Source organism: Sabethes cyaneus, chromosome 3, assembly GCF_943734655.1.
Source record: "Sabethes cyaneus chromosome 3, idSabCyanKW18_F2, whole genome shotgun sequence".
Taxonomy (NCBI): domain Eukaryota; kingdom Metazoa; phylum Arthropoda; class Insecta; order Diptera; family Culicidae; genus Sabethes; species Sabethes cyaneus.
The window spans coordinates 89,182,907-89,254,995 of NC_071355.1; the positions used below are offsets into that span (position 1 = coordinate 89,182,907).

A 72,089-nucleotide genomic window follows, 5' to 3' on the forward strand; every position below is an offset into this window, starting at 1 on the left:
TCCTATTTCTCAATTGACGAATTGAATTCTTAATGTTACATCGCAAATGGAGATAATAAACTTTTACAGAGCGTGGGAGCACTGTACTTGGAATACGTTGAAAATGCAAATCCCATTCGTACGATTTCCAACTCGGTTTTAGCAGAAGAATCTACGAACGGTAGGAAGAGGTATACCGTCATTACAACCCCAACGGTACAGAACCTATGGATATACTGTGCTTTGGTAGACTTATGCAGATCCAAAGGCAGGGGCAGTCCTAGTGTAGAATGCCAGCAAAGTAATGAAACTGTGCTTACGTGCAGATAAAATAAAGCTACCCAGTTGAAAGTGGAATTGAGTTTTTAATACTGATTTATTTTAATTGATTCCGTTCTTTTTATCGGATGCTCCTGTACTAGTTGGATTGGAATGAATGCGCTTCTTGGCTTGCGATTGTTACATTTCGGAATATGTACCTACCGGGAAAGTGAAGCGCGTTGATTACCCTTGGTATGCGTTAGAAATTGGTTATGAATATTTTAACAGAAAATGTAACAGTGGCACTGTTCCGGATGCTGTGTCGATTACAGCGGGTTGCATTTGCAATTCAATTGTTTGTACAATAAGAGGGCTATTTTTGTCTAAACAATATGTTTATTAAATTACACTCAAATAGCTTTTTACACGAAGTACGAAAACAGACACTGATGAAACCTGCAAGTCGTAGGCGTAATACGAATCTGTCGAGAATAAATATAAATAGTAGAGTTTAGTTGGAAAAAGTTTTCTTCTTATCTTTAATTAAAAATTTGACAGTGTAGTAAAAACGTGTTGTTATATCCCGAATTTCGCTTACTTAACAATAGTACAATTTTTATTTATTTATAATAATTTAAAATCAAATCTGCAAGCTTAGAATGCAAACAATGTTCTTACATAAACAAAATGAACAGCTCCATAACCACAAGAATAGGTGTGGCACATATTTGTCCAATGTTTAAAATGTAAATAGTTCTATTTGACACGTGCTGCAGAATGACTCTGTCACAGGACAGTCATTTGACATTAACATTCATTGGCTTATGTGAAATATTATCAACTGCACAGACACAGCACAGTAGATCAAGGTGCTGTGTCTCGTTTGCCACGGTTCATCCAATTACATGGGAAAAGACTTGATGGAAAGCCCCATTGACAGGCAGCAGAACAGAAATTCATCGTGAAACGATGAGAAAGGCTGTCCACCAGAGGAAAATTATAATCCCTACTGAGACACTTACTCCATATCACATGGTGCTGTAGGTTGGCAAGGTTGGAATTCACAATCTGCTTGAGTTTGAGCTCGAACCACGTCGTAGCTACTTCTTTTCACTGAATGGGGACAAACATTCCTGCACGCTGTTTCACGTGACGGTTGACCCGTTCCTTAGGTATAGCATTCCGACGCTCGGCACTGCTGCCAGTTCGTATTATTGCATTGCTTCGCAGTTCGGAGTGTGGCGGCTACCGGCGTGCAGTAGTATTCTGTCAGCATTTTGGTTTACCGTAGCCTAACCGGTCGGTGCTGGTAAGTCTTACGGGAGACTATAAAACATCGGAATAAATTTATTGCATCTCCGAAAGAGCAAAGACAATCACTTTTATTTTGTTTGCACGGTTATACGCGCGAGGTGGGATTTAAGCAACCGAGAATGTAAAAGGCTTAAATTTAATCGACTGTAGATGGATTAAAGCTAGTTGAAATCTGTAACAAATCTAAGCTGTAATGAGTGTTTGTGTACTGATTGATCAGTTGTCCTCTAAAGCCACTAAAAGTAGATTCAAATACATATCTTGGAGTTTCGTGCATGATCCTTTTATTACCAGAACCAATCAAACTGATCCATATTCTATACAATGGACAAACTAAAGTCTTGGTCTCTACTAAACTGTGTTTGAGCAATTCCTACTGTCTTATACAATTGCATGACTAATAGTACAAAACAACTCACACAAAGCCGCCTTCCCAGGCTGAAACAGAGAATCCCTAGTAAAATCAGAATATTTGTTCGATAGTGGGTCAACAATTTGAACATAACATTTACGAAGGATTTTTAATTATTGTTAATATTTTTATATCTTTTATAGAAAACAGATTAAAATTATTACTAGTAAACACCTTCAGTAACTATAGTGATCTACAGAATAAATTTTTATCTCAGAATATCGTTGAACTTAAAGTTTACAAGTACAGGATTATGCTAATAAGACAATTGCTGAAGAAATTATAAACTATTGCATTTACATTCACTACATTTGTTGCAGTATAATTACATAAATAGTACATTCTTTTCATTATCGACAATATTTATAGAGAAAAAACAAATGTCGTTGAGAAGTGTGCTAATCACTTTAAAACATTGTTTTATTAAATACACTAGACTTATATTCTGAGTTTCTATATTGTTACGGCCAGAAATGTAAAGCTCTAACGTGTATTTTTTTCGTTCGACCGTGCAAGTCTGCTATATGCTTTGAACTTGGTGAGCTTCCTGGACCTGACGGTACCGTGCCAAATTAGTACGTGATTTTTTATTGCTTACTCTTGGAGCGAGGAACAATATCTGCTGTTTTCGAATGGAGCAAAGTAAACTTGTGTTTTAATTTTGCCTTTCCTTTGAAGTGAAGGGCACACTTACTTCTCACAAGCTGCATCGATATATGGTGGTACACACTTTTCACCAGCAACATGAACGGGAAGGTTTTGCTGTGAAAAACTGATTTTTTTGTTAGCTTAATGGGAAATCTGCAACTTTTTTATGCAGCAGTACTGGGGTGTGTTATATAAGAAATCATAATGATGAAGAATAATTAATGTGTTGAAATAGATTTACAATTTGAATCACTTTTGATTCCAAACTTATTCACTAACTACGAGTGATAGTACTAGTACAGTACTATTTTCGTGACGAGAATTTGATACAGTAGCTCCCTTTACAAAAAATTGTGAAATTGTGCGACCGTGTTTATCATTGTTTGTTCTGTTACCCGAGCAGGAGCGAAGAGTAAAATAATATCAAAATGTGTTATTGGAAATCGAATAATTCATATCAGAATTTGGTCTTGTTTTGGCTGACATAGTTGGTAAAATAACAAAAAATAATATCAAAATTTTACTGGTTTAAGGCCAACCACTGTTTTAAATATCAACTCAATAACAAAATGTGTTATCAATGTATCTCCATTATCAACTCAATAACAAAATATACCATTATAACACAGTTTGATATTGTTTTTATATTATTTTGCTCTTCGCTCTTGTTCGGATAGCCTAGTTGTACCTGCGATAATTGTTAAATTGTTGAATGGTTTTTCGACTCCATAAATTAATACGATTTTTAAGTTTTTAAAGGAATTTTCAATTCCCGTCGCTCTGCAACAATGCCATTGAAGATGAATACCATATAGAGACGATTTTCACTTACCTTAAAGCAGCTTTCGACCATGTCCATGATCATTAACTACTGTTGGCTAAAATTGATCACTTGGATGCTTGGATGCTTCGGTTGTTTGAGATCCTACCTAGTTATTCGCAATTTAAATATCCTATTTGGTTTATGTCAATCGTACTGCCTTACTAACAATACTGGAGTACCACAGGGAAGTAACTTGGGGCCGTTACTGTTTCTGATCTTTTGTAATGATATCTGCTTGCTGATACCAGATGCCTGTAAACTCGTGGTTGCTGATGATCTGAAGATTTTTGTTATCGTGGTATCAATTGAAGAATTACAACGGCTAATGAAATTGTCTGGGGGCTGGAATCAACTGGAAATTAGTGTACAGAAATGTTGTTATATCGATCACGCGCAAAAATCGACTATTGATTGGGTTTATGAAATCGACGGATCGCTCGGTGTTAGAAACAGCTTCCCAAGTAGCACACTTTTGTCATTTCTGGTTGCTGCAACCTACTTATGACTGAATTTAGTCATTAAACGGTTACCACAACTAGTTAACAACAACTGTGCTAGTAGGGTTCAATAGTATGGAGTCCTTACACAAACTACTGGGTTACTAGAATTGAAGCTATCCAAAAACGGCTTATAAAATTTGCTTTGAGGCTGCTTCCATGCAGTAATGCGACACATCTTTTGCTGTACGAAGATTGGTGTCATCTGCTTACAGCGTCGTCTACTTACAGCGTTGTCGAAACTCAGCCAGGGCAATATTCGCAGCTAAACTATTGCTTGGAAATGTTAATTTTCCGCTACTTCTAGAGAATAGATTAGTATTGCATTTTAAAAGTTAGCTGATAATCTAACAGAACTCCTAGATCCTTAATTTGGTCGACTCAAAATAGTCCCGCCAATGCACAGTGGTCCAAACAGCGAAATACGTGATCATTTGATATAGCGCCGAAACGTGAAGTTTTTCGCATATAGTGTCTTTAGGAACATTTCTTGGTATAACAAGCCCCTTATTGCGAGAGAAATCTTTGGGTGATTAATTCCCTTAAAAGTGAGATACGAAATTTATTTTCTCGTATATTCGAGACACAGGTTTAGTACTTTCGGCAAAGTTGTAGTAAATATCAATACAAACAACTTTGTCAAAGACACCATACTTGTATCTCTTCATGGAAATTGTCTATGAAGCGTTATTCATGGACAGTCCCTTCAAAACAGTTTTTAAACCTTGAGTTATTCTGGTCAACTTTTACGTGTTCGTGGTGTTCTAAAAAGTTGATTATCTTGCTAAAATCAACGTTTTTGTAGAACATTATTATACGTGATTTTTTGAAGTTTCGGAGATATTGAGCATTTTTGTTGAAAAATAGTACTACTTTGGCCGAAACCCAAATGGCCGAATTTTAACAACAGTCACAGAAGACCGAATTTTCTCGGAATGACTTTTTAGTCTATTTAATTTGAAAACATGAATTGACAAGCAGGTAACAATTAACCTTACTCAAACAAAAAATAAAATAAGCAACATATCTTTTTGTTGTACTTTTAAGTAGGAGTTGTTTGGTCTGCCATTTAAGCTCAAAGTAGTACTATTTTTCATCAAAAATGTTCAAAATCTCCGAAACTACAGAAAATCACTTATGATAATGTTCTACAAAAACGTTGATTTTAGCAAGATAAACAACTTTCTAGAACACTATGAACACGTAAAAGTTGACCAGAATAAGTCAGGGCTTAAAAACTGTTTTAAACGGTTTGTTCACGAATAACGCTTCATAGATAATTTCCATGAAGAGATACAAGTATAGTGTCTTCGACAAAGTTGTTTGCATTGATATTTAGTACAACTTTGCCGAAAGTACCAAACCTTTATCTCGAATGTACGAGAAAATAAATTTCTTATCTCACTTTTAAGAGAATTAATCACCCAAAGATTTCTCTCACAAGAAGGGTCTTATTATACCAAGAAATGTTCCTAAAGACACTATATGCGGAAAACTTCACGTTTCGGCGCAATATCACACGATCACGTATTTCGCTGATTGGACCACTGTGCAATGGAGTAGTTGAACAGAACAGGATTCTTCAGACGCCAGTAAGAAATCACACAGCACTTCGTTATACTAATCACAAGATGATTTAGTCGGCACCATCTGGTAAACCTGTCCAGCATATCCTGTAGACGGAAACAATCATCTAACTTGCGGATGGCAAAGTAAATCTTCACATCATCCGCGTAGATCAGACCACTTCCATTTGGCAGGATCAGGGAGACATTATTGAAGAAGAGAGTGAGTAGAAGGGGTCCCAAATTACTTACTTGAGGAACGCCGCACTGCGGAGTGAATGTCAGGATCAGTGGAAACTATTTAGCTCAATAAACATACAGGGATTTTACAAGGTGATCGGCACAGGCAAAATTTTAATAAAATTACTTACTTACTTAGGTGGCTTGCCGTTCTAAGACAAAGCCTGTTGAACAAAGTTTCTCCATGTAACTCGGTTGAGGGCTACCGCTCTCCAATTCCTCGGACACCGAGTACTCTCCGCCAGATCTCGCTCCACCTGGTCTAACCATCTTGCTCGCTGCGCTCCTGGTCGTTTTGTTCCTACCGGATTTGAGGCGAACGCCATCTTTGCAGGGTAGTTGTCCGGCATTCTTGCAACATGCCCTGCCCATCGTATCCGTCCAGCTTTGGCCACCTTCTGGATACTGGGTTCGCCATAGAGCTGTGCGAGTTCATGGTTCATCCTCCGCCTCCATACTCCGTTTTTCTGTACGCCGCCGAAGATCGTTCTTAGCAGTCGTTGTTCGAAAACTCCGAGCACTTGCAGGTCCTCCTCGAGCATTGTCCATGTTTCATGCCCGTAGAGAACAACCGGTCTAATAAGCGTCTTGTACAGGGTGCACTTTGTACGGGGACTTAGTCTGCTCGACCGCAATGGCTTGTGGAGCCCATAGTAAGCACGACTTCCGCTGATAATACGCCTCCGAATCTCACGGCTGGTATCATTGTTCGCTGTTACCAGTAGACAAATTCATCGACTACCTCAAACTCATCGCCGTCGATCAATATACTACTGCCCAAGCGGTGTCGTTCGGCCTCGGTTCCGCTGGCCAGCATGTACTTTGTTTTAGACGTATTTACCTTTAACCCAATCTTTTCTGCTTCGCGCTTTAGTCTGGTGTACTGTTCAGCCACCGTCACAGATGTTCTGCCGATAATATCCATGTCATCGGCAAAGCAGACGAATTGACTAGATTTGTTGAATATCGTACCCCGCGTGTTAATATCCGCTTGGTCCATAACACCTTGTAGCGCTATGTTGAACAGCAGACATGAAAGAACATCACCTTGACGAAGCCCTCTGTGTGATTCGAATGAACTTGACAATCCACCCGAAATTCGAACACAGCACTGTGTACCATCCATCGTAGATTTAATCAGTTTGATGAGCTTCCTGGGGAAGCTGTTCTCGTCCATGATTTTCCATAGCTCTTTCCGGTCGATGGTATCATATGCGGCTTTGAAGTCAACGAATAAATGATGCGTTTGAACTCTGTATTCACGGCCCTTTTGGAGGATTTGCCGCAGTGTAAATATTTGATCCGCTGTAGACCGACCTTCGACGAAAACGGCTTGATAAGTTCCCACAAATCTATTCGCAATTGGTGATAGACGGCGGAAAATGATTTGGGACAGCACTTTATAGGCGGCATTGAGAACGGTGATCGCTCGATAGTTCTCACAGTCCAACTTGTCGCCCTTTTTATAGATCGGGCAGATAACCCCATCTTTTCACTCCTCCGGTAGCTGTTCCGTAACCCAAATTCTAACAATTAGTCGGTGTAGACAAACGGCCAGCTTTTCTGGTCCCATTTTAATAAGCTCCGCTCCGATGCCATCTTTTCCAGCTGACTTGTTGTTCTTTAGCTGCATGATGGCCTCCTTAACTTCGCCTATCGTTGGGGCTGGCACCTCTTCCCCGTTTGTTGCACCGTCAAAATCGCTTTCCCCCGCCGCCATGATTCTCCGCCTGGGCGCCATTCAGGTGTTCGTCGAAATGCTGCCTCCACCTATCGGTCACCTCACGATCTTCCGTCAGAATACTACCAGTCTTATCCCGACACATTTCGGCTCGCGGCACAAAGCCTTTGCGGGATCCGTTCAGTTTTTGGTAGAACTTTCGCGTTTCCTGAGAACGATGCAGCTGCTCCAACTCTGCATATTCCTGCTCTTCCAGGTAGCGCTTTTTCTCCCGAAAGATTTGGTTTCGCTGCATCTTCTTCTGTTTGTGTCTTTCCACGTTCTGACGTGTGGCACTGCGCATCTTGGCCGCCCGCGCAGCGTTCTCCTCATCGATCACCCTCCTACATTCATCGTCAAACCAATCGTTCCGCTGATTCCGGGCCTCATGCCCGATGGAGCTCTCCGCTACACTGGTGATGGCTGTTTTGATAGTGTTCCAACAGTCCTCGAGAGGGGCTTTGTCCAGCTCATCCTCTTCCAGCAGCTTCGAGTGAATGCGCGTAGTTTGCGACGACGTCTGGCTGCTTCAGCCGCGCGAGATCTAATCGAGGCTGGCGTCGGTACCGAATGAAGAGTCTTGGGCGCATCTTAACCATCACTAGGTAGTGGTCCGAGTCAACGTTAGCGCTTCGATAGGATCTGACGTCGATAATGTCTGAGAAGTGCCGACTGTCGATCAAAACGTGGTCGATCTGTGATTCTGTCTGATTTGGTGACCTCCAGGTGTACTTGTGATGGATTTTGTGCTGGAAAAAGGTACTACGTACGGCCATATTCTTGGAGGCGGCAAAGTCGATAAGTCTTAGGCCCATTTCATTGATCCGTTGGTGTGCTCTGAACCTTCCAATCACCGGTTTGTATTCCTCCTCCTGGCCGACCTGAGCATTGAAATCCCCGATGACGATCTTGATATCATGTTTCGGGCAACGGTCGTATTTACTCTCCAACTGCGCGTAGAATTCATCCTTGTCGTCATCGGTACTTCTGCGGTTAGGGCTGTGCACGTTGATGATGCTTATATTGAAGAATAGGCCCTTGATTCTCAACCTGCACATTCGAGGTTTGATTGGCCACCACCCAATCACCCGTTTCCGCATCTCGCCCATCACTATGAAAGCTGTACCCAGCTCGTATGTGTTGCCGCAGCTCTGGTAGATGTTATGTCCATCTCTGAACGTACGTACCGTTGAGCTCTTCCAGCACACCTCCTGCAGCGCTACGACGTCGAACTTGCGGCTCTTCAATACGTCGGAGAGCACTCGAGTACTCCCTTGGAAGTTGAGAGATCGGCAGTTCCACGTCCCGAGTTTCCAATCCATAGTCCTTTTTCGTCGCGTGGGTCTATTCCGATTGTTCCAGTAAGAATTTATTTGTTCTTCGTTTCGTGCTTTAGTATTTTTCGTGGTTATGGCTTGCAAAGCCTGCTACACCAACCCCTGTTTCGCCGGAGGGCCAACGAAGCTCGAAAGGGCCCTCCTTTCCTGTCAGCATACGACCTTGGCTTCCACCGGAGTTGGTTACCCGATCTCCACCAAAGTTGCTCGTACCCCGGTTGGTACCACGAGGAGGTAGGAATAGGAGTTGCTGAATAAGAGGCTATGAACCACTGTAGGGTCTATTTTATGCCTACACGTGCACAAGGCACTGATGGTACGCATTATTCAGCCGTTTACCAGTTTTTTTTAATAAAATTAAAGCAGCCATAAATTTTAAGACATTTTTAGATGAAACCAATTGTAACCGACGTAGAAATGCTTCTATTTTTTTTAGAATGTACTGTAATTTGCAGTAATTAGTTGACTCTGAGATGAACCGGATTATCCGGTGGTATGTCAAAAACTAAATTTTATTTAGAACATTTGTTATTTCGAACTCATACTCTTATAATATTGTTAATCAAACGTTGCTGTCTCGCTATGTTAGGGCGGTTTCGAAGAATTATCGATTGACATTTTGATTTTCAATCCATGTGCCTCGCAGTACCGGAAAGTTACCTGATATTTCACACCTTAACAGGTTGTACTAGATAAATCTAGATAAGCACGCTAGAATATGTCACTCATCCGTGGAGTGGAAAAATCTCCTCCTAGCTGGTAGCGACTTCCAAACGTTGTCACTTCATTTACGCCCGTTGCTTAATGTATAAAGCAAAACTTTTTCAATTCCGGGCACACCTTCACCATTCTTGGCTGTGTTTCGCGCCGTGACTGGCTTCTGATAATGTGCAATTTTCAGACGCGACGCGCGAACGTGATTCCAGGGCGGCACGCTGCTGCTGAGTATGCCGACCGGCTTCGGTGCTGTAGAGGAAAGTTTTCTTCCTTTCGTCGAAGATATTCCTTGTCTCTATTGGTTCTACTTTTTACCGGAGAAAAACTCATCTAGTCTGTGTAGTGTTAGTGTGTACACCAAAATGCTCAGCAGCCAATCGTTCGGTTCGTCTTGCTGATTCGTCGGACCCACTGTCGGGTAAGATTGGACGGTCTCAGGTGGGAACGTCTAATTTATGCAAATTGAAAATCATAATTTATTTCACTTTGGTTCGCAAGTTGTCTCCCAATATAACAGCCATCCGCACGGTATAACCAAGCTGGCCAGTGGATTAACAGTTTGATAGAGAAGAGTGATGCTTGTTGCGACACCTGCCATGGGCAATCATTTTGGGGAAAATTATGGTTTAAGTACTTTGAATTGCGTTTTCTATGACGAAGAAACATGCTTATTGAGTTTAGTGTCGGTTATATCGGGCGTGTGGATTAGGTTTGATTTGGGATTAATAGGATTTAGGCGATGGTTGCTGCTGAGTACAATCCCAGGTGCACATTTAAAGTGTTTTGCTTGGTTAAACTGGAACGATGCCTTTTCTCAACAAATGAAATACCTACCTCCCCCGAGGCTATCATCTGAGCACAGGTTAATGCAAGTAAATTCCTTTTTGGGTTGATGTCATGCATGCATTTGAAAGCCTTCTATATCAGCTACCATGGAAACTCGAAAATCCGATCCAACAAGGAAGCAAGCTCAAAAGTTGTGGAGAAGCCAAATTGACCGAATGCTAATTTTATACCTTTTCGGTTGGACAGTGTCAGAACTAATCCGTTTGAGGCAGTTTCCGACCAGACCATTGCGCCATTGTACGACATAGCAAGTCCCCGATGAAAAGGGTCACTTTTAATATTGTCAAATAAATTATATTTAGCTCAAACCAACTGAGAATATCTTTTTGACACTGAAATCTTTCGTACAGGAGGCTATTTCGTACAAGAGTTAAATGATTGAAATGGTCGTGTTGAAAGTTTGTTACTGCTGTTTCTGATTTGGAAATTATTTTTTCTATCATTTCGTTCTGCAATTTGATTCGGCTGTCAATAAAACTCTTAGTCGATAAATTTCTTAGCTAATTTTATTTTTATTTTATGTACTGAAATTACTTTTTGTGTGTTTTCATTACACGAATTTTGGAATCTATGTATTAGTTTTACGAGAATTTTAGACGACAGCTTTTCACGCGAATTTCGGGATTTACGTGTTCGCAATTTTGGAAGTTACTCAGTTTTTTACGCAGAACTGTTTTCTGTTTTCTGTTTTCTGTTTTCCGTTTTCTGTTTTCTGTTTTCTGTTTTCTGTTTTCTGTTTTCTGTTTTCTGTTTTCTGTTTTCTGTTTTCTGTTTTCTGTTTTCTGTTTTCTGTTTTCTGTTTTCTGTTTTCTGTTTTCTGTTTTCTGTTTTCTGTTTTCTGTTTTCTGTTTTCTGTTTTCTGTTTTCTGTTTTCTGTTTTCTGTTTTCTGTTTTCTGTTTTCTGTTTTCTGTTTTCTGTTTTCTGTTTTCTGTTTTCTGTTTTCTGTTTTCTGTTTTCTGTTTTCTGTTTTCTGTTTTCTGTTTTCTGTTTTCTGTTTTCTGTTTTCTGTTTTCTGTTTTCTGTTTTCTGTTTTCTGTTTTCTGTTTTCTGTTTTCTGTTTTCTGTTTTCTGTTTTCTGTTTTCTGTTTTCTGTTTTCTGTTTTCTGTTTTCTGTTTTCTGTTTTCTGTTTTCTGTTTTCTGTTTTCTGTTTTCTGTTTTCTGTTTTCTGTTTTCTGTTTTCTGTTTTCTGTTTTCTGTTTTCTGTTTTCTGTTTTCTGTTTTCTGTTTTCTGTTTTCTGTTTTCTGTTTTCTGTTTTCTGTTTTCTGTTTTCTGTTTTCTGTTTTCTGTTTTCTGTTTTCTGTTTTCTGTTTTCTGTTTTCTGTTTTCTGTTTTCTGTTTTCTGTTTTCTGTTTTCTGTTTTCTGTTTTCTGTTTTCTGTTTTCTGTTTTCTGTTTTCTGTTTTCTGTTTTCTGTTTTCTGTTTTCTGTTTACTGTTTTCTGCGTGTTTTCAATTTTTTTCTACTGAAGTGCGAACGTTTGTAGCTTTTTCTGTTGTACAAACCTCAGTTCAGCTTAGCTTTCTTTTGATTTTTAAATCATGTTTTGCTGTTAAAATACTACGAAATGGCAAGGGGAGTCAGTCCGGCAGGAAAGGCAATTCAGATGCATATTTCATTCCTATTTGTTCCACCTAAATAGTCAAATCAATGACAAACGATGGAGCCAAACTCTCCGGTTGACTCAGAAGAAGTGGATATATTAACACTGGCTTTTGTTCCACCAGAGAATCGTTTGTCATTCTTGCATGACAAGTGGTGAAAATATGTATATTAAATCGCATTAGCAACATCGTTCGACTGACATCATCAACGTGCAGCGGCGAAGCTCTCTATGCTGTGGCACTAAGTGAATTGCAAAACGAGAGCCTGCCTGTTGTATCCTTCCATCGCTATTAGCCGGTTAGTTAGTTTCCCCTTTCGAATAAAACACGTTCACGCTCCACTATGCTGCCCGTGTTTGTTGACACTAAATATCGGCTCGGTTGTCATCCTTGGAACATCCTGTCCAATAGGCTGTAATCAAACTATTTTTTTGAAACGATGGTTCTACAATTGATGAAGGGACGGTAGGGGAAAGAAATGAAAATTTTTTTTTTTTTTTTTTTTTTTTTTTTTTTTTTTTTTTTTTTTTTTTTGGTGAAGGAGGGGGAAGAGCGGAAAGGAAGGGGGGGGGTATTGGTAGCTATGCTTGACAAGTAGTCATTTTGACTCCTACCTTTTGTCCAATGCTATTGGAGCATTGGACAAAAGGTAGGAGTCAAAATGACTACTTGTCAAGCATAGCTACCAATACCCCCCCCCTTCCTTTCCGCTCTTCCCCCTCCTTCACCAAAAAAAAAAAAAAAAAAAAAAAAAAAAAATTTTCATTTCTTTCCCCTACCGTCCCTTCATCAATTGTAGAACCATCGTTTCAAAAAAAATATTAATATATGTATGACCTCATTCCAAGGTCAAGACTAAAACCTTGAGATTAGTCTGTAATCAAACTGATTTGGTGGATGACACCTATTTGGTAGAATCTATGTGGTCCAACATATGGTGACGGGACGGTTCGTGAGGCGCATTTATTTCGTATATATGTAAAGGACATGCAGTCTAGAATGAAGTTTGACATGGCGACAAAAGCTTTTATTTGCGGTTGAGGAAAGAGGATGAGCAAGAGCGGTTGGATTAACTCTCTTGTCTTTAATGTTGCATGGCTTCCAAGTAGCTTTTGTTAGATAACCGAAGACAGCCTGTGATGCGATGTCAACTGGAGCAGTATCATTGTTCCACTTGCATATGTATCCAGTGGACTCGCACCGATAAGGATAGCTCACAGAGGTTGAGTCGTTTGGCGAAAGACTACAACTGTGCAGCAGAATCGCATAATGAAAAGTTGCCGTTTAAATCTTTGTCATCCATGGAAACTGCACGTTCGAAGTTGCATTGGTGAAACCGTATATTTTCAAACGGTGGTTAAACATTGACACGTGATATAATTGAGCAAATAAAATTAAACCGTACACCACTAGAGGCAGGTAAGCTTAATAATTGTTTGCTGCTAAAACTCTATGCTGCTCCAGTGATGCTGATCTGCTAGAATTGTGTTAAGTTAGTAACGGTCACCGATATTTAATTATGTTGCGAAAGGCTTCCATTATTCTCCAATTTTCTTGAAATAATTATGCGATTATAAGAAAATTAGTACAAACATAGGTCATACAGGTTCTTGTTTTACCGTTTCAGAATGTTTTCTACACAGATTCTTTAATGTTGTAGGTTCACCAGGACTCAAAACCACTGGCTGCTGTTGCTTTTTTTCGCGTTCATTTCCATACTACATAATCCGTGCATTGGAGTACTTTCAGCTGAGAATATATTTACCGCCGTCTCCAAAGAAGCTTGGAAATCCGTTATAATAATTAAAGGAGATTTACTAGCGGGATAAAACAAAATTGTCATTTGTTGCGGTAGTAAAAAGGTGGCTTAAACATAGAGAGAGAAAGAACGGGAGGGAAAATGAAAGTATTTGGATGAGGTTGGCAACAGGTGCTACTGACCCAATTAGGTAGTACTTATTCACGAGATTTTGAATGTTCAACAAGGTAAGAGGTATTGCAGAGGAAATGGCCTATTTCGGCCTATTAAGCAACAGTCTGAACAATTACCATAAATAATGATAAAATTATTATTTGTCACTAAAATATTGTCCTCTCTTTGAAGGAAACTCTGACTAACTGCGCGCTGCGCATATTGGTCATTCTACACGTCTATTTCTTCAAACTACTAATTTTATTAGTAACAGTGTGAATATGAAGATATCACTTCGTCGTTTCATCTTCGATTTTGTCAATTTTGGTTGTCTGTATGAGATATTTTGCACCAAATTTCAGACCTATATCCTAGTGAGAACTAGTTAGTCCAAGAATTGAAGCCATGAAATGATGGATCACGTCATAGTCCCGATGAGACCTAAACCATGTTGATTGCCAACATCAATTAAGCGTTTATTATCTACACGCAACAGGGTAAACCTCTTTTGGGTTCCCTGGTACTGTGGTATAGAAGGTAATGAAAAAGCAGACGAGTTAGCCAGATCTGGATCTGCAATGGAATTTATAGGTCCCGAACCTTTCTGTGGGGTATCCAATAGTACGTGCAAGATGGAACTAAAAAAATGGGAAGAGAATCAGTTCATATTGAACTGGAATAATACTCTATCAGCCCGTCATGCAAAACGGTTTATTAAGCCAAATGCCTCAATCACGCAAAAACTATTGAAACTTTCAAAGAAAGATTTGAGTACCTTTAGCGGAGTGGTTACTGGTCATTGTCCAAGCAGATATCATCTGAAGGTAATAGGAAAGCTTAATGATGATAGATGTCGTTTCTGCAATCTAGAGTGTGAAAGTGCTCATCATATACTGTGCGAATCCACGGCATTATTCAATAAAAGGCGCAAATTTCTTGATAAAGGACTATTGGAGCCTTCGGAAATATGGGCTAGGTGTCCTCAGAAAGTAATACAATTTATTTTCAACAAATTACCATGTTGGGATGATGCCTTCAATTAAAATAACAATTACCGTCATCTGGGGCGAGATTGTGCCAAAAAAGCATATATTTTTGTTCTTTAGCTCAGTATACACACAATTTGGGAACCAAGTTGATTTCAAACCTGTCAATATAAACTAAATTGTTCAATTAACAACTACCGTAGAAATGGTTTAGTTACAATGAAACCTAATTTTACTGGAAGTGCATGAACTTTGGCACAATCTCACCCCTTCTAGGGGGTGACATTGTGCCAAAAACATAAAGTTAAGCTCAAAACCTAAACAGTGAAAATTAGCATGTTTATAAACAATACAGATAAATATCAGTATAAAGTAGTTCACATGGAGCCGTCCATGAACTAAGTGGACTATTAGGGGATCGGCCAAAAACAACGCATCATACTAAAAGTATGAACGAAAATAACCCGAAAATAACTAAAAATGAGTTCGTAGTCAATGGACAGCTTTTATATAGCCAGTAGCGTTTTTAGGGTTAACAAGGGGGAGATATATGAAGGGGCGTATCCTAAGGGGGCATTCCTATTTGATCATTTAACAAAAGTAACCATTACTTCGTTCGAGAACCAGCGGCCGCAGAACATGTGGTCTATCCCACCCCCTCCCCTCCTTAAAACTGGCAGTTTATACACGGTATAATATATTCGTCTTATATTAGAGTGTTTATTCAAAGTATCTGAAATTTCCAGAGAAAAAGTAAAAATTAGTTTAAATTATTTATCAGACCTATGATGCTGTTTGCTCCAAAATGGATGATGCAATCTAATCTGTCAAAATACTATGCTCAATAGTAAAGAATGTGAGTGTGCTGGTGTATACTGACGTATTTTTGTTGTGTATGTGAAATCCACAATTGGAGCGATCATTATGGCTTGGCACAACCTCACCCCCGCGAAGCTCGAAAAGTACAAAGTTTCGAAAAATATTATTTTCATAATCAAAACTCATCCAACGCATAATAACCTTTCAATACATTGTAAATGATTAGTTAATATACCTTCAAGATACCAAGTTGATGCGATTTCTTGTTTGGGTTGGTTTATGTGGGACATTTTTACAAGCGTTATTTCCGCGTATTTTTGATCGCGACCTTTGAAACCCTGTTTAGACTAAATAGTTTGCTAATATTATCTGTGTTCCATTCTATGTTATAAATAAATATGTTATGTTATCATCATTTTGAATTTAGGTCACCAGTTTCTAAAGATATAATAAATTTTCACAAATAAACATTTTTGGTTTTTGGCACAATCTCACCCCCGTGGCACAATATCACCCCGGATGGCGGTACTAAACAACATAGTAGCTGTTCATAAGTAAAGGCATATAGCAAAAGAGGACACACCACAATAGATCACAGAACTGGTCGCAGTGGTCCAAGGGATCCAACAAGGAAAACAAAAAAAAGCGTATATACTACACTATGCTTATGTGACTAAAATCCGGAATGTTTTCACACTTGGCTAAAAACTGTTGTTTCTAAGGTATAATATAAAATTGTTTTGTTTACGCCAATTGTTTATTGAACGTCTGGAATGACATCTTCGAACTATCTATAATATTATTTGATACATACACACATGAGGTAACGATATGCAGATGTCAGCACCCTGGTTAAAACCTCAAAACTTCTTCTTCTTCTTCAGCAGCATAGAGCCGGGGTGGCTCGTGCTGTTTCAAGCACTCGTCTCCATTCAACTCGGTCTTGGGCCACTCGTCGCCAATTTCCTAGTCGTCTCAGAAGTCGCAAATCGCTTTCGACCTGGTCGAGCCATCGTGCACGTTGGGCCCCCCTGTTCCTGGTGCCGGTGGGGTTGTTGAAGAGGACTATTTTCGTCGCACTGTCGTCCGGCATCCTTACGACGTGTCCGGCCCACCGTAGCCTGCTAACTTTCGCTAGATGTACGATGGGAGTCTCCCCAAGCAGTGCCTGTAGCTCGTGATTCATACGCCTCCGCCACTCTCCGCTTTCAGTTTGTACTCCGCCAAATATCGTCCGCAGCACTTTCCGCTCAAACACGGTAAGGGCGCGTATGTCCTCCGCAAGCAGCGTCACGGCTTCAAGTCCATAAAGAACTACCGGTCTAATAATGGTTTTGTACATTGTTAGCTTCGTGCGGCGGCGTATGCTTCCTGATCGTAGCGTTTTACGAAGGGCAAAGTAGGCCCGATTTCCCGCTTGGATGCGCCGCTGGATCTCCTTACTAGTGTTGTTGTCCGCGGTCACCAGCGATCCCAAATACACGAACTCCTCTACCACTTCTAGTTCGTCGCCGTCAACGGTTACCGTCCGTGGGAGGCACGCATTTGTTTCCTTTGAGCCTCTTCCTTTCATGTATTTGGTCTTCGACGCATTTATTTTTAGCCCAATTCTCCTAGACTCCACTTTCAGTCTGGCGTAGATTGCCTCCGCCGTCGCAAAGTTCCTGGCAATGATATCGAAGTCATCTGCAAAGCCTAGAAGTTGGCTACTCTTTGTAAAAATCGTGCCTCTCGTTTCGATGCCCGCTCGTCGGATCACCCCCTCAAGAGCGATGTTGAACAGCATGCAGGATAGACCGTCACCTTGTCTCAACCCTCGTCGCGTCTCGAAGGGACTCGAGAGTGTCCCAGAGATGCGTACGAAACACATCACTCGATCCAATGTAGCTCTGATCAGTCGCGTCAGTTTGTCCGGAAAACCGTATTCGTGCATTATCTGCCATAGCTTGTCTCGATCGACTGTATCGTATGCTGCTTTGAAATCAATAAAGATGTGATGCGTGGGCACGTTGTATTCCCGACATTTCTGCAAGATCTGTCGGATAGTAAAAATTTGGTCCGTAGTTGCGCGAGCCCCCATGAAACCCGCTTGATAATTCCCTACGAAACCTTGTGCTATCGGTGACAACCGGCGTAACAGGATCTGGGAGAGTACCTTGTAGGCGGCGTTTACCAGCGTAATACCACGATAGTTGCAGCAGTCTAGCCGATCACCCTTTTTGTAGATGGGACAAACCACTCCTTCCATCCATTCCTCCGGTAGCTTTTCCTCCTCCCAAATCCTAGAAATAACCCAGCGTAGAGCCTTTGCTAGCGTTTCTCCGCCATGTTTATAAAGCTCTGCCGGTAGGCGGTCCTTCCCAGCGGCTTTATTGGTCTTCAGCAGCCCGATTTCTCGTTTGACTTCTTGGAGATCAGGTGCTAGGACATCACTATCTTCCGTAGCACTTTTGAGTTTGGTTCACCTTCTCATAAAACTTGCGCGTGTCATTAGCTCGGAATAGTTGCTCTAATTCTTCACGATCTCTGTCCTCCTTTTGGCGCTTTTTTCTCCTCAGGATCGTGGTCAACTGGTTCCTAGCTCGTCGGTACTTAGCCAGGTTCTCTCTAGTGGCAATACTTAGATAATTTCTCCAAGCATTTTTTTTCTCTTGTTGGCATTCCCCATCAAACCAATCATTTTGTGTACTCCGAGGCTCAATACCTAGTGCCGCGGTAGCGGCCTCTCCGATGGCCGAGGGTATTCTGCCCTAACCGTCTTCGAGGTTTGAAGCACCTAACTCCTCGGAAGAGGGCAGTGCCTCATTCAGTACTCGCGCGTAGTTCTCGGCAGCTTGTGGGTTGTCTAGCTGCCTGATGTTCAGCCGAGGAGGGCGACTTTGACGTGTCCGGTATACGGTGGACAGCTTTGAGCGCACATGTACTGCTACTAGGTAATGGTCAGAATCAATATCCGCACCCCGACGGGAGCTTACGTTCGTGATGTTAGAGAAGAACCGGCCCTCTATGAGAACGTGGTCAATTTGGTTCATTGTACGTTGGTCAGGTGATCTCCAGGTGGCTTTGTGGATATCCTTGCGCGGGAAAAAGGTGCTTCGGATCACCAGGCCTCGGGAAGCTGCGAAGTTTATACATCGTTGGCCGTTATCGTTTGTGTCGGTGTGCAGACTATGGGGTCCTACCACCGGTCAATACATTTCTTCCCTACCGACCTGGGCGTTCATATCCCCGATGACGATCTTGATGTCCCGTGACGAGCAGCTGTCGTACGTTGCCTGCAGCCTCGCGTAGAACGCTTCTTTCTCATAGTCGGGTCTACCTTCGTGCGGGCAGTGCACGTTAATGATGCTATAATTGAAGAAACGGCCCTTTATCCTCAATACACACATTCTCTCGTTGATCGCCTTCCAATCAATCACGCGATTCTGCATTCCGCCCAGCACTACAAAGCCCGTCCCCAGTTCGTTTTAAGCGCCACCGCTCTGGTAAAACTGGGCCTTTCCGCCACGGATCTTCCATACCTTCTCTCCTTTGCGACAGATTTCCTGCAGAGCTACGATGCCGAGTTTGCGGGGTTCCAGCTGTTCAATCAGCACCCGCTCGCAACCTGCGAAATTTAGCGATCTGCAGTTCCAAGTCCCGAGTCTCCATTCGTCGTCCCTATTTCGTCGCCTAGGTCGATGCCGAATATTCCGCTCCGAATATGCTTGAATGTTGTTAGTTAAGTTTAGTTTAGGTGTGTAGCCGTACTGGGGCAACACTACCGAGTCTCGCGATGGGGCTGCCATCTCATAGTGCCGAGACGCACTATACCTCCTTCCCGGTTAGTATACGACCTTAGTTTCCACCGGGGTTGGTTACCCGATCTCCGCTAAGGTTGCTCGTATTCCGGCTGGTACCACGAGGAGGTCGGGATCGGAGTGGCTGGATAAGAGGCTAACGACCACTATGGGGTCTATATTCCGCATTATCCAGCCGTTTACCAACCTAAACCTCAACACTGCAGTGGCAAATTTACACACTAGCACCCTCTGTTATGCATGTTGCGGAGTAGCTTGCATTTGCAGGGTTTTATGCTGTAGGGTTTTGTACATTTGAATGGTTTTATACTGAAAATTCAAAGCAACAATCGCGCGCCGCGGTGTGGCCATGTTGCGAAACATGCTTTTTTGAAAAATGAGTGGTTTTTGAATGGACGATGGAATTATCGCGAGTGTCTCGTCTGTTTGTCTGTGGTTATAGGTATCATTTGGGTATTTCGGTCATACATTCCGCTTATCTCTTACTTACTTACTTGGCCTTACGTCTTATGACATGACCTGCTGCATCACGCAATTCTTCCATCTTTTTTTTCTTGTATGGACTCATCACTGCGACCAGTATCGTTTTATCTATTGTGATATCGCCCGGGTGTTTGCTGTATAACCCGCACTGCATTTATTTTTGCTATAATCGCTATTGAGTGAGCGATATGCTTGTTGAATTTTATGCGTGCTTTTGTGTAATTGGGTACCCTTTCTTCAATGCTTTTCTTTGCTTTACCCACCTCGTCCCACCTGACAGCGCTGTCCCCAATTATAGCTCTGGTGCAAATAAGGGTCTCATTTTTACACTGTCAATATGCCATATCGGGATACCATAGAATTCAGCATGAAGGAAGAGTGGTGAGGGGCCTGAGAATAAACCCATGCAAAAGTCACTTTGACATCGAATGGCCTGATTCTACTGAGATTGGAACCCATGACCATTCGCTTGTCAAAGCAGACTCGGTAACCTTGCGGCTACAGAGCCACCCATCTAACTCGGTTCATAGAAATTGGTCTCCGTGAGGTTCCGCGGGCATCTTAGCAGAATTTCGAATACGGGAATATTGTGATAGATTTTTGTTATACACTCAAGTACTTTTTTTACACGGTTTGTTTTTTCGAATATTGAGAACGGGGCTATTTAGGGACCATTCATTTATTTCTCAATACGTTTGGGAGAGGCACGACATTCGTCACGTATTTTGTAAATGATCCCTAAATTGCACCGTTCTTGAGTAATCGAAAAAAATAAACCGTGTAAAAAAAGACTCGAGTGTATAACAGAATTAAACGGAAAACTTTTTCTTCAACTTGTAATGTTAGGGGTTTTTAATTTCAGGTGAATTTCAGGGGATTTCTGTCTGTCCGTATGTTCCTTATAGAATCGAAAACTACTGAGCCGATCGGAGTGAAAATTTGCATGTAGGGGTTTTTGGTGCCAGGGAAGGTTCTTATGATAGTTAGAGACCCCTCCTCCCACTAAGACGGGGGAGCTCCTATACAAATGAAACACAAATTTCTGCATAACTCGAGAACTAATCAAGCAAATGGAACAAAACTTGACATGTGGGTGTTTTTGGAGACAAGAATTTTTTCTATGATGAATTGAGACCCGTCCCCATTTTAGGAGGGGGGGGGGGGATACAAATGAAATACAAATTTCCTCATAGCTCGAGAACTAATTAAGCAAATGGATCCATATTTGGCATGTGGATGTTTCTAGGCATGAATTTTTTCTATGATGAATTGAGACCCCTTACCTTTTTAGGAGGGGGGATCTCCCATACAAATGAAATTCAAATTTCCTCATAACTCCAGAACTAGTCAAGCAAATGGAACTAAATTTAGCATGTGAGTGTTTTTGTAGGCAAATTTTTTTCTATGCTGAATTGAGACCCCTCCCCACTTTAGGAGGGGCTCCTATATAAATGAAATACAAATTTTCTCATAACTCGAGAACGAATTAATCAAATGGAACTATATTTGGCAAGTGGGTGTTTTTGGAGGCATGAATTTTTTCTATGATGAATTAGGACCCCATACCTTTTTAGGAGAGGGGGCTCCCATAAAAATGAAATACTAATTTCCTCATAACTCTAGAACTAATCAAGCAGATGGAACCAAATTTTGCAAGTGGGTGTTTTTATCGGCAATTTTTTTACGGTGAATTGAGACCCCTCCCCTCTTTAAGAGGGGAATTATGATCTCTCCCCCTTCAATAGTGGGGCGGCTTCCATACAAATGAAATACAAATATCCTCATAACTCGAGAAGTAATCAAGCAAATGGAACCAAATGTGGCATGTGGGGGGCTAGGAAACAGGAATTTTTTTATGATGGTTTGAGACCCCTCACCCCTGTGGTAGGGGGATAAGGACTCTCATACAAAAAAAAAACAGAAATTTTTGCGTAACTCAAAAACTAATCAAACTCGAGAAATTTTAGACTCTTTCATAAAACATTAGTCAATAACAAGACCACCAAAAACTATCAGTAGTAACATTAAATGATTCAGGGCGAGACGGACACAGGCCGCGAGTGTTGCCGGTGACCTGCCGTCGGAAGCGCCGGGCACTGCGGGGGGCTCTATCATCTCTATCTAGGTTTATTTATTTTCCTAGATCTACTGACTTCTATTACTTTCCTTCAGTTGGGTCACCCCTGCGAAATGGTACTTTCTACGAAAAGATTTTCCGTGACATGGTACGTCCTGCGTAAGGTATTTTACGAAATGGTATTCTGTGAAACTCTATATTCCGCGTTATGGTCAACCGAGAATCGGTGTTCCTCAAAATGGTATTCGGCGAAATGGTTTGTAATGATGGCGAATATTTAAATGCTATCCGCTTTATTTTATCAGGCTAAGCAATTGGAGTAGTTGTTTTGTTTTGAGGGTAGTTGGTGTGAGGGAAATTTGTATATTGAAACACCCATGAATTCCCCAGAAACTTGCAAAACTCGAGATTGTGACAAAGGCCATCCGAGTTTCACACGGTTTATGTACAACACAGTTTAATTTGTGGCAATACGAAGTTTGTCGGGGCAGCTAGTAAATGTATAAAAAATAAACATATAAACAAAAATTTGATGTATAAAAATAAATAGAAATTAAAAACCCCTAACAATAAGAGTTGTAGAAAAAGTTCTCCGTTTAATTCTGTTACATAACAAAAATCTATCGCAATACTCCCGTTTTCGAGATTCTGCTAAGACGCTCAAAGTAATGACTTTTAATTACTTAATAATAGTTTGCTTTTCTTACTAGTCTCTTGCGATGCAAGTAGAGCAAAGTTTTGGGTATAACCGTCTTTAGGACATTACCCTTCTTAATTGACAGGCTTCGCAGCCGGTTATTAGAGTACATGACAATTACAGGGCTAGTGTAAGGATCCTATTAAACTCTAGCAGTACCACACAGCCAAGATTAGTATATACGATGACTGGCTTGTTAGATTAGCATCGTACCTTGCTGCTAACAGGGCGATGGGATCTTGGAAATGCAAATTAAGAAATGAAGACGAAGAAACTAAGAGACAAATGACTTGTTTTAAGATCAGTTTTGAATGTACATTCACTTTAATTATATCTCGGTTGCCAGTTTTTCCAACTTTTTATTGTATAAAGCAAAGCCTGGGTGCTACATTCCGTTATCGAAACTTGACCTTCTGTTTTTATACGACAGACTTCGCAGCCAGCTGTTAGAGTGCAGCACAATTGCACGGCCAGTTGCTACGATCCTATTGACTCTAACAGCCTCTTCCAGTCGAGATTCGAACATATGACGACTGGCTTGTTAGGCCAGCATCATGCCTCGAGACACTGGGAGGCCTATTTATTGTATAGCAGTACGAAATATGGCTATTTTTTACCTACATCGTTCATTAACTCGCTCTGTATAGAAGAATCGTGTTCACTTTCTTCTGCAAAAGTGTGTGATTGTAATAGATGCAAATGTTTGCAGAACATTATTTTTCCCTAAATCACATAGTTTTGAAGCTACAGTGAAAAATCCGATTTTTGAGGGTCCGTCATGAAATTAATATCTCAAAAACTGTGATACTTAGAGAATTACCGTTTTCAGCAAAAAGTTTCATAATAAGATTATCAAAAACTTTCCAGAATATACTTTAGCTCTATATAATCAAATTAGAAAGGTACATTTAGCAGCGCCACCTGTTTTTGAGTTCCGAACTAATACTAACCACCAGTCGTTGCGTCTATTGATATACAGAAATTCTTCCAAAGACGCCATATTAAAAAAAAACGCTACGAAAAGAGTTATTAAAAAAGTTCACGATTCCGAGCAATCAAACCACTGTCACGCTGGGAGGAAATGGGTTGACTAGTGAATTTTTCCAAACGCAACATAGCAATCCTTTGGGTGTTGGAAATGTGGGCGGTACATAATGGGACCAAACCTCAAAAATGCGATTTTTTACTGTAGCGTAAAATGCATAATTTTTCAAGGATGATGTCTTTGGAGTAGTTAATCGATAAAATATATCGCATCTTTCTACATTATTAGGGTGATCGTGATACACCTGTTAGGACGCTACATATAAATGTTTGTTTTTGTAAATGCTGGACGTATATATAATATAATATAGGGTTTATTTCTTATTCACGTCGTAGTAAGTAAAGCCATTCTAATTTTCATCATTTGTTAAATGGATATGAATACTCCAAAAGTTCTTGTGCTGAATGGACTAAAACACACTTACCTTCCAATTCGTGAACTTTGAAATCACTGAAAAGCGATTATTAAAGCATATTATTGAAATTACGCAACTGACTTTATTTCTTAAATTCGTCGTACCGTTTTAAAATCCGTCCATCGAAATTTCTCATCGTCCGAACTAAAAATCACAACAATGTTTATGAAGCTAACGCGCATGTATTTGTGTAGGACGGCATGACAAATGTTATTCTGCAAAATTTCTGCAGGTCAGGCAAGTTTTCCTGGCTGTAGAATAACTACAATGCCTTGCGTGAGTTATTTTCATTTATGAATGACGGAAATTAAAACGATTATAGTCGACATTTTCTTCTTCGTCGCACGAAAAAACGTAGGAAATTTGGCTACCAAGTCTTTCGATGAATTCAAGTCAAGTCTTAGAAAAGTAGTTTAAGCCCAAGGCTTTGTTTTCTGTTGCTGGTAACCAAATTTAACGATTTCTTTAAAAACAACACTAAATAATCAATTCTGCTCCATAACTTTGTATATAATTTTTCAAATGTTCTGTGAAGTTATTCAGTACCTATATTAAAATATTGAATACTATTATTGGAAAATACTTTATTTTATCTACAAAAACAAAACTTCCATCAACAGTAATCCGTAACCTCGGAAAAAATCAATTAAAAATTGCGGAGTTTGCTTTGGGGTTCGGCTGGCACTTTAACTTGAACATGGATTTAGTGTTGGACTCAGACTTAGACTTAGACGGGTATGTGATTAATGGATGATCTCCATCTTTTCAGCCAGACGCATGATGTAGCAGAATCAAATGTTTAGCTTGTACGGATATCTTCCCAGATACGATATCTAGCCCGGATTACGACTGGACGGGTCCAACTTGGATCAATGAGTAAGAGCTAATGACGAGAAGAGACGATTGCAGAGACCTTCTTCGGTGCCAATAAGTCAATAGCAAAAAGTATGACTTTGACAGTGCCGATTTAAAATTTGCTTGAATGGAAGTATTGAACCACCAAACCCACCACCTTTCCTTGGTAACACCCATGAGCACAATGAACAGATTCAGCTCGTTAAATCGTTACCATATAATAATTAAGTCTGTAGTTACCAGTCAGTGATCTGCAAGAACAGTGCAATGTAACTTAGAATGTTGCAAAAGAAATTTGACCACCTTGTCCAAAAGTTTTAAAATGAAACTTTTTGTTTGGCGAAATGCTTCAAGATTTTTACTATAACGTTCAGCTCAAGTTCAGATGAAAGCTAAGGTCGAATCTTTTGTTTTAACCAACATGCCGCAATTGGCAAAGCAGGTTTTGGACCTAAAACGCACTCCGTTTGCGACTGTCATGTTTTCACAATAAGCAATTTTCAGTGTTCGAATTTTTTCATGTGCAACTATTAATAATCTTCTAATTTTTTGTGGCACCTTCGTAAATTGGTGCGAATTGAACTATTTGACAGTTTATCGTATGGATGCTGGATGCAAGTTAAAGACAGTCCATCGTACCAAACCGCCCATCGTATTCTACTAAAAAATTGATAGCCAGGTATTGAAATAGGCTGGCCATGCTAGTGACCTTGGTGTAATCCTAAGCTAACACTCATAATGATTGTTTCGGAAGCGACTTGGCAGCTTAGATTTTTACAAAAACTGTTCGAGACACCTGATGTCAACTGAGGCTCGGGCCATCAATAAAAATTATCATATTTTACTCTTATATTTTGAACTTTTTACTCTTTTTGTAAGTTTGATAAGTGTTTGAAGTGCTTGAATTTGAGTTTAGGTAGGTGGAATTGAATTTTGCTTACAATTCCGAAACGACCATAAAGTTTTATTAATTAAACAAATTAAAATGGATGACAAGAAAATGTAGTCATAAACACGAATTTTCACAACAGTAGCAAATGATCAACAACTCGCTCATCCTTGTGGTTTGTCTTATTTTCCGTTAATTTTTCCGAATCTAATCCCAAATTTTTACCAAACTAATTAAAAAATTAGTGAAAAACATAATTTATTTCTCTTATGAGCCTTTTGGAGCCAAATGATGACTCTCTGTAACATGAACAATCTTCTCATGTTCACGGCGTAGTGATAACTGGCGCAGATGAATTATAAAATAAATTTGTTTCACCCAAACAGGGTTATGTAATTAAATTTGACCTATTAGCACAGGTGATTGTCTGTATGTACGTTAAAACGACGTGTCTGTCAGTCTTAAACGGCGTAGCGTGTACAAGAGTACTAAAACATCTCCTTCCTATTTTCAATTTTGATCTGACTTGATTCCGTAGGTAATCTTCAAGCAGGTTTATTGGTGTGACAAAATTCACAGAACTCTGAACATACATAAATGTACTGAACACAGCAACGTGGTGTAGGTCAGATGGCGGACAAATAAAGCTGTCTTTTCTTCTCGCATCAAATGGTTATAGTGTATAATAACCTCTGATGTGCTAACAACTCTCCGTCATTGTTCTAGTCAATTTCAGTCTTGTTTTTGATCGCCAGATCGAATAGTATGTCAAAAAGGAATGGAAATAATTAGTCAAGTGATCGTGAGAAGTTTCGTGCGGCTTGAGAGGCACAGTCAGTGCTAATCGTTTATATTGATTATAAATTATACATAGTAAGCAGATTTGCACGTTTATAAACACGAAGAACTACTATACTCAAAAATAAAGGTTTTGATTTTACTAGTATCACTGTGTGCGTTGTTTTACTCAGCCAATAGCTTGAGTCGTTGATCAAACCGAGAAGTGACATCACTTGCTAAAAAGAATTAGCTGCACGGGAAGATGCAGTGTGTATCAAATTGAGCAGTATTGTTAAATTAAAGTGCGGCTTAAGTATTATAAAACTCTGTAGAATATGGTTTGGAGGATTCCATGGATTTTCTTGCGGCTGTGGAGCGGTTTGTTCTTCTTTACTGTTCATGTGAATTTGTCTTCCGACTACCGGCCACTGGTGAGATCACGAGATGGGCAATCAACAAATCAGTCTACTGGCGCTATTCCGTTGGACTTTGTCTTCCCCAATGAAGTGTTTAACAGAATGGTCGGTGTAGAGTGTCGACCGGATTTTCCCATTTGTACAAATATGGCAGACTATCCACAGCAGCTGGTTGACGAGATAGTTTCCCGCCATGAGCATCGATACGCCGAATTTTTCGGAAACGACGTAGTGATTGACAGTGAAGAAGAGATACAGCAGCGGTTCGATACATCCGACGATGAGTTTCTTTGTGATAGCGAAGAAAAGCTGGTTCATCCCAAGAGTGGCTATAATACGGGCGAAAAGTTGGTAATGATCGTCAATACCCCTAATTATGCACAAGGAGTCCGCATAGAATTGTGTCGCAATCCAGAAGAATCATGCTTTAAGCTAGAATATCTCACTTCGTTGTTCAGGACAAGTTGTAAGCAACTATACAGCTATCGTACGCTGCTGGCCATTAATCCGACGACTAAGCATCCCTACAAAGAATCCTTCAGGCTTCCATCCTGTTGTAAATGCGTAATTCAAACATCTCGTAACATGAATCTAAATTAATTATTTCCTGACGAATTTCACGTTTGATAAGATAAACCAAGTTTGTATTTAAACGATTTAAAAAGGTGTCAAGTGATATAAAATTATTAATAAGATTTGTTAATATTGCCTACAAGTTCAGTGAATATTACATAAAACTTCATAATCAACCAGCATATTCCATTGAATATTTTATGACTCGATGTTGCTTTCATTATTCATATTCAATTTAAAATTAGGAAGATTTATATTAAGCGGAGAAAATGTATTAGATAAATAAACAGATTTAGATATAAATATAATTTTTTTTCTCCCAAGGTCTGTCCTCCAGGCACACTAAGGTTTAGTAAAACTGGCTTCTTCTTAATAAAATCCGTCAAAAGCTAAATTGTACAAACAATTCAATCACAACACAACGGTATGTGATTTGTTGGATTACTGGTTGGATTATTGGTTGGAAAATCTTACTTCCCTTTAACATGTAGTTAAACTCCGATGAAAAGAATTACCAATACAATTCTTGTAAACATTGATTTATTTAGTATTGAAGTACTCCCGAAGACAGTCCTTAAGATATCTATTTTATTGTTCATGTTTCGTAGCCTGACAAGAATAAGAAAAATCATTCTAATTGAATTTAGTAAGCGCCTGTCTAGTATACTGAACTCACATTCACATGCGGAGCAAAATTGGTTCATGAGACCTAAAGTCGATGGCAGCAGTTTTTTTTACTCCACGCTGTAATTTTCCTTTTTTCGTCGAATTTCGTCCCGTTCGCTAAGTTTCTAGGAAATGATTTTAACCTTAGTCAATTGGTTTCAGTTGGTTACCGGAGGGTCCATATTTTGCAGCTTTCCGTTTGTAAGGAGGGCAGACAATTTAGCAACATGTAACCAACCCTATTCGAACACACCTCACGTACGATAATCGTTAATCTGTAGGATGATGCTGCCATTCTGGTCGGTTCATTGCATTCTCGGAATCTTTTTACGGCAAAATGTCTAGGATGTTTTCACGTGATTTGACTTGTCGGTGGCTTTTATCGATAAGAAGGGTATCGTGAAGAGTGCTCATGCAAGGTTTTAATCGTTGGGAAACGTACGATGGTATGTAGAATTTGATAATTTTAAGTTATTCACGACAGTACATGGTTATTTATAGTACCTACAAGATGTTGCTCATTGCTCAGGTTACTGGTAAATGTAACTTTAAAAGTGTTCGAGCATCATACTAAAAAAATTAGGTCGGTTGATATATAAAATATTAATAGACGCATTGTAAATTTCTGTGATACTTTCGTCGAGTTAAAAAATAAATTTTCTTCCGGAAAGTTTTTTATTCAGCAATTTCAACGATGCGTTGAAAATTGAGTCCTTTTCGGGCTGCCCACGCTTAGTCATACTCATAAGTCTTTAATTTCATCGACCATTGCCGAAATTAAATTAGTTGTCACAGTTTTACACTCACTGTTTTCATTGGTGGTAACTTTTCCGCTGGCATGCAGATGGTGGATTGAATTAAAATTGTGCTTTGAGACCCGTCCAAACCGCGTCTTATTATATCACGTCCACAATTTGTTTGAACGCTTCAGCAAATCGATTCTGTTACCTACAGATTCCGTCGGTGGTCCGAACCGGAGGGAGCTCTCCAACGGAAATCAGTGGGGTGTAAGAGGAATTGCTGCGCGAAAATCCGCTTACGATACTTTTTTGTTTCTGATGGGTTTCATTGTCATGCCGTCTTCCATACACCTGCTTTTGCAGAATGAGCCGAAACGTTCAACGACCCAGCAAAAGGGTCGCCACCAACGTTGTCAAAACAGTCGAAGGGATTATGTTTTCTTGGAAACAGGAAGATTACAGTCGGAGATGGTCACCCCCATGCGGAGGAAAATCTTCCCGTTCGTTGTTAGCAAACACCATGATGGGATGTAATGAAATTACCCACCGAATGAGCTTACCATTTTAAAGGGGAAATAAAGCAACCGAGTCACGTCTGCGATGTTTTCATGAACGATACAAATTACAGCACGGCGTTTTAAATGATGTAATCTGAGCAGAATTTCTTTGCTTTCATTACCTGTGGACCTGAGTGTTACGTGTAACCATGCCTGCAGAAAACTAGACCATCCGCAGCGAAGGTCACCAAAGAAACCTATGGAAGGGATCACTTTTGTGCTTTATTTATTCAAATTGACCCTGTGAAATTGTCGGCGCGTGAACAAGGATACCAAGCTCGGGTAACTATTACAAAAGTTGAAGTGGCAACCCCTTGAGTATAGAGAAGTGTTTTATCAAGCCCTCACCAATTAGCTCACCAGCGAAAAATCTCTTTGTTGACAATACCAATGTAAACGAAAAGCTGGGATTAGAAGCAACATTTGCATAAGAAAATTGGAATCTTTTTCCAAAAGCATAGAGGTAGCGATGGAAGATTTGAGTTTCAGTTAAGGCTTATGACAGAATATTTTTCCTCTAATTGAATTTTTTTATATTGTTGAATGAAAAGTATTAGTCAACAGCTTTATAACAACAGGTCTGCTATAATAGATTCGTAATGAGCTGAGTATATGAACCATATGAACATTAACAACATTAAATAAACATATTTAATGTAGTAGTGATTTGTACAGTACGTTTTTCAATAAAGTATATAACCTTTAATAAAAAAAATCTTGCTACGCTATAAGACAATAGAAAAGTAGTACTAGATTTTAGTACATCGCTGACCTTCTTAGAGCGACTATATACAGAGTGGCGACATGTTGTTTGCTGACTTTCCTGTTTGCTCAGTTTACCCTGTTTTCAGACTTTACTCTGTTTTCTGACTTCCCAGTTTACTCTGTTTTCTGACTTTCCTGTTTTCTCAGTTTAGTCTGTTTTCTGACATCCTAGTTTACTCTGTTTTCTGACTTTCCTGTTTTCTATGTTTTCTGACTTTCCTGTTTTCTCAGTTTTCTTTGTTTTCTGACTTTCCTGTTTTCTCAGTTTACTCTATTTTCTGACTTCCCAGTTTACTCTGTTTTCTGACATTCCTGTTTTCTCTGTTTTCTGACTTCCTTGTTTTCTCAGTTTAGTCTGTTTTCTGACATCCTAGTTTACCTAGGATCCCAAATGTATGCAATGCGTATTTTCTTTCTCTTTACAGTTACGCGTTGGATAGGGCGTCTGCTCGATTGGAATGATCCTCTCAGATAATTGAATACACTGAAAATATAATTTCGTACTTTTTTTGAAAAAACATTCGTAAAACTATATTCGTAGCTGGTACAAATAATTTCATACGATTCAAAAACTTTCGTAGGCTTATTGTTTACCGCAAATGTTGTTATTACGAATGGTTCGTATTTTTTACGAGAGCACATTCGTAGCTGTCTTGCATCAAGACCCATTTGATGCACGGGTGTTGCCTGCCATCGTTATCGACGAAAACGGGTTGCGAAGATTGTATGAAGAGAAAATAGACTTGTGCAATTATGACCTTCTTGATACGCAGTAGCTTTGGTTCTGTGGTTTGCGGCGCCGATGGCTGTTCGTAAAGAAGCATGACAAACGAGCTCAGTTCGATTCCCGATAAAATCAGCTTTTTTCGGAGATAAAAAAGATTTCGCTATTTTTCGATAGGTGTCGGTAATGTAGCATACTGACACCTATCGGAAAATAGTGAAATCTAGTATTATTTTTATAGGCAGCCTTTTCGCGCATTCGAAAAATCTACGAACCGTTTTGTAAAATGCAATAATTCGTACGAATATAGCTTTGCTACTATGAACAAAACATTCAGGATTGATTTTACGAATCTACTTCGTGGTAGAAAACAACGAAAGAATTCGTAAAGCAAACGCTTGTTTTCGTGCTATAAACCAAGTTTTATTATCAGTGTAGTTTGTTTGAGAAACCCCACATATGATTTTACTACAATCATAGAAAACAAAAAAACTGATTTTCTCGAAATATGTAGGTACACTGAGAATATAATTTCGTATTATTTTTGAAAAAACATTCGTAAAACTATATTCGTAGCTGATACACATAATTTCATACCATTTGAAAACTTTCGTAGGCTTATTGTCTACTGCAAATGTTATTACGAATGGTTCGTATTTTCTACGAGTGCACATTCGTAGCTGTCTTGCATCAAGACCCATTTGATGCACGGTTTTTGTCTGGCATTATTATCGACGAAAGCGGGATGCGAAGATTGTATGAAGAGAAAATAGACTTGTGCAATTATGTCCTTCTTGGTACGCAGTAGCTGTGGTTCTGTGGTTAGCGGCGTCGTCGGCTGTTCGTAAAGAAGTATGACAAACGAGCTCAGTTCGATTCCCGATAAAATCAGCTGTTTTCAGAGATAGTACAGATTTCGCTATTTTCCGGTAGGTGTCGGTAATGTAGCATACTGACACCTATCGGGAAATAGTGAAATCTAGTATTATTTTTATCGACAGCCTTTTCGTGCATTCGTAAAATCTACAAACCATTTTGTAAAATGCAATGATTCGTACGAATATAGCTTTGCTACTATGTAGTATGTACAAAACATTCACGATTGATTTTACGAATCTAGTTCGTGGTAGAAAACAACGAAAGAATTCGTAAAGCAAACGCTCGTTTTCGTACTATAAACTAAGTTCTATTATCAGTGTAGGAACAGAAGAAGCTTTTAGCGGGCAAAGAATATCTCTGATAGAAAAGTACGTAGAATAGTGTACCGGTTGACCAAGGCTGCACTGAAACAGGTAATTAGCAAATCTAACTGTTTTATGGAAATATGTCAAGACGCCGTGCTAACCCCTGGGGTGAAGCATATCAAGTTGCAATGGTAAAGATGAGAGGTCCGACTATGCCCACTGAAATGTGTCCGGGCAGGGTCATCAATGAAGGGATTTTTCCGGAGCACAATATGACGATCTGGCCACCTTGTCCATACGACGAAATTAAGGGAGCTGACGCTGAAGATACACGAGTTTGCAACGAGGCACTCGTAGCTGTAACGAAAAGTATAAAAGATAAAAGAGCGCTTGGCCTAGGCGGAAGCCCCAGAATAGCGCTGCCAGCGGCATTACAGGCATGCATTTCCAGATATGTTTTGAACGGTCCTACAAAAATGCCTCGAGGAAGGCTACTAAAGTGTATTTTCATCCTAAGACAAAGTCTGTTGAACAAGGTTTCTCTAGTTAAATTGGTTGTGGGCTATTACTCTCCAATTCTTCGGACATCGAGTACTCTCCGTCAGATCTCGCTTCACTTGGTCTAAACATCTTGTTTGCTGTGCTCCGTTCTCCTGTGCGCCGACGAAGATCGATCTTAGCACTCATCTTTCGGAAACCCCGAGGCAGGTCCTCCTCGAGCATTGTCCATGTTTCATGCCCATAGAGAACAACCGATCTAATAAGCGCCCTGTACAAGGTACACTTTGTACGGGGGCTTAATCTGCTCGTCCGCAATTGCTTTTGAAGCCTATAGTAAGCACGACTTCTACTGATAATACGCATCCGGATCTCACGGCTGGTGTCATTGTCCGCCGTTACCAGTGGGCCAAGGTAGACAAATTCGCCAACTATCTTAAACTCATAGCCGTCGATCATTATACTGCTGCCCAAGCGGCGTGAGTCGGCCTTGGTTTCGCTGGCACTTTGCATGTATTTTGTTTTAGACGTACAGTAGGATTTCGAATTTGGCAACAAATGCGTGTCGAACGAAGTCCTCTGTATGATTCGAATGAATTTGACAATCCACTCGAAATCCGAACACAGCACTGTGTACCATTCATCGTAGACAGAATCAATTTGATGAGCTTCATGGGAAAGCTGTTCTCGTATTTTTCCATAGCTCTCTCTTCAATCCATCACCCTTCTATATTCGTCGTCAAACCAACCGTTCCGCTGATTCCCTGCCACACGCTCGATGAAGCTCTCCGCTGCACTGCTAATGGCGGTTTTGATGGTGTTCTTGCAGTCCTCGTTAACTCTCGGCAGCGTAGCTTCGAGTTTGTGGCCACGTTCGGCTGCTTCAGCTGCGTGAGATCTAACGGAGGCTGGCGTCAATACTGAATGTTGTTCACAACGGAGAGTTTTGAGCGCTTCTTAACCTTAAGCTTAAGGTAGTAGTTCGAGTCAACATTAGCGATATTCAATAGGATGTAACGTCGATAATGTCTGATAAGTGCCGACAGTCGGTCAAAACGTGGTCGATATGTGATTCTGTCTGATTTGGTGACCTTCAGGTGTACGTATGTAGGAGTATGAGCTGGAAGAAGGTACCATGTACGGCCATGTTCTTGAACCATTTCATTTGCCAGCTGGTTTGCGCTGAACCCTTCAATCACCGGTTTGTGTTCATCCTCCTGGCCGACCTGAGCATTAAAATCCCCAATGACGATCTTGATGTCGTGTTTTGACCGTCGGTCGTGTTCGCTCCCCAACTGCCCGTAGAACTCATCCTTGTCGTCATCGGTACTTCTGAAGTTAGGACTGTGCACGTTGATGAAAGGGGTCTTCTGCCTAGTTTATTTCTATCGGGACTGAGATACCCCTGGAGCAGAAACATGTAGAAGTGAATTTCTATTTGACGTAATTCCTATCAGGTTGCTTCCAGTATTACCTGTGTCAGTTTGAGCATGCAAGGTCTCCTTATGTTCCGAGTGCGATAATGTGAAGGAAACAACGATGCACTTAGCCTGTGTAGTTCGAGACAGCGCGAAGCAAGCTACCATCTCTTATCGCAGATCATATAACGAGTGAAATGTATAGAGATGAAAACATATGGAATGTTGCCAACAGGGTGATAACACGACTCTTGTCTGATCTCGAACATTCATCAGCGAACATCGAGAGCTGAACGGCGTTACAGTGCAGTGGAACCAGCTAGCGTCATATATCCAGGAGTGCAAGCTTCTAGTCGAGGTGGATAATGATGACAATGTGGCCAACTGAACAAACGTCCTTGGGACGCATATCTCCCCAAGTAACAATTCTAAAGCCACTTGGTTTTACTTGAATTGTATAAAGGTTTTATTGCGGTATTAATCATTACCTTTGGGTTTATCGTGATATTGCGCAATACCAAGAGGATACGAGTCCAAACACATTTATAGCTAGCTAGAAAACCATAATAAAACTGCTAATAAAGCAAATTTATTGTGGTCGCTTATATTACCACGTTAAAACTTCTTGGCTGCACCAAGTCTCTTATAAACTTATTATAAGTGTGGCGTGGCAATACAAAATGGTGCATCAATCAAAATTTATCTTATCGCGGTTACTTGTCAAACCGCAACAAATCTGTTAGTTTTTTAGAGCTATTCAAACGGTAACACCCTATCCAAACAGTTGTTTTTGCTGCTATTATGAAGAATACCAAAGTTCAACACCAAAATCAAATTGTATGCGAAGGCAATATGGCATATTGTAGTATTTTGTTTTAGTTCGCAAACACAGTTCATCAAAGCAAAGTGTTTTGCAGAAAGAAAGTTATTATCAATCGATTTTCCTGTCAGAGGAAGCAACTATAATGATTTTGCTAGAAATTGAGATTGACTAACTGAATATTCTCAATTTGTTAAAACAGCCAGTTTTCGAAAATAGCAAAATTTCAGTGGCGCGCTGATTTTATCGACCTATCATATCAATATGCACGATGAAATTAAATGCCCACATGCTGCAAACCAAAGAAATTGCTTAAAATTTGATAAATATTCTGTGGGATATTTTATTCTGGTCGTTATAAACCAAATCGTTCAGAATGATCTGTCAGTAAAATTTAAACTTTTCTGATCACGGATATATTTTCAAGTTGAAACTTATTTAGCTTTTGCCAGAAAAGCGAAAAGCGAAACGCGAAAAGCCAAAATCTTTTCTTAAATTATGGCGACGGCTGCCAAGCAGCGAAAGCTTAACCGGTTTTGTTGCTGCTTTCAGCAGAGCGTGATATGACTACTTCAGCTTATAACCTGACTCTTATAGCGGTTAAGAAAACATTCTGAGGAGTGGGCCACTTGGTCAGAAAGCAGTTTTATAGCGGTCATCAGAAAGTTCTAGTAGAGCTCATAGTTTTATTAGCGGTTTTATGAAATTGGTCATGAAAACCACTATACGAACGTAATAAAACTTGGAATTGATACTTGGAATGACATCTTGATCCGAAGCAATTTGTGCGGTAAAACCTGTGACCGGACTTGTTGTTTTGTACCCTAAATGATCCCTGAACCCATATTGGTTAAATCTCATAACTGGCGCAGAACACTGCGAGGGTGGAAGTGACGGAGTGCGCCTAGTGGTGGAGGGCTCTTACCAATCAGTACACGTTTCGAAGGGGACCAAAGCCCCTCGATGGTGCCCGTGACGGGATGCACGGTATGAAGGTAGGTACTTTCTAATCGGTACACATCTCAATTGGAGAAAACTAGCGAGAAAACCTGCGAGGGTGGCTGTGACGGAGTGTGAGTCATGGTGGAGGACACTTTCCAATCAGTACACGTCACGAGAGGAAGCGATAACCCGCGCGGGTGCTCGTGACGGGGTGCACGTTATGACAGTAAGCATTCTCTAATCGGTATACGTCTCGATAGGTACCAGGAGCGCCATTATTGGAGCAGTGTATAAGCATATCCTTCTGCCGAAGGAGCCTTGAGGGAGTTCCGGGGGAATTTCGAGCCGAGCGCAGTGAGATTTTTAGTGTGTTAGAGTCTCACACAGTGCCACATGATAGACATCACCATTAGTGTGGCAGACATTGAGTTTTTCTTCACTTCGAACCCAATCGATTGGTATATGGCGCTTGGCCTTATATTTCGCGATGTTCGACCAATTTCTAAACCTTTGTTATATAGTATAGCAAAGGCAAAAAACGAGGTATATCACAATAGTTCAAAATAATGGACGCAGTAGTAAAAGTACCCAACAGAAGAGGATCAAAAATTGTACCCTCAAGAAACCGTCTAGAGAGCGTACAAGGCAAGTTTGGTACGCTGCGTCAGCTATCTGGGGCCCCACAGAACCTCCATATGAAAATTGTTATAAGTTGCTGGGGATCAAAACATTGGCCAAAACGTGATTTATACCACAAGCAATTTTTGTTTGCATGCTACTAAAGGTACGATTTACTGTCATAGATTGGATTTCACGCACCTAGCTAAGACAATACTACAGGAGTCGTTTTATTCAAAGAAATATACCGCCAACTCACCATATCGTCATTAATTCGGCACCTCAATCGATATGTCAATCGATTTCTCCTTCTTCAACGAGTCACCTCAATTGTATAACCAGCGCATTCTTGGGTCTAATTTATAGCACATAAATATTCATATAGACAAAGTTGTCCGATGGATTATGTAAATAAATTTTAAATTATAAAATTAGCAAAAGAATTCAATAGAACTAAGTGATTTCTGTACGAAATATTGCATTTTACAAAATGATTCGTAGATTTTACGAATATACGAAAAAGCTCACGGTAAAAGTAATACTAGATTTCCCTATTTTCCGATAGGTATCAGTATTCTACATTACCGACACCTACCGAAAAATAGCGAAATCTCTTTTATCTCCGAAAAAAGCTTATTTGATCGGGAATCGAACTGAGTTCGTTTGTCATACTTCTTTACGAACAGAGGATGACGCCGTAAACCACAGAACCACAGCCACTGCATACCAAGCAGGTCATAATTGCACAAGTCTATTTTCTCTTCATACAATCTTCTCAGCCCGTTTTTGTCAATAACGATGCCAGACAGGTTTTAATGCAAGACAGCTACGTATGTGCTCTCGTAGAAAATACGAACCATTCGTAAAAACAAACTTTGCGGTAGACAATAAGCCTACGAATGTTTTTAAATGGTATGAAATTATTTTTATCAGCTACGAATATAGTTTTACGAATGTTTTTTCAGAAGTAATACGAAACTATGTATATTCTCAGTGTACGCCAGGATTGACCCCTGGAACATTTATTATTCAATGTATGTAATTTTGTTTAAACCCAAAGGCGCCGTGTGAAAATTCTGTGCAAATCCCAAAAAATTGAATTGAAGAGAAAGGAAACGTAGCAAAAACATGAAGGCGAAAAGCTTAAACCTATTCTACCGAGCAGCAATCTAGTTATATCATTTGTGAATACCCAATTACCCTTACACTACATGTACGTACGAATGCAAGCTGATTCAGACGAACAACATCAGAAATGATTATTATCGTCTGTAGCTACACAACAAACCACCTTTCGGAAGCAGGTCCAATTCCACGAACATACATAGGTACAACAGGCAAGCCTGTCTTTCCGCATAACCACTAGAGGCATAAGAAAACCTACCGCATTAACATGTAAATTGATACGTTTTCGCCCAAGCGACGATTTCTGCAACCGAAATCGTGCTTTCCTGTCAATTCTCTGTACCAACCTACTGTTGCCTGCGGTTCCACCGCCGATTTGGTCGGTCGTCATAGGCAAACGATGAAACAGCCATCAGTTGAAATGATATGTACCTGCCTACTCAAGAAAACGATGATCGTTATCATTGTCCCGGAAAATTCTCTGGTGATGTCAACGCCAGCCTCGCTCCGGTGGGCGAGCTACATTTTCTGATTTCGGGTGAGCTCTTGACATCACAGACTGCCCTGTGTATACGGGAGTGGAAATTTTATCGTTTGAAGAATAACTTAAAGGGTGTTGTGGGGCGTACTGCCGAATACGAGTGGCGTTTTATGTTTTACAGCAGTAATAGTAGTAGTAGAAGTAATAGTAGCGGGTATAACTAAAAAATCATCATTCAAATAAAAGCAACGAAACCATTTCAGTTCATCGAAATCAAAAACATCGCGAACTTTGCATAAACGGTAACATACTTTCCGTTTTGCTCTGTCGTACTTTAAATTCTCCGCTATTCACATCACCGGAGATTCCTTGCCTGTTGGCCAAATGCAGGAACATTTTCAACAGTTGAGTGATTATTACGCAAAAGCTGTTAGCACCGATGGAGAACTTTGATTATAATTAAAGACGATTCTGCCTCGGGGCTCTAAAGTTCCTAATGAATTAGAGAGAAAGTCAAATTTTGCTTTGGAAATTGAAAAAATGAAGATGGAATCTTTCAAACGTATCGATTACACAGGTGCGGTTGTACAATGAGACATCGTATGATATGGACGCGTATGGTTGTGACAAATGAAAACCTGTCTATTCTGGCTATAGCCCGAAGTCCGAGACCTTTCATGCGAAATTGAAAATCAAGACGATTTATTGAAATGTCTGCCCGGAGCGCATAGAAACTGAAACCGCAATAAAATTGAACTTAAACTGAAACTGAGACTGAACTTCACCTGTAACTAAAACGGAACTGAAACTGAACTGAAACTGAACTGAAACTGAACTGAAACTGAACTGAAACTGAACTGAAACTGAACTGAAACTGAACTGAAACTGAATTGAAACTGAACTGAAACTGAACTGAAACTGAACTGAAACTGAACTGAAACTGAACTGAAACTGAACTGAAACTGAACTGAAACTGAACTGAAACTGAACTAAAACGGAACTGAAACTAAACTAAAACTGAACTGAAACTGACCTGAAACTTAGCTTAGCTTAGCTTAACTTAGCTTAGACTGATTGCACATATCAATGGTTGCACTCAGTGATTGACCCGAACCAGTGAAATTGCACAATGAATCAAGTGAATGAGGTTGGGAGTGACCGATCATCCTCACTGTGCAAAATTCAGTGACTCGATATATAAAGGGTCAATAACTGCGCCGGCCACGTCCTTGCAATCAGATGGGATTGGGGAAGGAGTGTTAGTGTAATCTTTGCTGTTTTTAGGACCGTGTTAACCTCTGCATCCCTGCAAAGATTACAGGAAGGAGTTGCGACTTGTTAGTAAGGCAGGTTTCGTTGGATCGGGATTCACCTTGATAAGTGATGTGATCGTTATTCTTTAAATTTATTTATTTTTTGAAACGATTAGTAGAATTATTACATATTTAAATATTTTTAAGTCGACAGTCAAGATAAGCCTGTTTAAGATATTTTAGTTTTGCGAACAGATTTATACCAGAAAATTTTTTTAGCTTTGCTTGAAAATAGTGTAAACAACAGGCAGAGAATTGTTGGATCAAGGTACCGAGTAAAATATGTTATCATTATTTGTAGCGAAATAAATTCCAAACCGCTGGTCGTAGGAAGGTTTGCTATAGGTATCCGCGATTATGATTTGTTTCTGTAAATAGAAGTTTTTTGAGGACATCGCGCGTATGAGTTATGGTGTATACATTAATCGTTTCGTTTACTACAGAGAATGAGCATGATGTACTGATATTGGATCCGCGTGTTTTAATAGTATATAGTCAATATGTATGAAAAAGATTGACTATCGGGTATCTTAAACTTCAATCAGCACAAAAGGAAAAGAATGTTGGTTATCGATTACTTTGCTAATCAGTTCACTCCAAAGACTCTGCGAATAAATTAGTATACTCAATGACTTGACCACCTATCAATTGATCTACTTGAAAATTGAGCATCACTATGTCCAGCCCAACCGCTGCTTATTTCGAAGACTGAGTTCTGGAGTCTTCGCTTATATCAATGTATCGCAATCATACTCCTAAACCATTAAACAATGAATATGTTGGATGATTATAATCCCTTCTGTGGATCAAGCATTAGTACACAGTAGTAGAATTAAACGATACAAACAACTCTCTGTCCCTCCTCCTTTTTTATTATTTGAATGTTATTTTGTTTTAATTACAAATAATAAATATTATATATAATGTACAATAATATGCAATAATATAAACATATTGGGAATTTAGTCAAATTGGTTACACTGCCATAACTACTTGCGTATATACGGTACACCAGTAGTTGTGTTGACAAATTACAGCAGAAGATTAACTTGGATTTTGAGCGACGCACTTCCCGAATGTAAAATCATAGGCCTTGGGCTTTGGCCGAGAGGAGAGAATACTTTCGATAGAGTTATTCAAATCTAATGATTATGCTTTTGAGATTCACTGTCACTATGCCGATGTTAGCTTCATTCAATCAGACAAACCTATTTGTAATTTGCACAACGGTACGCGCCGCAACCAAACCAAAATCCCGTACATAGCACACACACCGGCTGCCCCCAGCGCAACCGTCTGCTATGAAAGAAGTCACCGTCAAAATTTCGCTTTCCTATGTGTGTTGTCACTGTTCCCGCAAAACGTTAAAAAAACTGCTATCACTCACACACTTATCCTAGGCCTCGTGCCAATACAGCCTTTTTCTATGATAGCCGAAAAAAACTGGCGCTACGCCACCTTCACAGCATGCAAAAATCTTAATGCTTTGATTAAAGGAAACTATTCCCATTCAACCAAGGGGCAATAAACCCCTACCAACGGCACTCGATCTAAACATTTATTTGAGACAATAACTTAGCTGATATTTTGTTACACTCCGTCTCCGTCATCCAGCGCCTCTCGAGTTGCAGCGGCTGACGCCATGTAATTTAACAACGCCGATTCGCTCACAAACAACAAACTGGCTGCAAAAACACATGCACTTTTTTGCAGCCTAGTCTTTTCTTTATTAAGAAATCAGATAACTTCGCCGAATAACACATTCAATTCCGCGATACACAAGGATCTGCACAAGCGAACAGAAAACCTGTACATAAAACACGACCGCACTGGCTCCCACTTCGAAGCGAACTCCTGAACTGAAACTGACCTGAAACTGAACTGAAACTGGACTGAAACTGAACTGAAACTGAACTGAAACTGAACTGAAACTGAACTGAAACTGAACTGAAACTGAACTGAAACTGAACTGAAACTGAACTGAAACTGAACTGAAACTGAACTGAAACTGAACTGAAACTGAACTGAAACTGAACTGAAACTGAACTGAAACTGAACTGAAACTGAACTGAAACTGAACTGAAACTGAACTGAAACTGAACTGAAACTGAACTGAAACTGAACTGAAACTGAACTGAAACTGAACTGAAACTGAACTGAAACTGAACTGAAACTGAACTGAAACTGAACTGAAACTGAACTGAAACTGAACTGAAACTGAACTGAAACTGAACTGAAACTGAACTGAAACTGAACTGAAACTGAACTGAAACTGAACTGAAACTGAACTGAAACTGAACTGAAACTGAACTGAAACTGAACTGAAACTGAACTGAAACTGAACTAAAACGGAACTGAAACTAAACTAAAACTGAACTGAAACTGACCTGAAACTGAACTGAAACTGGACTGAAACTGAACTGAAACTGAACTGAAACTGAACTGAAACTGAACTGAAACTGAACTGAAACTGAACTGAAACTGAACTGAAACTGAACTAAAACTGAACTGAAACTGAACTGAAACTGAACTGAAACTGAACTGAAACTGAACTGAAACTGAACTGAAACTGAACTGAAACTGAACTGAAACTGAACTGAAACTGAACTGAAACTGAACTGAAACTGAACTGAAACTGAACTGAAACTGAACTGAAACTGAACTGAAACTGAACTGAAACTGAACTGAAACTGAACTGAAACTGAACTAAAACGGAACTGAAACTAAACTAAAACTGAACTGAAACTGACCTGAAACTGACCTGAAACTGAACTGAAACTGAACTGAAACTGAACTGAAACTGAACTGAAACTGAACTGAAACTGAACTGAAACTGAACTGAAACTGAACTGAAACTGAACTGAAACTGAACTGAAACTGAACTGAAACTGAACTGAAACTGAACTGAAACTGAACTGAAACTGAACTGAAACTGAACTGAAACTGAACTGAAACTGAACTGAAACTGAACTGAAACTGAACTGAAACTGAACTGAAACTGAACTGAAACTGAACTGAAACTGAACTGAAACTGAACTGAAACTGAACTGAAACTGAACTGAAACTGAACTGAAACTGAACTGAAACTGAACTGAAACTGAACTGAAACTGAACTGAAACTGAACTGAAACTGAACTGAAACTGAACTGAAACTGAACTGAAACTGAACTGAAACTGAACTGAAACTGAACTGAAACTGAACTGAAACTGAACTGAAACTGAACTGAAACTGAACTGAAACTGAACTGAAACTGAACTGAAACTGAACTGAAACTGAACTGAAACTGAACTGAAACTGAACTGAAACTGAACTGAAACTGAACTGAAACTGAACTAAAACGGAACTGAAACTAAACTAAAACTGAACCGAAACTGACCTGAAACTGAACTGAAACTGACCTGAAACTGAACTGAAACTGGACTGAAACTGAACTGAAACTGAACTGAAACTGAACTGAAACTGAACTGAAACTGAACTGAAACTGAACTGAAACTGAACTGAAACTGAACTAAAACTGAACTGAAACTGAACTGAAACTGAACTGAAACTGAACTGAAACTGAACTGAAACTGAACTGAAACTGAACTGAAACTGAACTGAAACTGAACTGAAACTGAACTGAAACTGAACTGAAACTGAACTGAAACTGAACTGAAACTGAACTGAAACTGAACTGAAACTGAACTGAAACTGAACTGAAACTGAACTGAAACTGAACTGAAACTGAACTGAAACTGAACTGAAACTGAACTGAAACTGAACTGAAACTGAACTGAAACTGAACTGAAACTGAACTGAAACTGAACTAAAACGGAACTGAAACTAAACTAAAACTGAACTGAAACTGACCTGAAACTGAACTGAAACTGGACTGAAACTGAACTGAAACTGAACTGAAACTGAACTGAAACTGAACTGAAACTGAACTGAAACTGAACTGAAACTGAACTGAAACTGAACTGAAACTGAACTGAAACCGAACTGAAACTGAACTGAAACTGAACTGAAACTGAACTGAAACTGAACTGAAACTGAACTGAAACTGAACTGAAACTGAACTGAAACTGAACTGAAACTGAACTGAAACTGAACTGAAACTGAACTGAAACTGAACTGAAACTGAACTGAAACTGAACTGAAACTGAACTGAAACTGAACTGAAACTGAACTGAAACTGAACTGAAACTGAACTGAAACTGAACTGAAACTGAACTGAAACTGAACTGAAACTGAACTGAAACTGAACTGAAACTGAACTGAAACTGAACTGAAACTGAACTGAAACTGAACTGAAACTGAACTGAAACTGAATTGAAACTGAACTGAAACAGAACTGCCATTAAACTGAAACTGAACTGTAATTAAACTGTAATTGAACTGAAACTAAATTGACACTGAAACTGAACTGAAATTGAACCGAAACTGAACTAAAATCGAACTGAAACTGAACTAAAACTGAACTGAAACTGAATTGGAGCCTAGTTGCAGTTAGATTGAAAATAAACCGAATCTTAAGAGGAGGGATACAGTCTGGAAAGAAACTTTTGTCAGCTAATGGTAAAAGTTGAATCAATCATTGTTTTGCTTATTGGAAACTTAACTTAATTTTTGCCATTACATTTATTGTAATTGTTTTGTTAGTAGTTACTTATTTAGTTTTGTTTACCTCTGAAAATGAACGATTTCATGCAAACTTACATTCTATTTCAGTAAGTTCTTGAAACTGATGGTAAAGGATATCACGCAAGCAAGACCATTCATAGTAAAACCATTACAAATAACTGTAGGTCAAGATTCGGAAATTTCCGTCATGCAGAAAACAGTGCGAAAAGTACAATTCCTGCCAAGAATAGAAGAACGTCCACCGTCGTTTCTTTTGTTCTCAGGTAACATAATATAAATCGTTTATGATTGAATCTCCCCCGCCACAGCGCCCTGCAAGAAAAGCAAATTCTCACCCAGAACACCATTAAAAGCTAGACTTAGGCCAATCGCCAATCTTCTTTTTGTGGTTTTCTTTCATTTCCGCTTATACAAGGAAGAAAAACATATTTTGCTTTCCTCCGCAAATGTGTGTCACCCGTATTGACGGCTTCGCTCACTTCTCTGGGCGGAAAAAGGCAGACGTCGTCGTAGAAGGGTCGTCCCCGGCCCCAGAATCTCAGCTTCCTTTGTCATCGCAAGGAACGGATCTGCTTCTAACGGTGGCGGTCGGTGGGGGCGTGAAGTGGCACGCTGGGTGATGTGTGTGTATCTGGGTGGCTATTGTGTGTAGCAGACGATACCGAGGCAGCACTCCAGCTAGCACTTTTCGATGTCCTTTTTTTTCTGCGGGGTTCATTCCGACGACAACACCGATCAACAGGGAGTGAGGCAATTTCTTATGTTAAACATCTCTTCCATTTTTTTTGTTATTTTTTTTTTGCGGTGAAAGGGAAGATGATATTTTTGGCTTGCAAACGAAACCCGGACTCAACCGGAATAGAATGTCGAATTCGTTGCAATCGTAACATTAATTTGGCCTAGAAAAAGCATATTGAGGTTTGAAGCAGAGCTACGATGATGGTGAGCAAGAGAGTGTATGTATTTCGGTATGTTTCGAGCTTGAAACTTCCCATTGCTATGTCATCAGATTTGCTTGTGAATGAAATGAACGTGATAAAATTACAAACAATGATTACATTATATTTTCCTGCATTAACTTAGCAGAAAAGCTTCGAATACATCAGTAAACTTACATTACAGTATATGATGAATAATAATAAATAAAATAGCTCCAATTCTGCCAGCACTAAAACAAGAAGACTAGGAAAAGACAACTTTTCTTATTTCAACTTCAAAATTGTATTTCAAGGATCCGGGGAATACTGTCGTCGTATTGGCACTTTTTCATCTCAACTATGAAAAAAAAAAACATTTTTTTCGACATTGTCAGGTGACAAATATTTCAAACATTTTGAACCAAGTGCACATGTGTCGCAGGTTATATGCAAATTCGTTGTTCCCTGAGCCCTGTGCACCTTTGCTATTTCGTTTCCTCGTAATAAGATAAGGGAAAATAGTCTCCGTTATGTGCTAGCTAGCTAAATCCAAACATAGGCTGCCGCAACAGAACAATATGATGCAAGGAAGGTTCACCTTGTTTAGTGAATTTCCCTTCGGCGTTTATATGATTAATAAATTGCGTATTGTCCCAATAAAATCTGAGGCTGCCGCACCGAGTTCGTGATAACGCAAAAGTTAATATTGAGGCTGCTGTTTTTTTCCGAAAAAATGATACTGATTTTGAATTACAGATCTATCTTGTTTACGTCGGTATATGCTGAGATGAGATTTGTCACCGGGGCCAAAACGAGATTCCTTAATACTCGTTTAGGGGTTTTTTTCCGACGACGACAGGGAAAAGACAATTTTTGCACTGTCTGCAGGAGATGAAAGAAGCTGGACTATCGTCAAGGAGCCTGTAGGTTGTCGTTTGGGCGATGGCCTCGTTTGTCTTGAATATAGCATGTGCACCGTTCTGTGTCTTTCGTTTGTGTTTTTTTCCTGCCCATTTTCCTTTTCGTTGGCTTTGCATGTTCTGCATGTCACTCGTAGTGGCTCTGAATAGCAAGATTCTTCCTATTATTATGTAAATGATCTATTTTTTGGGTTTATTCAGGCGAAATTTTCGTTGCAAAATTTGATTTTTTTGGGGTGATAAACTGCATACTAGGTACACTTTCACCGCTTGATGGTGGCATTTAGGTCGTAAAATAATGGGTTCTGCTTGCTTCCTGGTTTTATAGGCAACTATATTTGTTTTAATAACAAAAATATTTTCTTTTATTTCCTTTAACATAGCCGGGAATACTGTTGAATTAATGCAGAAATAACCTGACTACAATAACAGACTTTAGGTAATACGTAAGTCCACTAGTTTTACTTAATTATATATAGATTTATTACTTCAGTTAAACGTGATATAATTTTGGTGTGAAGTTACTTATTGACTAGTATTCAAGAAACTGGCTGCCTGTTTGACTATTTCAAAGATACTAACAAGAATTTGGTCCAGTTTGACTTTACCATCGATTCTAAGACAATTTATTTTCTTAACTTAGTCTTTGAATTACTAACAATTTCAATAAATTTCCTATTCATAACAGATGATTGAATAATCATTGTCGTGTTTGCGATTTGTTTCCACTTTCCGTACGCAGTACTGCTATCGCATTTTCACACTCAATTAGACGTCATATTTTATGACCGCGAATTGCCTCATCAATCATCACGTGCTGATCATCGTTTTCGCATAAATCAGCTAGGGGAATTACTGCTGCTCTTTACGTATATCAATTCTCCGTACAGTAGACTCGTGATGAAGTGATTAAGATTTCTTAAATTTCAATTGGCATCAAGTTCAATTTTTCTATGAAAAACTAACCACTAATTGAGGTTGGTAGGTTGGCCTATTTGATTACATTTGGGTGTGCTCTGTGTGACCATCTGCTTAAGTTACAGCAATTCCTACCTTTTCATCTTCGCGTACTAGGGGGTATACGAACAAACTTACTGGAGATCGAGTAACCAAACTCGGTGGAAACCAATGTTGTATATAGCACTCAAGCGAATGCAGAGTGTTTGCATGAAGAATGTCCTGCCAGTCTTGACCTTCTGTTTCCATGTTAGGGGCAACTTTCGATGATAACTTTATTATTATAGTAAAAATAATAATAAGGCGCAACATCGTTTCCACGCCCTAAGAAGGGGCTGAGCTCGGTTAGCCAAGAACCAAGAAAATTCTATTCGGTACATTCTTCTTCTTCTTCTTCAGCAGGACAGAGCCGGGGTGGCTCGTGCTGTTTCAAGCACTCGTCTCCATTCAACTCAGTCTTGGGCCACTCGTCGCCAATTTCCTAGTCGTCTCAGAAGTCGAAAATCGCTTTCGACCTGGTCGAGCCATCGTGCACGTTGGGCCCCCCTGTTCCTGGTGCCGGTGGGGTTGTTGAAGAGGACTATTTTCGTCGCACTGTCGTCCGGCATCCTTACGACGTGTCCGGCCCACCGTAGCCTGCTAACTTTCGCTAGATGCACGATGGGAGTCTCCCCAAACAGTGCCTGTAGCTCGTGATTCATACGCCTCCGCCACTCTCCGCTTTCAGTTTGTACTCCGCCAAATATCGTCCGCAGCACTTTCCGCTCAAACACGGCAAGGGCGCGTATGTCCTCCGTAAGCAGCGTCCCGGTTCAAGTCCATATAGAACTACCGGTCTAATAATGGTTTTGTACATTGTTAGCTTCGTGCGGCGGCGTATGCTTCCTGATCGTAGCGTTCTACGAAGGGCAAAGTAGGCCCGATTTCCCGCTTAGATGCGCCGCTGGATCTCCTTACTAGTGTTGTTGTCCGCGGTCACCAGCGATCCCAAATACACGAACTCTTCTACCACTTCTAGTTCGTCGCCGTCAACGGTTACCGTCCGTGGGAGGCGCGCATTTGTTTCCTTTGAGCCTCTTCCTTTTATGTATTTGGTCTTCGACGCATTTATTTTTAGCCCAATTCTCCTAGACTCCGCTTTCGGTACATTCGGCATGGACCCAAGGTGCCAATTAAGACCGTACAATGGAATTTTTGTACCAGAAACTTCTTCCGCTTCTACTAGCATAGAGCCGAGGTGGCTCTTGCCGTATCAGAATTCCTCTCTACTAATTGCTACTCGGTTCTGGGCTACTTGTCACCAATTGAGCGGCTTGACACACGAAAGTTGGCTTCAACCTGGTCGAGCCATCTATCACGTTGGGCCCCTCTATTCCTGGTGCCGGTGGGGTTCTTGAAGAATACGGATTTCATCATAATCGTCCGGCATCCTTGCGACGTGGCCGGCCCACCGTAGTTTTCTAACTTTTGCCAGGTGTACGATAGGAATCTCTACAATAGGGCCTGCAACTCGTGCTGCATACGCCTACGCCACTCTCTGCTTTCCGTTTGTATCCTGCCAAAAATCGTCCGTTACACCTTTCGTTTAAATACGACCAGTACAGGCATGTCTTCCGTAAGCAAATTTACTCTCTCAAGTCCGTAGAAGACTGCCAGTCTGATTAGCTTTTTGTACATCATCAGTTTTGTGAGGAGGCATATGTTCCTTGATCGAAGCGTTTTGCGAAAGGAAAAGTAGGCTCGAATTACAGCTTGAATGCGTCGTTGAATATTCCTACTTGTATTTTTGTCGGTGGCAACCAAAGATCCAACATACGAACTCATCAACCACTTCCAGTTCATCGCCATCAATAGTCACTGTTCGTGGGAGAAACCGTTGTCTTTTCTGGAGCCTCTTTCTACCATATGTTTGGCTTTAAACGCGTTGATTTGTAACCCTATCCTTTTAGCCTCCGTTTTAGTTTTGCGTAGATTGCCTCCGCCGTCACAAGGTTTCTAACAATTATGGGCTTCTACGAGATCACTGCTCTTGCTGAAGTTCGTTACTCTCGTTTCGATGGCCTTTAACACACTTTCAATAGCGCTGTTAACATACGGGACAGTCCATCCTCTTGCCGCAACCCTCTGAGCGATTTGAAAGGACTCGAGAGTGTCCCCAAAACGCTTACGTAGCACATAACTCGCTCCAGCGTAGCTTTGATCAGCCGCGTCAGTTTGTCCGGAACCGTACTCGTGCATTATCTGCCATAGCTGTTTGCGTTCAACTGTAACGAATGCTGCTCTGGAATCCACGAAAATATTATGAGTGGGCATGTTGTACTCTAGACATTTCTGGAGGATTTATCGAAGACTATAAGCCCGCCTGATACTGCCCTACGAATTCTCTTGCTATTGGGGATAAACGACGTAATAAAATCGGGAGAACACGTCGTAGTCAGTGTTGACCAGGGTAATGCCGCGGTAATCATAGCAATCTAGCCGGTCGCCCTTTTTGTATATGGAACAAACTACACCTTCCATCCGCTCCTCCGGTAGTTTCTCCTCCACCCAAATCCTTGAAATTATTCAATGAAGTGTCGTTGCTAACGGTTCTTGGCCATTTTTGTAGAGTTATGCTAGGAGTCGGTCCTTTCCGGTGGCTCTACTAGTTTTCAGCTAACGAATTTGTCGCCGGATGTCTTCGAGATCGGGAGCCGGCACGCTGTTGTCGTTTGTAGGCACACCTAGGATAACTTCCGTTGCGTCTTCTTCTGCTACATCGCTATTAAAGTGCTCATCGAAAGACTGCTTCTACCTGTCGACCACCTCGTGCTCGTTTGTGATTAGATCCTTCCCGTCGTCCCTACACATATCAGATTTAGGCTCACGATCTCTGTCCACCTTCCACCGCTTTTTCCTCCTTAAGATCGTGGTCAACTCATTCCGGACTCGTCGATACTTGGCCAAATTCTCTCTTGAAGATATGCTTAGATATGTTTTCCTCTCCATCGCTTGTTGGCAGAGGTGGCATAAACCGCAGCGAAGACACACATTCTTAAACAACACAACACTCGCCATGCGGTGTGTGTTCGCCCACAAATTCCCTTCAGTGTCTCTTTTGCTAAACACGCTCTTTCGTGTTTTACGCGCACCAGGAAAAAGCAATCGCAAACGCAGAGTGATAAATTTGCTGCGTGCTTTACCACACCAAGAGCCGCACTCTGCGCGGCTGGATTGTACACCCTGCGCTGGGTCAGTTGAAGTGGTGTGATTGAAAAAAAAAACATTTTTTCTGTTGCGTCGCCTGATCCGTACTAACTTAGCATAGACCATATTAGTTGTTCAGTGCAGCGTGTATTTTCACTTTTAAAAGGGCAGAAAATTTGTAAATACAAAACAATTTTTTGCGTTAATTCCGCACGGAGTGTGGTAAAGGGCAGCACCAAGTGCTGTTTGGATCTCACTCACTGGGCGATTTTCACCGAGTGCTGTCGATCGCTCCCACTCCGCTTTCGCTCGTACGCTGTGTGCATATTAGCTGTAGAGGTGTGTTGCCGAATCGCTCTGTGCGACAAGGCATAATATTGGAACATTGAGCGCATAGTGTGAGCGAATGATAGCCCTGCTTGTTGGCATTCCCCGTCAAATTAATAATTTCGTGCAATGGAGGTTTCCACACCTAGTACCGCGGACGACCGAGCGTATCATACTACATCTGTTTTCAAGGGTCGAAGCATCTAGCTTCACAGAAGAAGGCAGATCTTCATCCAGTTTCGGCTTTGACATCCCCTTTTCGCGAATTGTCAGCCACAGCAGCACCTTCTTGGGGAACTTGGTGTGTGAAATGAACTTCACCTCGGAGCTCACTTCCTTCGTGGAGGAAGTAAAATACGAAGTATCCTGTCAGTCGTTGCCATCCAGGGTGAGATAGGTCTCGTCGTCCATCACCACCGCCACGTCGCGATTCGCCGGGAAAATCGTCTTGACATGTATGTCCATGTTCGCCGGATACTTTTTCACTGTTTGGCTGGTTGCACCGACCTCCCGGCCAAGCGAACCCAACGATATAGCCACTTTTCCCTCGGTCTTCCTCTTCAGCATCCTTTGGAGCTTTTCGTCGTTCAGGGAGGTCGGCCGTCCGAAACCGGGGTTTTTTTCGATGCTCTGATTATTGTCCAATAGTGCTAAGTTATTGTAGATGCCGGAACGGGCGTTTCCCTCGTCCATAAAGTGCCGCACGATGTCCGTTTTCGGCGTGTCGGGGTACCGTTCTTTGAACGCGCACACTTCTAAATGGAGTAGCTTCACTGTTTTCGCCAACACGGTTAGAGTTCGACTGATAGAGCTGTAGATTTTTTTTCAAGTAAGCTAATATAAATACCTTTCATGGGAAATTTATCAAACTCTATCAGCTGTCATAGTTTTTTTATCACCATCCGAAAAAGTCCATTTTTTAATGTATTTGTTACTCGGTAATGATCCGAGTCGATATCCACCCCCCGTAGGGAGCGTACGTTAGAGATGTTCGAGAAAAACCGGCCCTCGATGAGAATATGCTCGATTTGGTTCGAGGTTCGTTACTCAGGTGATCTCCGGGTGGTTTTGTGGATATCTAAGCCTCGGGAAGCTGCAAAGTAGACACATCGCTGCCCGTTATCATTATTGTCGCTGTGCAGGCTATGGGGCCTGATCACGTTCATATCCTCGATGACGACCTTGATGTCCCGTGATGAGCAGCTGTCGTACGTAGCCTCCAGTTGCGCATGAAACGCTTTCTTCTCGTCGTCGGGACTACCTTCGTGTGAACAATGCACATCTGTGATGGTGTAGTTGAAGAAACGACCTTTTATCCTCTACAAGCACATCCTCTTGTTGACCGCTTTGCAATCCATTACGCGATCGTGCATTTTGCCCATCACTACGAAGCCCGTTCCCAGCTCGTTGGTCGCTCTACCGCTCTGGTAAAATTGTGCTTTACCGTCACGGATTCCCCATACTTTCGCGCCTTTGCGACGATCTCCTGTAGTGCCAGGGTGCCGAACTGTTGGGGTTCTAACTGATCGAGCAGCACCCTGTCACCACTCACGAAATTTAGCGATCTACAGTTCCAGATACCAAGTATACACATGTCTTTATTTCATCGCCTTTGTCCATGCCGAATGTTCCGAGTCGAATTCCTTGATTGTTCGTAGTGTATTAGATTTTAGTAGGTTGCTTTACTAGGGCCACGTTACCGAGTCTTGCTACCGACCATAAGATGGCTGTCCCACCTTATGATGCCGAGACAACACAGTGCCTCCTTTCCTGTCAGTATACGACCTTAGTTTTCACCGGGGTTGGTTATCCGATGTCCGCTAAGATTCGTATTCCGACTGGTACCACGAGGAGGTAGGGATAGGAGTTACTGGTTTAGACGCTAGGGGCCACTATAGGCCCTATATTGCGCATTACTCAAGTAACAATTTTAAAGCCACTTGGTTTTACTTGAATTTTAAAAGGTTTTACTGCGGTATTAATCATTACCTCGCGTTTTATTATGGTATTTTTTATAGGAGCCTGAACCACTGCGACCATTAGTTAGATCTATTGTGGTATAGCAATTATTATGGTATTACACAATACCAAGACGATACGAGTCAAAGCATTGCTTGCTATCAGGGCTTGTTCGTTCACTTTGACTCAATTTTGGTTTATTTGACAGTACCGTCTCAGCCGAGCAAAATTTGACAAAGTTGCATATGAAACATTTGTAGAACTAGTTATTATCTTCAATTTTGCTGAATAAAGTTTTGCTGTATCTGTTGTAGTTACGATGCTACAATGCTAGTACGTCATTAATAACTAAATGAGCATTCAAGTTGCTATAAAACCATTACAAAACTGTAATAAAGCAAATTTATTGTAGTTGCTTATATTACCACGATAATAGCCACTAGTTGGCTGCTCTATATCTTCTATAAACTTACCATAAGTGTGGCGTAGCAATACAATATGGCGCACTAATCAAAATTGAGTTCATTACGGTTGTTTGGTAAACCGCAATAAATCTGTTTTGCAGAAACAAAATAATTATTAGTCGGTTTCCTGTCGCAGGAAGCAACCAAAATGATTTTGCTAGAAATTGTGATTGACTAACTTAATATATTTATTTTGTTAAAACAAAAAGTTTTCAAAAATTGCAAAATTTCAATGGTGCGTTGATTTTATCCACCTATCATATGAATATGCACGATAATATTTAATGCGCATATGCTGCCAACCAACGGAGATTGCTCCAAATTCATTTTATTTTATGGGTTATTCCATTATGGTCGCTATAAACCAAATCAATCAGGATGATTGATTTGGTTTAGGGGATGACGTCATTATAGTACCAGGATGACATTACAGATGTATTTTCAAGTTGACAAACCAGAGCGAAAAGCGAAAAGCTTTATTGAATCATGGCGGTGGCTGTCAACCAGCGAAAGTCTAATCGGTTTGATTGCTGCTTTCAGCAGAGCGTAATACGACTACTTGAGCTTATAATCTGATTCCTAAAGAGGTTATAAAAATCTTCTGTAGAGTGGACCAGTTGATCAGTTTTTTAGCGAGCATCAGCAAGTTCTGGTGGAGCTCATAGTTTTATTACTGGTTTTATGAAATTGGTCCTGAAAACCACCAGAGGAACGTAATAAAACTTAGAATTGCTACTTTTGGAAACACTATAGAAGTTTGTTGAAAGTTGTAAAAACAATATTAAATTAATATAAAAATATTAAATATTAATTAAATTAGTATTCTGATAATTTAGAAACGATTTTTTTGCAGATAATACAGTTTTATATAGCCAAACTATACTAGATTAAGCATTATTAATCAAATTTTGATGTAATATTAACAGAAATTGTTTATCTCACTTATATCTGAGAAGGGTTTAACGAAGCAATGTTACCCCGCTGTGCCATGTTACCCCGTTTTACGGTACTTGTTAGAATGTTTGACGTTACGTTTCGAAGCTTTCAAATCGTCTTTCAATGAGGATGGATGACTGTTTGCAAAACGACAGTATAAGGTGCATCCATTCATTGGTGAGTGAAAAATTCAATTTACAAATTAATAACTAATATGATGTAAAATTTGTACAATTTGTTAACGTAAAACACGTTCGAAAATACAATATTTTCGCACATTTAATAGTTTGACAGTTAAAGGTTCAACTGTAACTATAACACGGAATATATTGTCTAAACCTGCCGGAGTCAAAGGTAGCAGAAGCGCAAAAACATGCCATTTTGGGGGGAAGAAAAAATTGCTGAATGTTCACTGCTGCTTCTATTATTGCCACTTTAGTGCACCTGTTCACTGACACTTTTTTGCGTGCTCTCTCGGCTCTAGCAGAACAAACTACTCCAGATTGGAACCGGAAGGGGAAAACAGAAGTGATAGTTATTTTTGCAACTTTTGCACATCACGGACTATCCTTGCACTCACATCTTACAGCTGCATTAAACTGCCGTTTAAACGAAATAAATTAACCTGAAAGGATGGTGAAGTGAATTCAATGATAGTCTGTAGTTCTTTTTTGTGTGGAAAAGTTATAGTTGCTCTATGTAGAGTTCGCTAGTCAAGTGATGCGATTATGCAAAACGAAGTTGAATAATGGTTGCGGGAGCTGGGATTGAAAAAATATCATTTTTTAGTAATGATAATCAAATAACTTATTCAGGAGAGCAAAATGAGTGTTTTATGTCAAGAAACTGGACGCAGATGAACGTTCAAGTTTCAGTTTTTTTGAGTCATATTTCACTACTGTTGCATTTGATGATATCCTGAACAGCTAATTTAACCATTCTATTGATGGTATAGAAACAGCTTAGTAGTGGAGATTTATTTCGGACTTTCGACACCAAGCTGTTAGTTTTCAGTGTATCGGTCATTGCGGTTGGAGATATTTTTTATTATTTTTTAATGTTTAGGACAAAATGCTGGCTGTCTTAAAACTATTATAAAAAATTAAAATTGAAAATACAACATCATCAAAATCCGATTTTTTAATCGGTTGGTTTTTCAAAAACTCTTTGAGGAATCGCTTAAAAGGAAGAATTAAAAAAAGGTGCGGATACGGAAAAGCGCGCTATCAGATTCAATAATCAGAAATAACCTTAACTGAAAAAGAAACACACAGAAATAACAACGAGCAAAAAAATCAGTAGCCGAGCGATTTTCCTCGTTTATTGCTCCTTTAACACCATCGACATCAGCACTGGTTACTGGTATTAATTACTATATTAGCGGAAATTGGTGCTTATCTCCAAAAAAAAGTGAAAAAGGGTTTGTAACGCTCACAGTTCGATGATGAAGGTTATTATTTTACAGTTCCCAGTTGCAGAATAGACTGAGCACCATTAAAAAATTTAATGGATTAGATCCGCCAGAAGCACTGAGTTGGGTTAGGCAAGCAGCAATGGTCTTATCTAACAACCGACCCTTTCCCGGTTATCGGCACATTAATCGAGCACGCCTTGTTGCCAGCGGCTTGTTTTGTGTCCTGCAAATAAAAGTGAAAATCATTGCGAAAGACAAACTTGGGCTCGCTGAAACCACATTCGCTATCGCATAACAGCACAAAATGAGCCAGATTCGTCGCACGCGGTATGGTAATAAGACTAATGGTGTGAATAACAGGATTAATCAAACATCGCACCAAAGGTCAAGCAGCAGCATAATCAATCATCTTTTTGCGGCTTTACAAAATTGTTTGCTGGATCACCTGTTATCACAGTAAGACTGTGACACTTCACACTGTATGGAGTGTCATTTTTCATCTACCTGTCTTCGAATACATAAGCCGGTTTTTACTCACTGACAAATTTTCGCTTTCGGCGGAATGAAGCATCCTCGTTTGCACCTGACTCAGCCACAAATGAGCCTTTTCTCGATAATAAAGATATAAGTAACACCTTACTGCCTGGGAGAAAATTGGCTTTGAAGTATTGTATACTCTACCGGTAATGAATTACGACAACTTTCACTGGAAAAAGTATGACAAAACATGCAACGAGTATAATGTCACAATTTTTTATCAAAAATTTAGGAGAGTTTTTCACTTCATCGTAACACTACATTATGCCACGACAATTTAAAATTCATGAATGGATGTCTTTTAATATTTCTTTTGTAGAATGTTGTAAATATAAGATACCTGTAGATAATGGTAAGTTAACGGCTGGATAATGCATGTCCCAGTTAGGATATACTTGTCCAGTGACTCTTTTTGGTAACGTTAGTTTTTCAAATGAGCGAAGGAAATAGTATAAGAAAGTAAAGATGATTTATGGTATCCCTATGGTATGGCGTGTCAAGACGCAAAGGCGAAAGTATGGAAAACTAGATAACGAAAGGTCATGGAAGCAGCACTTACTAGGTTCGTAATTTGTGACTTTTTACCAATCTTAGAGATCCGTTGAATGAACCAGGATATAATTAATGGTCCGCATTAAATTCCGCAGAACACTGCATCATTCAACAACTAAACCAGCAGTCCAGAAGTTTTAACAAGAATGCGATGACTTCAAGAGCTAGTACGATTGTTGCATTAGCCCCGTAACTGTCCTGTACTCTAATAGCCGGATGTGAAGACTGTCGATAAAGAAGAGTCAAGTCTTAGTTTGCTTTTGAATCCGACGAATAAAACCACCGAAACGTCAGATTTAGAAGCAAAAATTCGTTCAAAGGGTTATATACAGTTGGGAGGCCTAAAGTAGGCCTCGATTTTTCTAGAATTTTTCTAGAGAAAACCTAACTGATTAAAGTGAAAATTTGTATATATGTTATGATTACTTTCGACTATATTAAAACATATTTAATTGTTTGCTTGCTGTAAATTCTACATTGATACTGAGCAGCATGATTTTTTTACAAAAAGATCGGTAACACAAATTTGACGTTTGTTTCCCGCTGTTTGCAGCTTGGACTCTAGCTTTCAAACCGATGCTATCTACCTAGACCTAAGAGCTGCTTTCGATAGTGTATATCACAGGATACTGCTAGGCAAAATGGAGCGAAAGGATTTTTCTACGGACGTCAGCTGCTAGTTAAATCTTACTTGACGAAACGAAGTTTATGTGTCAAAGCAGAATCTATTGTTTCCGACTGCTTCTGCAATCAATTAGGAATCCCGTAAGGCAGTAAACTGGGCCTACTTCTTTTCTTGGCTTTAATAAACGGCGGGGCGCTTTTACTTCCGCTAGACTGTCGCCTGCGCTAGCTCACACTATTGTGTAGGTGAAAGCTTTTGGTAAAATGCTTACCTAAAATCAGTCGTGTAACTTAAGAACTACAAAGGTTGGGCAGCGTTGGTTGAATAGTTATACTTATTAATCCAGGGTCGGGAGTTAGTCGTAGACGGTACTGCTGCTGCATTACGATCCGATTTGGGCAAAGTAACTCGGTGGCGGAAGAAATACTACATTGCCGGTGTGAGGCAACCGAAGGCCAAATCAAAATGGGACTATATTGGCAGAAGATTTTGAAGCCTGCCACTACAACATCCAGGTGTCAGACAGTCCAACTAGAATCTGTATATCGGAGGTCCACTCCATTTAGGACATCTTTATAACGAACATGGTCATCTCTGCAGCACCAGAGATCTTCGAAGAACTATCTTTCTACCACTACCCGGTGATGCCGAAGTTTACTGCCTCTACCGATACGGCGGACAGTCGACCCCGATGAAACTACCATCGTGGCAACTGATCGAGTTTCAAGTTATCGTCAATGACAACATCGATTTCAAACAGCCTCTGCATTCATTGGAACTGGTCGATCAGGTGCTGAAATCCCTCCAGCGAGCGATTGCCGTTGCCCGGGCAAGTTCAGTCCCAGTTCAACAGCTCCAGGTGAGTACCTCTCTTCAAATAGGGTATAACTACCAGTAGTAGACACTTTTAGTGCTCGAGTTGACTTCTTCTATGGATTATTTTAAACTGGCATTACAGAATACTTAACCAATAGCACTTACAATATCAGTAACATTCGATTAAGCTAACAAAAATATCAACTTATGTTGCAAAGCACTATATTTTCCGAAAACAGATTGGAATGTCCATTTTCCTTTACTGGTTATTGCCCTTTACTTGACTTATTGGTAGCTACGCTTAACAAGTTGTCGAAAGGTAGGAGTCACAACGACAACTTGTTAAGCGTAGCTACCAATAACCTCCCCCCTCTCACCTTTCCACTCTTTGCAATAACAGATGTACAAGTGACTGAGAGGGAAAAGCGGCCCCGCGTAAGATCGGGCCATCAGCTAGTAATTTTTTAAAAGAACAGAAAAATAACAATGCATACCTTAATTTACATATTTTGGACTTAACTTGTTGTGCGCGGAAAAGTAAACTTGGGTAGAAGTGATTTACCTGATTTTAAGAATCAGTGCTGAATTTGAATACGTAGAGTAATATCAATACCAATTATGAAGAAGTTTTAACGCCAAATGACAGATTGCCGGGTTATCCAGTGAAGCGTAGGTGTTGGGCCAGGATTCTACATGGGGCTTCGGGATCACTTTACCTTCTTATATTTTCAGCGCTTCTTCTTTTCAGGATCAGCGGAATCGGGCATTGGTAAGTATCTGGGAATATACACTGGGCGAGCGAATAACCGGGTAAGTATTCTTCAAGTAATATCACGAACTAATCAAATAATATTCTGAGGTAAGTATCAATCATGAGTAAGGTTTATTTCTAACGGGAGCAACTGTGCTAACTCGCGATGTTAATTCCAGCACATGTTATATCTATCTGAACACTGATAAACTATTTGCAGTTCCCTTTATCGGGAGAACAGGGCGGAAACTGCTTACTGCAGCTGCACTAACTACAACTGATAACTGAACTTCGTACAGAATATAATAATGCGCTTTTTTTGTAAACAAATCATTATATCTAACTGTCATCTGAATGCTGCACAAGGTTATTCTATTTTAATGCTAGGTGGGAATACACAGGGTTGCCAATTAGTATGTAATCTACATTTGAACCGGTTCATCTGGTATGCAAACTAACATAACCGGCCACCTTGAAAATACATTTTTCAACTACGCTGTCTATAAGTTTCAATTTAACTAAAATATAAATTCACTTCCTAATGTGCTCCTATTTTGCTGGATGCGCGGCAGTTCGGTAATTATTCTGGATCATTGCTCGTTACGGGATGTTCGGTGACACACGGAAGCGGGCAGATTCGCGATACAGATCGCTTCAATATTCCGGCTGACGTTCGTAGTGTAGCAACTCGGGTGATGTTGTCAGGACCAGGATGGATTGCTAGAACTCTGGCCAATGGCCATCGTGCTGGTGGAAGCGAGTCGTCTTTGAGAATTACCACCGAGCCGACGTCGAGAGTGTAACGATCGGGATTAATGCTGTACTGGGTTTGAAGCTGCTTGAGATACTCATTTCTCCATCTGTACCAGAATCGTTGTGAATGAGCTTGAACTCGTTGATACTGGCTAAGCCGGTTCATAGGCACGTTTCTAATATCTGGCTCGGGAAGCGGAATCATGTTTTTGACCAGAAAGTGCGCCGGAGTCAGCGCAGACAAGTCGTTGGGGTCTTCTGAAAGTGGCGTGAGCGGGCGGGAATTCATACAACCTTCAACAGTAGTTAATACGGTAGTAAGTTCTTCGTAGGATAGTGTTGCGGTTCCGAGCTGGCGAATAAGATGCTTTTTGGCTACCTTCACAGCGGACTCCCAAAGGCCACCGAAATTCGGGGAGCGGGGGGGGAATGAGATGCCATTGGATGTGATCTTCAGCTAGATGTTTCGATATGCGTTCTTGCTCCGGTCCTGGTTGAAGCATGATGTACAGTTGATGAAGGGTATTTTTTGCTCCGATGAAATTAGTGCCATTATCGGAATATATGTGCGACGGTTTATTTCTCCTCCAAATGAAACGGTCGAGGGCCATGAGAAAGGTGTTTGTTGATAGATCGCCCACCAACTCAAGGTGAACGGCCTTTGTTGCAAGACAAACGAATACTGCGACGTAGCATTTCCTTGCTGCTGCTCTGCGATGGGTAGGTTTCAAATACAGGGGTCCGCAGTAATCTACACCAGTGTGACAGAATGCTTCACTAGCGGTAACTCGGCCAACTGGTAGCTGTCCGATGGGTTGTTGTATGGGACGGGGATTTGCTCTGCTGCATCTGAAACAATTTCGTATGACATTGTGCACTGCTCTCCTTCCATTCAAAGGCCAAAATTCATCCCTAACGACAGCCAAAGTCATACTGTTGCCGCCGTGTAACACTTTGCGATGATGAAAGTTGATTAGCAGCTTTGCATACGGGTGGAATCCGGGAATAACTATTTGATATTTCACACTATATGGTTCGTCGGACAGGCACAACCGACCACCGACGCGAATTATACCTTGTGCATCCAGAAACGGGCTGAGAAGACGAATGTGAGATCGTGTTGCTACTCTGCTACCTCTGCGCAAATTTTTGATTTCTTCGGGAAATGATTCGGCCTGAACCAATTTTACCAAAATAAATTTTGCAGTTTCCAACTCTTCCACAGTGAGAACTGGTTCGCGAACTCGGTAGGTTTGATTTTGTTCACGTGCATTTCGGGCAAATCGTAGACAGAAACCGACGACGTTGAGAAGGCGCTGGTACGACGAGAATCGTAGAAATAATGGGTTGGGAGTATTTGCTTGCGCAATTGACACTGCTACAGGTCTTATTTCCATTTCTTCTACTGGGTTCGGGTCCAAAACAGGTTGCTGCACAGGCCATTTCGATTTGGGTAAGGATAACCAGCTAGGTCTATGCTTCCATTTATTGCTAAGGACTAACTCGTCAGCAGGAAAACCGCGAGAAACCATGTCTGCGGGGTTGTCGGCGCCAGCTACGTGCGCCCAGGTTGAACCGTGGGTTGTTGACTGGATGGTTGAAACTCTTTTTGCGATGAACGTTTTCCAAGTTCGAGGAGGCGCTTTCAACCACTGCAGGACTACCGTTGAATCGGTCCAGAAGTAAACTGCGCTAAAATTCACTTCCAGCGCAGCGATGATTTTTTCATATAAACAGGAACCAAGCAGCGCCGCGCATAGTTCCAGGCGGGGAATTGTAATTCGCTTAAGGGGAGCTACCTTTGATTTCGATGCCAATAAACTGATTTTAACTTCGCCGTCGATAGATTCGGAGCGAACATATATGCAGGCGCCATAAGCCGCTTCTGACGCATCTGCAAAACAATGTAGCTCAACGGAAGAAAACTGGGGCAGGAAGGCAAAACGATCGATCCGAAAACTACGAAGATCCGGGAGATTTTGGCAGAACGTCGACCACTTCGTTTGGAATTCCGGCGTTACTTCCTCGTCCCATTTCAAAGATAAGAGCCATAAATGTTGCAATAGGATTTTTGCCTGGACGATTACGGGAGCGATCAGGCCTAACGGGTCGAAAAGCTGGGCGATAGTTGAAAGTACGCTGCGCTTAGTTGCTGGGCCACTATGCAGATTTACAGCAACGTCGAAGCTGAACAAGTCGCTTGCCGGTTCCCAACTGATTCCCAGCGTCTTGATTGTTTCCTCCGAATCAAATTTGTGGGATGTTTTTGTTCCCAGCAATTCTTGTGGGAGGTCAGCTAGTGCTTTAGGGTCATTCGAGTTCCATTTATGAAGACAGAAGCCACCTTTCTGCAATAGCTCGTTGAGTTCGTTGCGTAGCTGGATCGCCTGCTCTACTGAATGTTCCCCACCAATGAAATCATCGACGTACATACATTTTTTGACTGATGGGCCAGCCTTGGGAAACAGGTTACCTTCATCATTCACCAGTTGGTGCAGGGTTCGGGTTGCCAAGAACGAGGAGGGGGCGAGACCATAGGTTACCGTCGAAAGTTCATATGTGCCAATGGGTTGCGTACTGTTGAATCGCCAAAAGATCGGCTGCAGCCGACGGTCTACTGGGTGTATCAAAACTTGGCGGTACATTTTTTCGATGTCCGCTACAAGCGCGATCGGGAATTTGCGAAATCGTAGAATGTTGCTTAGTAGCTCATCCTGCACTACCGGGCCAACAAGCAGGGCGTCGTTAAGCGAATGTCCGGATTTAGATCTCGCGGAACCATCAAACACCACTCGCACTTTAGTGGTGGTACTGGAAGTTTTGATTACAGGGTGATGCGGGAGATAGAAAGCTTCGGGACCGTCCAAATGGTCCTCGGGAATGGCACGCATATGCTCCAGGGAAATATATTCGGCCATGAAATCACAATATTGTTGCTTAAGGTCAGCGTCCTTTTCTAATCTCTGCTCCAGCCACTTGAAACGTCGTAATGCGTTGAACTTCGAACCTCCAATCAGCTGTTCGAATTTAGACTGTTTCGGTAATCGAACGATGTATCTTCCGGTAGCATCTCGGGTTGTCGTGGCAGAAAAAAGGTCTTCGCACTCTTGCTCGGTGATCGAATAATTTGTTTTACTGACTTCTTCTACAGCCCAAAAACGCTCGAGCAGTTTGTCGACTGATGTAACTGTCGCCACATGACAAGTTACTGGTGCTTGCTGGGCTTCTTCAGCGGGTATTGTGGTCTTGCCTGTTACTATCCAACCAAACACAGACTCAACTAACAGGGATTTGTTAGAAGCCAATCGTAGCCGACCTTCCAACAGTTGCGTGTAGAAATCACCGGCACCAATAATCAGATCGATCCTACGACTAACGTTGAACTCGGGATCGGCGAGTTTTATTCCATCGGGAATTTTCCATTGTGAAACAGTGTACGATCTGGGTGGTGTGTCACTGGTCACTTTTCGTAGGACCAAGAAATCAAGAGTGTCCTTGAACCCGGTAACTCGGGAACGGATTTCAGCGCGGATTTGATATTTCGAATTGGTTGTTATACCATCCACGCCTGCAATGGGTACGTTAACAATTTTTCGAGGAAGATGCAATTGCTGGCATAAATGCTCACTGATCGCGTTAGGCTGCGATCCAGTATCCAACAGGGCTCGGGCTACATGCTCCTGACCGTAGGCATCAACTATTAAAAGAACAACGGTCGACAGGATAACGTTTCCGCTAGTTTCCTTTGCAGCAGCATTTAACTGAACTGGATCGGGTGAGAACGGGGTAGCAACTGCGGTAGCAATCTGAAAGGCGCCAGGCGGTGCACGATCAGCAACGGGGTCGTTTTCTGCAGACCGGAAAGGACCGGGATGAATCATGGAATGATGTCGTTTATGGCAGTGCCTGCAACGGTATTTGGACCGACAGGTCCGGGCAAAATGGTCACTTCGAAAGCAGTTGCTGCACAGTTTTTTATCGGTAAGCACTTTGAGACGGCCTTTTACGTCTAATCCGTTGAAAACAGGACATTCAACCATGGGATGTTTGTCTCTTTCACAAGCGGGACAGGGCGGGAACATCTTCGGAGCAGCTTCGGTCATGGCATTGGTGTTCACGCGGAACTGGAAGGGTTTCTTATTTCCTGAATGCTGGCCACCGGACTTGGGGTTGCCGTGTTGGGGACGGTTGATGAGAATGTTCTCTAGTACACGGGTTCTCTTTAGCAAAAATTCAATCAGCTTAGTGTACGTGGGTTGTTCCTCCGATGACACTGATTCCTCCCATGCCTGCAATGAGGCGTCATCCAGCTTATCTTCCAAAAGCTCTATCAGTATAGAACTGAAATGTTCAACGGATTCGCCTAATTGCTGCAGCACCTTTACATGACGTTGAAAGTCGTCCACGATTTTATGCAGAGCATCGACGTTACTGTTCGGGATCTTCGGGTATTTCAAAAGCGCTCGAATGTGCTTCTTGCGTAGTATTGCCTTATTGGAATAGCGCTTGACAAGGGTATCCCATGCCACCGAATAATTTGCTGCAGTAATAGTAATAGACTGGATCAGATTGGCAGCCTCTCCCTTCAAGGCCGCACGGAGATAATGGAACTTCTGCACACAAGAAATTTCTGTTGAGGCATGAATCATCGAAACGAACGTATCGTGGAACGTCAGCCAATTGTTGAAATCTCCATCAAATTCTGGCAGCGTTATCGTTGGCAATTTCACATTTGCTAGACCGGACGGGATGAGCTGGGGTTCTGAAGCTGACGTTTGCGCAACAGGAACGGGGACTGGCGGGGGCATCTTTGAGATCAGGCTGGCTTTGATGCGAAAATACTGCTCTTCTATTTTTGCTCGACATTCCATGTTCGCAATTAAAAACTGCTCGCTATCATCTAGCTGTTCGTATTCCGACTGGATCATCTCGAACGCTTCATTTAGCTTTTCTAAGCGTTCGAGTCGTAGAGGCACTTCATATTGATGCTCATCTGGAGCGTAATTCACTAGAAATTCATCCATGCGCTTCAACGCTTCTACCACATTTTTCCGCTTCAACTCCTTAGCTTTCATTTTCTTCTCGGCAGGCATTTTAACAGTCGACATCAAAACGGGAACGGTTTCGAGCACGTTTCTGGAACCAAAAGAGACCCAGGAAGTACCGCAAAACGGATTTTATTTTACTTTGGAAAGGTACTCACCTGGTACCTCTTCCAAAGAGGCCTTGTATTTTTATAAAAAAAATTACAAAAAATGTTGAGCTGCTATTCGGGCGACTAAATCTTCCGCTGCGGGTCCAACTGGTACGCAATAGCAGGAAAACTCGTTAAACCAAGCGCCAAGAACGATGTCCAGCACGCGGTTTACGAAACTTGAGGTTATGTTTCCTCTCTTTCACTCAGGCAGCGAGACGGGCTTCAACTAGAGGTTACGTTCCTCTCCTCTTTTGCACGTGCGACGAGTAACCTAACTTTCTCACGAGGTACCTTGTTACCCTCGTGCTGGAACGGATTGGGGAAATATCACTGTGATCCGGGTTGAGGTTAGGTTCCCTCTTTGTTCTCCACATGCAGCGGGTAAACTAGTTTTTCACGGGTTTTTCGCGGGTTTTTCACGAGGCTCTTTGTTACCCTCGTGTTGGGACTTTACGTTGTGTGTAATGATTTTTCACTCGCGACAGATCTGGATAGAAATCCTGGTCACGGCACCAGAATGTTGGGCCAGGATTCTACATGGGGCTTCGGGATCACTTTACCTTCTTATATTTTCAGCGCTTCTTCTTTTCAGGATCAGCGGAATCGGGCATTGGTAAGTATCTGGGAATATACACTGGGCGAGCGAATAACCGGGTAAGTATTCTTCAAGTAATATCACGAACTAATCAAATAATATTCTGAGGTAAGTATCAATCATGAGTAAGGTTTATTTCTAACGGGAGCAACTGTGCTAACTCGCGATGTTAATTCCAGCATATGTTATATCTATCTGAACACTGATAAACTATTTGCAGTTCCCTTTATCGGGAGAACAGGGCGGAAACTGCTTACTGCAGCTGCACTAACTACAACTGATAACTGAACTTCGTACAGAATATAATAATGCGCTTTTTTTTGTAAACAAATCATTATATCTAACTGTCATCTGAATGCTGCACAAGGTTATTCTATTTTAATGCTAGGTGGGAATACACAGGGTTGCCAATTAGTATGTAATCTACATTTGAACCGGTTCATCTGGTATGCAAACTAACAGTAGGTTTCATCCAATTTTTTAAGTAAATTTCACATAAACGATATAAACATTCAACTTAATAATTTATTTATTTATTTACTATTTGATGGGGCTTTCAACCATTGGTTGGTTCGCCCCAATTCAACTTAATAAAACGAATATGGACTGTGAAGGCAGTAATTGGCTGCCATTCCGACATATTATAAAACGTGAAAACGAGAATGAAAAAGAAAAGAAGAAAGTTAGTTACATTTTATTACTTATTACAGGTGCTTTATTACTTATTCATTATTCCAACAGATTTTAGTTTCACCTACGCGTTTCTTATTTATTTTCAGATTTTACTGAGACACTCAACATTGGGATTTATGATAAGAAAATGAAAGATTTGTGCAGGGTTACGCCCACCCAATCGGAAATACTTTACCAGTGTTAAGCCCAAGCCAAGCTGGAAGACTTGAGCAGGGTTAAGCCCAACCAAGCAGAAAGACTTGAGCAGGGTTAAGCTCAAGTCAAGTAAAAAGACTTGAGCAGGGTTGAGCCCACGACAAATGAAAAACTTGGGGCCCTATTCTCACAGTCACGTAGTTTTTGCAATGTGACTCTGAGAGTAACCTACGTAACTCCGCTCACTTGAGAATAGGGTCCTTGAGCAGGTTTAAACCCGAACTATGTTTCCAAACCAAGCAAATCAAAGACTTGTAACCGATCTCACAGTAGTCCAAAAAGGTGAAAAGTGGATCTTTTTTCCTAACATCTTTCGATTTCATTTTAGCACTTCGGGACTTTTGTTTGTAGAAATACCCCCCATAATCTGAAAGTTTCAAAAGTTAGTTATGTACTATGATGAACATAAAAAATAACTTTCGTGTATTAGGAAATATAGACTCGGTTTTTTGGCAAAATTGTAGAAAATATTAAAATTAGTTTTTCATACATGACTTTTGGTGGTTGCATTTTACAAGAACACATTGTTCTTGGCAATTATCGAAGCACTTAAAATACATGTTTTTGGAGAAGACCGCAAATCTCTAGAACATGTACTTGCCCAAATCCTAAAATGAAAGCAAAAGATGCTAGGAAAAAAGTTCCATTTTTCACCCTTTCGAAATACCGTGCGACGACCATCAGAAACGGATGCTCCGAGCTAAGCCCATGGTCATCTAAATATGATTTTTTGCGCCAAGTTTTGCTTGAGGTTAAACATAGAAAAAAGTAAGCACTTGCGGCAAGCAGGGTGAAATACTATCCCTATTCCAACGTCAATAATAATTATTATGTTAATGCAGCTATCATCCCGTGAGCCCAAGGTACCCGTTTGGAAAGAAATGAGTCGGGAATAGCGGAGGGCCAACATGAACAAAACTTTGAATCGGTAGAAAACCACGGCAATCCACGGCAGTAACGTTCGTAGACGTACAATATTAAAGGCAAGATATAGTAAATGCCCAAATCCGAATTGAATATTTTCGAACATGATGCATTTTGACACATCACTAAACGGAGAGCGATTTCTCTACAGGTTATGTATGAGAGTTAACGAGTTTCAGGGTAACAACCAAAAATAATTTGACGATTGCATGAGCAATATAATTATCTATAATTGACCAGAAATAATATCGTATATTAAACTGACCATTTTATGCAGGGGGAGGATGTGGCATTCTGGTATTTATACCATGGCAGAGTGAGAACTTCGGTTGATGGGTTATGGCGTAAAGGGAGTCAAAAGTTAGTCGTGCGGATGACGAATCACAGGATATTACAATCACGTGCCAAAGCGAGTGTGTGGTCTGCGAGAGTAGGGTAAGACTGTCCAGAACGCACCGGGGGGTAGAATGGCCCATGCTATTAATTGCTTAAAAACGCGGAAACTATTTGGTAAAATTATGATTGCGCATTTTATTTTGGTGTAAAACACGCTAATTCATAATTGTGTAGAATGTAAAAGTATCAGGCATAGCCACATCCAATAAAATCAAGCGATTATCCGCGATCTCATTCCACATGTAAGAAATCACGGTTTTCTCTTAAGCTTTTACCACTAGTCGGAATGCAAATTTCATAATAAATACAGTCTATCTAATTGATATACTGTCATACTTGAATGTTCATTACAAAAACGGCATTAACTATGCATATTTTTCACATATACAGTGGTATTCCGATTATATCTACACCTGGTTTAATCTACACCCGATTTTAGGTACCCCCGATTTTGTCTACCATTTAGATCCGGTTTTATCTACCTTTTTTTAAATTGTCATTTCGGCATGAAAATTTGCAAGATTTCATGAATTTATGCATAACAGGGAATATTTCTCTGTATTTTATAGTTTACTATATGGCATCTGTGGTATGTAATTATACACAGAATGGGTATAATAATGCTGAAGTCAAATACGCAAAGTTACTAGCATTTATTTTGTAACGCATATTTTTAACATTTCATAATGATCCTTTGTGATATTTTTCTATACCGTAACGCTAACGGGCACACCCCGTCTCCGCTAGAAACTATGGTTATCACTTTTCTTTCCTTAAAAATTTTAATCTTTTGAACCATTGAACCGATTTGAATAATTTTATTACCAAATAAAAGGAATTTTATTGAGCTTTTCAAAAAAAAAAACAATAAACTGACGTTCAAAGTTTTTTATGATTGCAAAAACATTTTTTGTAGGAGCCTTAAAATCACTTAAAACATTTAAAATATTCGTTTTTGCCTTTCTACTATATAAATATATAGCAATCAGTCGGAAACCCGGAAATGAAAAAAAAGGTTTTATTTTTTCATTATACTTTCAATGGCAAGCTAGTTGTTTACATACGATATCAAAAACAGATATCTGACATTTTTAGTTTTTGAGATACTCTTTTTAAGAAATAAAGATGCGAAAATGCAATGGACTCGCATGGCGTTTTACTTTAGAGACGCATTTCTTTGTCAAAAAACCCCTTTTATGACAAGTAAAAACAAAAACTCCATTGTATTCTTGATACTTTTTGAAAACTTAGAATTTCTTTGGTCTGCACACCATGGAAACATAAAAAGTGAATGTTTTCAATATTTTTGCGATAATAAAAAAAAGTTTGGGCTTTAGTCCAATATTTTTTTCTTGAAAGCTCATTAAAATACTTTTCATTTGGTATTAACATAATTGAAATCGGTTCAATGGATCAAAAGTTATGAATTTTCAAAGAAAAAAAAGGTGGAAAAAATGGTAACTTTTGGGACCACACTGACTCAGAAAAGAGAACCCTAAGTACCAAATAATAATACGGATCCAAAATTTACTACAAAGGAATAAGTACATAAATTTGAATAAAATCGGAGCAATTTTGAATTTCGATATGTCTTTTTTCATAATATTGCTGAGTTGACGTGCGTTATGGCTAATGGTTGATATGAATAAAATGAGCCCTACGCATCAAATTACGCTAAAATAATACATAATTGAAAAAAAAAATGATCAATATTAACAATATTTTTTGTTCATTTAAATTATTTTGGAGCAATTTATTTTTTTCCAAATTTGTCTACTTTCCAAATATATCTACCAAAAATTTTCGGATGGGTAGATAAAATCGGTAAACTGTATTGCAAAAAACTTCAAAATTAAAAACTGGGGTAGAATGGATCACAGCGGGATCGAACAGTTATAAAATATTTTTAATTTGCAGTATATCTTTTGTTTCGGATTATTTATTAAAAATGTAGCAATATTATGTATTGTATAGGACTTAGAATTTGCCTTAAACCTAATTGTACATTGTTTAACTAACAATATTTCATCACACATCAGTTGGAGAAAAGTAGATGATTAAATTTTATTGCCAATTATGTTGAGATATGAACCCATTGTATCCCAGCAAACAAGCGTATGTAACAAACGCTATAACGAATGCTTCCGCCATTGCGGCAGCCTAGTTTTAGGAGTTTATACAACACGTGATTGAATGGTAAATTTTTTGGTTGCGTTTAACGCCTAGCTGGGCAAACTTGGTGCGTTTTGTCCACGGGCTTTGGCGTTCTGCCTCACATAATGATTTTGACTCTAGCCAAAAATCGTCAAAAATAACAAAAAATACTGGTTTTTGTTAGGAAATTTCACCAGAAGTAAGTATAAAAAATATCTCAAAGTCTCCTAGAAGTTGAAAAACGTGGAACAAACACGCCGTTGCTCTGCAAAAAGATGTTTTGCTTAAGCGGTGCATTCTGCACCACCTTACCCTACTTGCATACCTTTGTGAACTGGTGTGGTATAACCAGGAAGTGCAAAACCTAGTGTTATAATTCGCCCTCGGACAAAAGATTTCATTGCGTTCCTCGAGCTAGTACCAAAGATGGTTGGATCACTTTTGATTCATTTGATAGTACCGTCCCAGCCGAGCAAAATTTGACAAAGTTATGTATGATATTTGTGGAACTAGTCTACAATTTTCTAGAATAAAAATATCTGTATCTTTTATATCTACGGTGCTGCAAGCTTATTAGTAGCTCAGTGAATGTTCATAGAATTTTATCTGTACAGTATTAACTGAAGACGCAGTAAATAAATTGAAATATTTGTAATAGAAATTAATCATATTAGTTTTAATTAAATTATCGTAATGTGTAGCTATTAAATGGCTTTAAGGGAAGGAGTAAATACGCAAACATTTTCAAAGCAAATCAATTTTTGGTGTTTGTTAAAAGCAGTTCTGTTAAATAAAGTGCTGAGCGATTCAGAAACAGAAAAGTGATGATTAAAAGAAATTTAACCGATCGTTGCACTGCTGTAGGAAACTCGGCCCTATTTTATATTCATACAAATATTCAAATGAAAACAGTTTACTGTTCGCTGGCTGTTCGCGGTTGGCGTCCTACTGGTATCGTAGGTCCTGCTAACCATAGTAGCGCAACCGTTTATCTTAGTTGTAGCTCTGCTAGCAGTTCGTAGGTTCGTAGGTGGGCACCATCAAGAGTAAGTTTCATCCCGGCAGCAGGTAAAGTAGTTAGGTAGAACACTTAACCGGAAATAGGTCGATATGAATTGCAGATTCTATTCTGTGCAATTGCAATGCATAACAAATTCGCATTCGCAACACTACTTCAATGCGCTTACGTACGCCGTGGCTTGCCGATGCGTCTTATATAATGAGGGATAATTTTAAGTAGCTTATGATTTTCATTTGCATTTAGCTAATAACAGCGGAAGAGTTGTTCAAATGACTAATTGTTTCATTCATTTATTTGAGCAGAATTTCGAATTGTTCACTTTTTATCATTCACTGCTAAGAAAACATTAGCTCTACGTTCAACTTTGGATTGTTATCGCATTAAACTTATTGCTTGTGCAATTTTCAATTGTCAAGGACTGTCACATTCTTTTAAGGAGGCGATGCTGTACTTCTATCCGGAAGGAAGCAGCTTATTTGTTGTTATAGGCCGAGTACTCTTTACTAGTTTTCCTACTATGATGTTATACTTTGTATTAGGTTTTCTGTTTGTTGAGAACTTTCTACGCTACATGTTTTCATACTTATTTCTTTTCCATCGATAGCTTCGTTCGATTTTCTTTAGAAGGCGATGCGTGTGGTAACTTTTGTTCTTACTTTTTAAAGGTATTGATTTGTGATTTCTCGTTCCACTGTTAAATTTTGAAAATCAAAGAAAACATTCCAGTTTCGAACGTTGACAGAAGTATTTCAATTTTAGATACTAACTTTGAAAGTTGCTTTCAACAATTTTTAATTATAGCACATTAATTTTTATAAAGGTAGTTTCTTTTAGAATCAACAGAGGGAACGATATAAAAAAGTAATGAAACAACGGTGTTGGTAGTGCCTCAGGGGAGACAAGTCGTGAAGGGAAAAGAGCGGAAAATTAGGTGAGAGAGGGTCATTGAAGCAACTCTTATTGAGCTGGTATAACGTTCCTCTTTGCCCAAGCTGAGGGATGCGCGGATCGAACCAAACTATAAGTGGAAGCCAATTATAATATAGAAGATTTGTGCCTCAGATGTAAGCTTTCTAAAGCCATCTGAAATTTTTTAAATCAATTTACTGTACGTGTATTTTCTTTTAAAATATTTGGCGACAGACATCTTCTATCGAATTATTTTCCAAAATTCCAAACACCCACCTTCTGTTGCCACCCTAATAAAGGTGCATTAAAGGGAAATCCAGGGCAAATCACCGCGACGAATCCTTCCTACGTGTGAAGCCTATTATTTTATGTCTTTCCTGTAATGATGCTGAAATAATGGCAACTAAAAGGGGCAGCAGCTCGCAACAATAGCAGAATAAAATGAGTCGGTCTGTAAGCTAGTGGTCTGTACTTGTACAGAAGCTGAACGAGCAGCAGTGGAACGGTTGTTGCTCTTTTCGGTTTTCGGTTAGGCGACATATTTTAGCAGCACATTCGGAAAGTTATAAGTTGTTAATCTAACATGCTCCGTGAAGCATGAAATCATTCTTGAGAACAAAACTGTTACATTAGGTTGAAATTTGTGCAAAATTTATTATCTCGTCGGTTTTCCGAGTGAAGTTGTAGCAAATGTTTCCTAAGTTTGG

The 72,089-nt window shown here is 40.3% G+C and overlaps 2 protein-coding genes across 2 annotated transcripts; one reads left to right on the forward strand and one right to left on the reverse strand.

The window, feature by feature from the left end:
• The first annotated feature begins 26,762 nt into the window (after window positions 1-26,762).
• On the forward strand, window positions 26,763-28,064 carry LOC128743468 (protein spaetzle-like). The gene has a single exon (XM_053840059.1). The coding sequence runs from the start codon at window positions 27,056-27,058 to the stop codon at window positions 27,734-27,736; it is 681 nt and encodes a 226-aa protein (XP_053696034.1). The 5' UTR covers window positions 26,763-27,055; the 3' UTR covers window positions 27,737-28,064.
• A 31,061-nt stretch (window positions 28,065-59,125) lies between these two features.
• On the reverse strand, window positions 59,126-64,391 carry LOC128739858 (uncharacterized). Its single transcript, XM_053835358.1, has 2 exons — window positions 61,262-64,391; window positions 59,126-59,556 (listed from the first exon to the last, which is right to left on the reverse strand). The coding sequence occupies exons 1-2, from the start codon at window positions 64,389-64,391 to the stop codon at window positions 59,126-59,128; spliced, it is 3,561 nt and encodes a 1,186-aa protein (XP_053691333.1).
• Window positions 64,392-72,089: the final 7,698 nt, after the last annotated feature.

What these genes read in the sequence shown, in the direction of transcription:
- LOC128743468 (XM_053840059.1), top strand. Translation starts at nt 27,056, where the DNA reads ATGGTTTGGAGGATTCCATGGATTTTCTTGCGGCTGTGGAGCGGTTTG.
- LOC128739858 (XM_053835358.1), bottom strand. Translation starts at nt 64,391, where the DNA reads ATGCCTGCCGAGAAGAAAATGAAAGCTAAGGAGTTGAAGCGGAAAAAT. An exon ending in CCAAAATCTCCCGGATCTTC is followed by an intron (nt 59,557 to 61,261) that starts GTAGTTTTCGGA and finishes CGCCACTTTCAG; the next exon opens with AAGACCCCAACGACTTGTCT.